This window comes from Lissotriton vulgaris, chromosome 3_1 (genome assembly GCF_964263255.1).
Source record: "Lissotriton vulgaris chromosome 3_1, aLisVul1.2, whole genome shotgun sequence".
In the NCBI taxonomy this organism is placed as follows: domain Eukaryota; kingdom Metazoa; phylum Chordata; class Amphibia; order Caudata; family Salamandridae; genus Lissotriton; species Lissotriton vulgaris.
In genome coordinates this window covers 689,766,442-689,838,530 of record NC_141689.1, presented here as the reverse complement: position 1 = coordinate 689,838,530, position 72,089 = coordinate 689,766,442, and positions in this window count along the sequence as shown.

Below are 72,089 nucleotides of genomic sequence, written 5' to 3'. Positions count from 1 at the left end.
CCCTGATCTGAATGGAAGGTGCCATAGGCAAAAATCCCAACAAAGACATGCAAGTCTCTTTTGACAGTTTGTGAATCAGCGCTGCGTTGTGGCCACACCCACACAAAGCGTGTGCATGAATGAACTGCTACTAAGATGTAATTATACGCAGTATCAGAAGAAAAAGGACTGTAGGATCTAAGTAAACACAACGAAGTGGCTTATTAGAAATGGACAACTGTGTCTGGGGCGGACGCGCAGCAGTTGAAGGTTTAATCTGCTGGCAAATGTCACATTGAAGGACATAATCACGCGTCTGTTTGTACAGTCTCAGCCACTAGAAACGTTGTTGTAACTGAGATACAGTAGCTGAAACCCCCTCATGCGCAGACGCAACACCTTCATGGCCAGCTGTAATCAGTGTGGAACTGCGGTCCGCATTGGGAATTGACCTTTCACCAACGTCCAGTATTTTCACATAAAGAACCTTATCAGGACTTAAGTGGTATGAATACTTCGAAGGGAACCCTTTAGGACATTTACTTCCCTTCTCAGTTGCGGCTACAACCGCCAAGATATCATCATCAATCTTACTTTTGGAATGTGTAGCAGCTGCAACTAAGTAAGTTGATACTGCAGATTTCGCGGCCTCATCGGCTAAAGAATTGGCAACAGCGTGTACTCCCACGCGCTGATGACCAAGAGTGTGAATTACATACAAGAGTGGCAACTACTCTTTAGGCTCAGCCACTCGGACCCAGATAATTTTATGTTTTATTGTGGTACCTTTAGAGTCACGGAAATTATCCTGAGCCCAAAAGAACAGGTTTCGTTGTAAGACTGGACTCAGTAGTAAGAATCACTCACAATAAGAGTCGTCACACCAGGATCAGCATACTCCAATGCGAGCATCAGAGCACGGAGCTTCGCCAATTGTGCAGTACCGTCCCCTAAAGTCTGCGTGTGCACGACTTTGGACTTGAATTCATCATTCACCATGGTACCTACCACAATGGTGCAAGCTGAGACGTATGCGTGCTTAAACCCATGCGCCACTTGTGCTGAACTATCAGTGTAAATGATACAATGGAAATCCTCCAAAGGTCGCATAGTCAATGCCGCAGGATGAACAAGTTCATACTGCAAAAACTCTTGTGAGTGTGAGGAGGCATCAAAAATAAACGTGACATCCGGAGACGTCAAAGGTGCTGCCCATTGTATCCACCGTGGGTACAAAGCTTTAGAATTTGGTACACTGGCCTTCGCCACTGCCTCTAGTGCAGGATAAGGGGTAACAACCAACATGCGTTTTCCCTGCGACTATGCACGTTCCTTAAGAATCGCCATTTGCACTGCTGTCAAAACTTTTTCCACAGTGGAAAACCGCATTTCAGCCGAAGTGTACAAGTGTGATTTGTAAGCAATAGGTACCGTGTCTCCTTCGTTAAAAGTAAGGACACCCAACCCACGGCCCAGGGATGATTCTTATCACCAGGTTGGTGTGGTTATCATGAGTCAGTAAGAATTTAGATTCTAGAAGATCAGCCTACAAAGATTGCAAAATGGCTGAATGTTCTGGCAGCCAGCACGATTTGGTGAAAGTAGGTTGCATCAAAGCATATAAAGGCTTGATACGCTGGGCATATTCGGGAATGTAAGTATGCCCGAAATGTAAAAATCCCAGCAAGGACTGTAATTTTTTAAGACTATTAGGAGCGCGCAATTGTGTGCATTTCTCCAAGAAGTGAGGAGCCAATCCTCGAACTTCATTGTTGAGCTCGTAGCCCAGGAACAACACTGTGTACTCTGCAATGTGAGACTTTGCAAAGTTAAATTTGTAACCGAAGTCCACAAAGTTACAAATTAAGCGGTCAACGCGACACAGATGTGCCCAAATTTTGTCGTCTGTGAGATAGATGTCATCCACATACGAACACGCATCTGGGTCGACTCTCTCCAAGAGAGAGACAATATGGTCATTGGGAACTTAGACCATCCAAATTATGGGCAAAAAAAATGTTGGATATGTTTTCGCACAAGACCATCCACCAGAGCAGAGCCGTGGGTTTTCTGTACTGCACAGGTACGGCAATGCAAGTTTAAATGCCGGTAATCCAATACCAAGCGGTATTATACCGTCTGGCTTGGTTACAGTAAAAAGTGGGTTATTCATAGGTGACACACAAGTTTCAACTACACCTTGATATTCCAATTGTTCAAGGATTTCCGCAACGGAAGCCTTAGCTTCACGTCAGAAGGGATATTGAGGTTGAGGCTGTGGCAGAGACCGTAAGGGAATCTCATGGTGTGGGGAAAATTTATCACAACAACAGTGCGTACGGTACAGAGCTGGCGCAAGAGCTCTAACCCGTTCTTCTGCAAAATTCAGCGCATGCTCCTTGGAGACTGCATGCGCGAAACTAGGGAGGATCACCTCCTCCCCTCTCGGAGCTGCAAGACAGAAAGGTGGGGGCCAGTCAGCCTCTGCTAACAAAATGTCATAGGTAGTTGTAAGATTTTCCCAAAATACCACTTTTATGGTACGTTGTATGTCACCTTCAATTAAAAGGACTATTTCATAAAGTCTATACGGGGGAGCTACTCTGGTATCAGCTGTCTCCACAACAACATATCGGTCAGCCGCTGTCACCTTCAGTAGTGGACGCAGGGCCTCTCGCACTAGGGTAATCTCCGCCTGCGCTGTCCAACAAAGTCAGCGCCCATGTCTGATTCCGAAGCTGCGTTCTCACTATCTGTAGCATATTTCGCTGTTAATGCAGCAACTTTCTTCTTCTGAAACTGGGGTCTTTTTGGTGTTGACTCGTCCTGCTTGCCTTTACCGTCTGATAGCCAGAAACCGGTCCTAGAATGCGTGATTCTGGTCCAGGAAAGACATGGGTTGGCAGTTCGGGCTGGACTGTTCCCATAAGTCACAGGGTCAAGACTGATTTGCATATGGCCATGTCTAAACTGGCGTGGCTTGGTGAGCAAAATAACGATGGATTAAACCCAGAACTGTGATTGGGGGTGAATGTTTTGCCATTGTGCTACATTCCGTCCATCATCTTGTGTGTTTTGCTGTTCACCCTACGTGGGAAGGGTATGCCCAGACGTGGGTCCCTTGCTCTCTAAGCCACTGGAGTCAAGGTATTCTGGCTGAAGACCGCTGATAGCCAGAAACTGGTCCTAGGATGCTTGATTCCGGTCCAGGAAAGACATGGGTTGACAGTTTGGGCTGGACTGTTCCATGAGGAACAGGGTCAAGACTGATTTGCATATGGCCATGTCTAAACTGGGGTGGCTTGGTGAGCAAAATAACAATGGATTAAACCCAGATCTGTGACTGGGGGTGAATGTTTTGCCATTGTGCAACATTCCATCCATCATTTTGTGTGTTTTGCTGTTCACCCTATGTGGGAAGGGTATGCCCACACGTGTGTCCCTTGCTCACTAAGCCACTGGAGTCAAGCTATCCTTGCTGGAGATGGCTGATATCCAGAAACCGATCCTAGGATGCTTGATTCCGGTCCTGGAAAGACATGGGTTGGCGGTTCTAAACTGGGGTGACTAGTGAGCAAAATAACGATGGATTAAACCCAGATCTGTGACTGGGGGTGAATGTCTTGCCATTGTGCAACATTCCGTCCTTCATCTTGTGTGTTTTTCTGTTTACCGTCTTTTGGGCGTGGCTGGTCGCGTCCCTGCTGGCCACTCCGACCTCTGCCGCCTCCTCCACCACCGGTCGATGAGGCCGATGAGTCCTGAAAAGAACAAGGAGAGCGTTGTTCTGAAATCTGAAATCGATCAGATGATTTTATCGTCGCGCGATCGCGCAAGTCATAAGCACGTTCTGTAGACTTAGGCACAGGAGATGCAGGACGTGAACACTGCTTCTGTTGTTGTTTACCCTGTTTTTGTTCTTCGGCCAATTTTGCTTTTTAGCCTTGGGCTGTTCGTCCTTTTCTGACTTTTGCCCTTGGGGTTGCTTTTTCTCCTTAGTAAAGAAAGGCTTGACACCCAAACTATTACGGCCCACGGTCTTATAAGCCGCCGTAATAATTCTCGGTAACTGTCGGGGTTTATCGGCATTGGGAACAGCCTGCAAAGCATTACACACCTGAAAGCTTACCGCATCTCCCTTGACATTCGCAAGTACGAGATCAGAAACTACGTCAAAAGATCCACATAGCCTCATTCCCAATTCAATCGCTACCTCAGGTCTGTGCTCATCTAGAACACGTTTAATGACCGAGGGAAGGACGGTCATTGACGGAGTGCCGAAGAACCTCGTATACACCGCTGCAAAAATCTTACCCCATGACTCACAGTCACCAGCCTCCGGTATCAAGGGGCAGATTTATGAGGCCCTTGCGCCACGTTTACGCCGCTGTTGTGTCACGCAAGGCGGCGTAAATGTGGCGCATCCCTACGAACGATTTACAATGTGACGCATCTAGGCAGATGCGTCACGTTGTAAAGCCCTGCGCCGCTTGTGGGCGTTCCGGCGTAGGGTGGGCGTTCCGGGGCAGGTGCGCCTCGCAAAAGTGGCTGAGTGAAATCTATGAGATTTCACTCAGTCACTTTTAAGCCAATGCTGCATCAAAAGCCTGCGCCTGCTTGAAGCAGGTGTAGGTCTTGATGCAGCATTGTTAAAATGGGGCACCCCCGAGCCTTGCTGGAGCTGCGTCGCGCTTGCGACGCAACTCCAGCAATGCGTCACATTTCTTGCACAGATGCGTCACACATCTGTGCCGTTTTTGCACCATGGTGCGCCGCATTTTAAATGCGGCGCACCATGGCTGGCGGAGCTGTGGCGCACTGTGGCGCATGTTAACTGGCGCATCCCTGGGGATGCGCCAGTTAACATAAATCTGCCCCCAAGTCTTTAGGCAAACTAATTGTTAGAATCCTGTGTTTTTCAACAAGAATCGTGTTAGGAAATACTGCTTCCAGCTTGACAAACTTCTCGGCAAGCCAGAAAGGCATATCATCCTTATCCTGGGGACGCTTGCCCATTACTGCATTAACCATCACAGGACTAAGTTTCATTCCACTCGGTCCGGCTGGAAGCGCCACATCACCTGGGGCACCGCCTGGGAGATTGCGGGTAATGTATTGTACTAACGACCTAATATTGCTAATCGCGACTGTATGTAGGTGTCTCAGATCTGCAAACGGAAACGCTCCTGCTTGAGGATGCAGTGTAAATCCAGCCAAAAAGGGCCAAGTAGCGCCTGGAATGGACCTAACCTTGTTGTTGTTAAAGAGTGGGGTAGGGCGCTATTAAACCAGACTCGGTGCTGCCAGGGATTAATTGGAACCTCCTGTGTCCTATAAGGAACATATTCAGCGGGCATGGTCGTGTGAGTATATGTGTGGAACAAACCAGTATTTGCGTTCACAGCAGGGAAGGTCACCCACGAGTAAAAAATCTCAAAAGGGTAAGCCACTTCCGCACTCACAACCATGATAACTGCCATGCCCTCCAGGGTGACGTTATAAGTCTTCAAATGATTGCGGACCGCAATGCGACTCTGTTGTGGTATGTCAACGTCACCCACAACGACACAGTATGAAAGTTGTACAATGTAGAACCTATGTAGCACAACTGGGTAGCTATTCAAAAGGAAACCGTTTGATAAGACCTATGTAACTATAGGTAGGTTTGTCCGGCACCACTGTTATCCGGAAACACTAGCGAAGGGGTTAAGGACTGAATGAAGTACTACTCAAGTGTCATGTAACAAGACCACCAGCGTTGGGCGCCATGGAGCAGGGATTCTGCTCCTACACAGAATTGTTCGTAGAACCTCATTGAATTAGGGTGTGCCAAAACTTACCTTAGTAGCCAAAATCCCCTACCAGACTAGCAATCAGTGTCTCATTAGTTCTTCCATACCCCCAATGATTAGACAAACCAGAACATGGAACTTAGAATACCTCAGGCAATGTGGAACACATGAACACTCTTTCATTATACACTCATACTAGTCCATAACAGGGAGTAAATGAGGACACGTTCAAGTTTGAAATATTTATTTCTAATGCCGTGTTCTCAAGTGCAGTATCTTAACTAATTCAAGCAGACATTTTGTAAGCAACAAGATTATCAGCATAGTTACTATTCCATAATATACAAAAGGAGAAACATGTTAAAATGCTAAATGGAAATAGACTAGAATACTCCTAGATGTCACACTCCTTTACAACTAGGTTATTTTATATCTACAGAAGGTCTCTTGGGTTTAGAAGGGCGGCCCCATACCTCTGGTCCTAGTAGAAAGGGATCATATAATTTTCTACACCAGCTCTCTGCATGCGAATGTTCTCCAAAAGTGTGTGAGCATGCCTGCACAATGCATTATTAAACGCGCCAAAATCAGAGGTGGCCACAGCTGCATATATGGTATGTCTAGAACGTGCGCTGATCAGACCGAACAACCTCGACTGTGTTGAAATAACCTTGAAGGCCTCTGCACTCACTGTTCAGACAAAGCTTACCAAGCAAAGCTGCTACCATAGGAAAACATATTATTCTTGTGTGAAGCAAAACAGTTTGCTAGACTCTAAACATTTTTAATAATGTGTGTCGTGTTCAAAGGCAGCATAAAGGAAAAATGGTGTTTAAACATCTAATAAGCTCATGCCAACTTAGCACAGCGTAATGCAAGGGTCAATCCCCATGATACTACCTACCTTCCAAGATCCAAACTTACCCCTTGAAGTGTTGGTCACTCCAGAAGATCCACCGTCCCCGAGCCTGCAGCCTTTGTTCCCATTTAAAGATCTCCATTTAATAACATTGAACACCCGACGGCTCAAAAGCACCCTGCACTCAGCCTCCGAGTGCCCCGACAGTGCAACCTTTGTCCTATCCTACTTCCTCCTTTGCCCTGAGCAAGTGGCCAGGAGTCCAGCTCCCACAGCTGCGTGGCCTGCTAGCCAGCAGCCTCCAACCGAAGGCCCCCTGCCTCTCATTGGATAACATTGGGCCTAACTACCTCTGCACCCGGCTGCCCCTGTGCCGCTGGAGTTTTGGAACTTTAATATATTCCTCTAAAAGCAACTACGAATTCTGATTTACTCACCTGTTACCAGGAGAGACCTCAGTGCTGCATCTTTGAGCCCAGTATTGATCCTGAAAAGTAATTCTAACCGTACTTACCAGTAACTTGAATTTCCTTCCATAGGATATCATTGCCTGCTTTTTGCTGAAAAAGTTTCTGTGTCGATTTTTGAAACTGATAAATATTCCTCTAAAATCAGCCGAAATACGAATTCTGATTTACTCACCTGTTATCAAGAGAGACCTCAGTGCTGCATCTTTGAGCCGAGTATTTATTTATTTATTTATTTATTTAGCAATTTGTATAGCGCCTGGTGACCCGAGGGCATCCCCGCGCTGTTAACAATGAGTCCTACTGAGGGGGAGAGAGGTGGAGGGTTTATTTAGGGAATAGAAGGGTTTTAAGTTTTTTCCTGAATGTCAGGTGGTTGGGCTCCAGTCTGAGGGAGCGTGGGAGAGAATTCCACCCAGTGGACGCTTTGACAGAAAAACGTCGGCCTCCAGTACGTGTTTTCTTGAATTTAGGGATGTTGGCCAGGTGCTCGTTCTCCGACCGTAGGGCCCTTGGTGCAATGTAGGGGGTGACCAGGCCCCTAAGGATCGCAGGTCCCGATCCATTGATTAGTTTATGGGCCGTGCACATGGCCTTAAACTCCACCCTTTGGCGGACTGGCAGCCAGTGCAGCGCCTTGATGGCGGGTTTAGCGGATACTCTAGGAGGAACGCTCATGATTAGGCGGGCTGCAGCGTTCTGGGTTCTTTGCAGTCTCGCTAATGTGGCTTCCGGCGCACCAAGGTACACCAGGTTGCTGTAGTCTAGCCGAGACAATATGAGGCCCTGTACAAGTAGTTTCCTGGACACGGGCGGTAGGAGGGGGAGAATTTTGCGAACAGTTCGCAGAAGCCCAAGACAGGTTCCGGCGGTTTTGGCCGCTTGGGTCTTCATTGAAAGGGCGGGTTCTAGCCAGACTCCGAGGGTCTTGATTTCGTGTTTCGGGGAGGGGATTTCCCCGAACACGTCTGGCCAGATTGCCGGGGGGATGGTCGCCCATTGTTTGCCCATGAGCATCACCTCGGTTTTGGAACCGTTGAGTTTTAATGACGATTCACACATCCACCCGTGAATTTCGGTGAGACAGTTTGGTAATTTGTCTGGGTGGTCGTCAAGTTGGGAGAGGGAGACGACCAATTGTGTGTCGTCAGCGTAGCTCACGATTTTTATCCCGTATGGTGTAACCACATCTTCCAAGGGGGCCATGTACACATTAAAAAGTGTGGGGCTCAGGGAGGAGCCCTGAGGAACCCCGCTGGTGAGTGGGAGTGTGGCCGAGTGGAATTCGCCGTCCCAAACCTGGAACGTGCGTCCAGTGAGAAAGGACTCTATCCATTTGAGTGCCATCCCTGTGATCCCTGCTGTAGCCAGTCGGTGAAGGAGGACCTGGTGATTAACCGTGTCAAAGGCGGCACTCAGATCCAGGAGGATCACTGCCACTGATCCCCCTGAGTCTAGAATGCGCCTTGCTTCCTCGATGACGGCCAGCAGGGCGGTGTCTGTGCCGTGTCCCGGACGGAACCCGGTTTGGGATTGCCGCAGGATGTTATTAGTCTCGAGAAATCTGGAGAGTTGACTATTCACCAGTTTCTCGGTGATCTTGCTAATCCCTGGGAGGAGTGATATGGGCCGGTAGTTTGCCATATCAGATGGGTCGAGCTGAGGTTTTTTTAGGAGAGCCTTCACCACTGCATTTTTCCAGCTGTGGGGGACTGATCCCTGAGCAAGTGAGCAATTGATAAGCTCCGTGATTGTAGGGGTGATAGCGGGGGCCACGTTTTTGAGGAATCTCAGAGGTGCAGGGTCTAAAGGAGATCCACTTTTTATTTTATTCAATGTCGTTTCCACCTCGTTGGGCGTTATCGGCTTGAATGTCTCGAGTTGGGGACGTATTCCCATCTCATCGGGGGGCTGAATCGTATTTCTGCGGGAAGGGGAGCTGGGGGGAGGGAGGGATGTGAGGATGCGGGCAATTTTGTTGTTGAAGTATGAGGCTAGGTCATTACTTCTATCAACCTGAGGGGTGGTGGGCGAGGAAGCGATGGGAACTTTCAGAAGCTCCTTCACAATGAGATAGGATTCCCTAGAGGAGTTGGATGCTTCCTTTATCCGGGTGTCATAGTGAGAGGCTTTGGAGAGCTTGATAGCGGTTTTATAGGTTTTGACTGAGGAATGGTATGCCTCTTTGCTGGCGTTGTGCCAGTCTTTTCTCCAAAGCCGTTCAGCTTTTTTACAGTTTTTGCGGAGCTGGCGAAGTTCTGGAGTGTACCATGGAGCAGAGCCGATGTTGTTGGTCTTGTCTTCGCGCATTCTGAGTGGGAGCACAGAGTCAAGGGAGGTCGTGATCCAATTTCTGAAGTTGTCATCGGCGTTGTCCGGGATATTGTCGAGGATCGGGGTAGTAGATATCAGGGTGTTGGCCCATTCTTCAATAGGTAGTTTGGACCAAGTCCTGCCTTTAGTGAAGGAGGGAGGTTTCTGAGGTTTCTTGAGGGGTCCTGGGAGTTGGAATAGGACCAAGAAGTGGTCCGTCCAGGGAAGGGGAATGGAGTCTATTACTTGCATCGCGGGGGTGCTGGTGAACACTGGGTCCAGCAGGTGGCCTTTGATGTGGGTGGCTCCTGAGTTAATGAGACGGAGGTCCGAGACCGCTAGTTCGGAGATCAGGTCGACTACTCCAGAATCTGAAGTGTCTTCAAAGTGGATGTTCAGGTCTCCCACTAAGATGAAGTTCGTGGCGGAGTGGGCCTGTGTTGCCACCATGTCTAGGAGGGCATTGGAAAAAGAGCCGGGGTGGCCGGGGGGACGGTAGACTAGAATCCCTGAAAGGGAGTTCGTAGGGTCAAGTTTAATTGAGAATTGAAGACTTTCTGAGTCTGGGATTTGTGCATTGCTGGCGTTGCAGGTGAAGGAGTCACGGTAAATGATGGCGATGCCTCCCCCTCTGCCCAGTGGTCGAGGGAGGGACTGGATGAGGAATCCCTGAGGTGTGGCTAACACTATGTCCGAGTCAGAATGTGGGGTGAGCCACGTTTCCGTTAGGAAGAGAATATCAATCTCGTAGTCTTCTATAAGGTGGTGGATTGGTGTCGCGTGTTTAGGGAGAGAGCGACAGTTCAGTGAGGCAAGTTTGAGGGTTGCATGCTTCAATACTCGTGTCGGGATTTGAAGCTGGGCTGGCTGGCAGATCGTGCAGCTGACAAAGGGTCCATCCATGTCATGGATATATCTGCATGAGGGGGCGGGGGAAGGCCTGAGGCTTAAAAGGTCACGGCGGGAGTATGTGGTTTTGGCGGAGGTTCTAGCAGCCAGGGGGTCTGGCCCTAGGCCCGGTCGTGCGCGGACGGGCGCAGACGGGCTTGCCTTAGGCGCGCCTTCGGCGCGCAAACGGCGCTCCCGCTGCGCTCGTCCGCTGCGCTGGGGGGGTCGGCACATTTGTGCTAGAAGTTAGTGGGCGTGGCCTCGCAGGGGGCGTGGCTTCGCCTTTGGCGTGCTCTCGGTAATGGTGATTCCCCGAGGCTGAAGAGCTGGAGTAGCGCGTGTCAGCAGCGCTTCCAGTGGGTAAGACAGAGCGTTTGTGCTTAAAAGCAGTGATACAAGTTAATAAGTGACAATATTTTTTAAAAATCGAGCGAGTTACAAACACCTCCGGCTTCCGCCTCAGAGGCTATCAGGTGAGTGGGGACGGTGCGCTAGAAGAGCGTTTATAGGCTTGGTCGGTGGGCGTGGCCTCGCAGGGGGCGTGGCTTCGCCTTTGGCGTGCTCTCGGTAATGGTGATTCCCCGAGGCTGAAGAGCTGGAGTAGCGCGTGTCAGCAGCGCTTCCAGTGGGTAAGACAGAGCGTTTGTGCTTAAAAGCAGTGATACAAGTTAATAAGTGACAATATTTTTTAAAAATCGAACGAGTTACAAACACCTCCGGCTTCCGCCTCAGAGGCTATCAGGTGAGTGGGGACGGTGCGCTAGAAGAGCGTTTATAGGCTTGGTCGGTGGGCGTGGCCTCGCAGGGGGCGTGGCTTCGCCTTTGGCGTGCTCTCGGTAATGGTGATTCCCCGAGGCTGAAGAGCTGGAGTAGCGCGTGTCAGCAGCGCTTCCAGTGGGTAAGACAGAGCGTTTGTGCTTAAAAGCAGTGATACAAGTTAATAAGTGACAATATTTTTTAAAAATCGAGCGAGTTACAAACACCTCCGGCTTCCGCCTCAGAGGCTATCAGGTGAGTGGGGACGGTGCGCTAGAAGAGCGTTTATAGGCTTGGTCGGTGGGCGTGGCCTCGCAGGGGGCGTGGCTTCGCCTTTGGCGTGCTCTCGGTAATGGTGATTCCCCGAGGCTGAAGAGCTGGAGTAGCGCGTGTCAGCAGCGCTTCCAGTGGGTAAGACAGAGCGTTTGTGCTTAAAAGCAGTGATACAAGTTAATAAGTGACAATATTTTTTAAAAATCGAGCGAGTTACAAACACCTCCGGCTTCCGCCTCAGAGGCTATCAGGTGAGTGGGGACGGTGCGCTAGAAGAGCGTTTATAGGCTTGGTCGGTGGGCGTGGCCTCGCAGGGGGCGTGGCTTCGCCTTTGGCGTGCTCTCGGTAATGGTGATTCCCCGAGGCTGAAGAGCTGGAGTAACGCGTGTCAGCAGCGCTTCCAGTGGGTAAGACAGAGCGTTTGTGCTTAAAAGCAGTGATACAAGTTAATAAGTGACAATATTTTTTAAAAATCGAGCGAGTTACAAACACCTCCGGCTTCCGCCTCAGAGGCTATCAGGTGAGTGGGGACGGTGCGCTAGAAGAGCGTTTATAGGCTTGGTCGGTGGGCGTGGCCTCGCAGGGGGCGTGGCTTCGCCTTTGGCGTGCTCTCGGTAATGGTGATTCCCCGAGGCTGAAGAGCTGGAGTAGCGCGTGTCAGCAGCGCTTCCAGTGGGTAAGACAGAGCGTTTGTGCTTAAAAGCAGTGATACAAGTTAATAAGTGACAATATTTTTTAAAAATCGAGCGAGTTACAAACACCTCCGGCTTCCGCCTCAGAGGCTATCAGGTGAGTGGGGACGGTGCGCTAGAAGAGCGTTTATAGGCTTGGTCGGTGGGCGTGGCCTCGCAGGGGGCGTGGCTTCGCCTTTGGCGTGCTCTCGGTAATGGTGATTCCCCGAGGCTGAAGAGCTGGAGTAGCGCGTGTCAGCAGCGCTTCCAGTGGGTAAGACAGAGCGTTTGTGCTTAAAAGCAGTGATACAAGTTAATAAGTGACAATATTTTTTTAAAAATCGAGCGAGTTACAAACACCTCCGGCTTCCGCCTCAGAGGCTATCAGGTGAGTGGGGACGGTGCGCTAGAAGAGCGTTTATAGGCTTGGTCGGTGGGCGTGGCCTCGCAGGGGGCGTGGCTTCGCCTTTGGCGTGCTCTCGGTAATGGTGATTCCCCGAGGCTGAAGAGCTGGAGTAGCGCGTGTCAGCAGCGCTTCCAGTGGGTAAGACAGAGCGTTTGTGCTTAAAAGCAGTGATACAAGTTAATAAGTGACAATATTTTTTAAAAATCGAGCGAGTTACAAACACCTCCGGCTTCCGCCTCAGAGGCTATCAGGTGAGTACTGATCCTGAAAAGTAATTCTAACCGTACTAACCAGTAACTTGAATTTCCTTCCATAGGATATTATTGCCTGCTATTTGCTGAAAAAGTTTGTGAGTGTCAATTTTTGAAACTTACAAATATTCTCTAAAAATTGTGCCAACGACAAAAACTTAATTACTTGCCTGTTTTAATAGAAGTCCCAGTGCTGAACCTAGGAGTTCAGCACTGGATTACAAAAGTAACGTGAACATACTTTACCTGCAAATTGAATATCCTTCCATAAAATAACATTGGTAATTCTGACTGAAAAAGTTTCTAAGTGTCAACTTTAAAAATACAATATTATTCCTTAAAAAGAACTACTGTAACCACAGCACTTTCACCCAACTGATTACAGCTCATGTCTCGGGACTGAATCTAGGATCGAGTCCTGTAGTTAGAAAAGTTTTAATTTGGGAGATTAAGTCCCCTTGCATCCAGAGTGTCCCTAGGGTCAAAGTAGCCCACTAGGTACCTCCAGTAAGTGCCACAGAGCTGCAATGCAGAGAGGTGTAAAAAGGGGCACGGCCTGGGCCACCTCTCTGAAACACAGCGCAGTGGCGCTTACTGGAAGCACCTGGTGGGCTAGTTAGCCCCAGGGGCCCTCAGGATGGAAGGGTAATTACTCCCACAACTTAAAACAAGCCACAGGGCATATTTCCACCTCGGGCCCCACCCCCTCCCTTCATCACTGTGTAAACGCACCCTGAGGCCGTTTTAATTTGGAACATTAAGTCCCCTTGAATTCTGAGGGTTCCTAGGGTCAAACTAGCCCACTACGTACCTCCAGTAAGCGCCACAGAGCTGTGTTGCAGAGAGGTGTAAAAAGGGGCACAGCCTGGGCCACCTCTCCGAAACACAGTGCAGTGGCGCTTACTGGAAGCACCTGGTGGGCTAGTTAGCCCCGAGGGGCCCTCAGGATTGAAGGGGGATTGTTTCCCCAACTTTAAATGCGCCACAAGGCGTATTCTCACATATCAACTCAGGACCCATCCCCTCCCTTCACCACTGTGTAAACGCACCCTGTGGCCACTTTATATAGGGAGATGAAGTCCCCTTCAACCCTGAGTGTCCCTTGGGTCTAACTAGCAAACTAGCCCACTAGGTACCTCCAGTAAGCACCACAGAGCTGTGTTGCAGTGAGGTGTAAAAAGGGGCAGGCCTGTGCCACCTCTCTGAAACACAGCGCAGTGGCGCTTACTGGAAGCACCTGGTGGGCTAGTTGGCCTCCTGGGGTTCTCAGGATTGAAGGCAAATTATTTCCCCAACTTAAAACGCACCACAGGGTGCCTTTTCACACGTCACTTCAGGCCCTATCCCCTCCCTTCACCACTGTGTAAACACGCCTTGTGGCCGTTTTAAGTTGGGAGATTAAGTCCCCTTGAATCCTGAGGGTCCCTACGGTCAAACTAGCCTACTAGGTACCTCCAGTAAGCACCGTTGCAGAGAGGTGTAAAAAGGGTCACCGCCTTCTCCATCTCTGCAATGCAGTGCAGTGTCACTTACTGGAAGCACCTGGTAGGCTAGTTGACCCCCAGGGGCCCTCAGGATTGAAGAGGAATTAATTCCCTAACTTAAAACACACCACAGGCATGTTTGCACACATGACCTCAGGCCCCGTCCCCTCCCTTCACCACTATGTAAATGCGCCCTGTGTCCATTCTAAGTTGGAAAATTAAGTCCCCTTGAATCCTAATGGTCCCTTGGGTCAAACTAGCCCACTAGGTACCTCCAGTAAGTGCCACAGACCTGGGTTGCAGAGAGGTGTAAAAAGGGGCGTGGTCTCTGAACACCTGTCTGCGACGCAGCTCTGTGCCTCATACTGGAGGTACCTGGTGGGCTAGTTGGCCCTCAGGGAGCCTCAGTGTTAAAAGAGAATAATTTCCCAACTTACAACTTGCCCGGGGCGCGTTTGCAGAGTGCTGAAAGGATAGGCCGTGGCCTCCGGCACAATGCTGGACTTTCTTTTTTTTATTTATTAAGAAGGGGCTGTGTGGCCCCCATTCTTTTCCTAATATTCTTGGCCCTGAGGACCCCATCCCCAGGGCCTGCCCACCAATTTTGTTTTAAAAAATTCAAAAATTGGGAAGGGGTCACGTGGCCCCCTCCCGAGGCCTTAATCAGCCCCATCACCCGAGGCATGGGCTTTTTTTTCCTTATTTTAAATATTTTAGAGGGGGGCTGCGTAGCCCCATCCTTAGGCCATTTATGGCCCCGGGACCCCACCCCCAGGGTCGACCTTGCCATTTTAAAGAAAATAAAGTATTTTCCCCTCTTTTGGGGAATGTGGGAGGTCCCTAATCCCCCCACGGTTCCACCGGCTTCCCGCGTCCCTCGGGAGCCGGTATTGCTTTACCACATGGGGAGCTGCTAAGATGCAGCTCCCCATGTGGAATAGCAATTTGGGTTGAATTTTAAAAGAGAGAGCAGGTTTTCCTGCTCTCTCTTTCAAAATTCAAACCAAGTTTGCTATGGCCGGGAGGGAGCCGTGAGACACTGCTGGAGCCGGCCCTGGGGGGGCTGGGGGCAGTCCCCAGGGCTATCAAGGGGTCTAGGAGGGGAACCGCTCAGCCCCCTCCCTCCATTTCTGGGTGGTGGTCCCCGGGGCTGGTGGTCCATCACGGACCCCCCAATTTGAATATTTAGAGCCCCAGGGAGGTGGCGGTCCATGGAGCGTGTGGAGGGCTTGGGCCCCCCACACAGGTTTTTAAATTATTTTTTTTAAAACAGAAGCCCCGGGTGTGGCGGTCCCCGGGGCTGTGATGCAGATAGTGATAGAATTGCAATTATACACAAAAGATTAGAGTGAAAGAAGAATTGAATTTCAGTGTCCCAGGAATCAATTGCTGCAGCTTTCTGCTGGATAATGGGGTTGGAGCAGGGGGAAGAGGCAACAGTTGCAACTACTGCTGGTGCTCAAAAACATCACCAGCCAGTAAGAGACTAGATCACCTTCTGCCACAGGCAGCACCACCACAGCCCGGCATCCTACAGCAGCAGAAGCTGACTGCAACCTCCCTTCTCCCACAGCCCCTAACATTGCCCTCTAGAAGGTCACAGAGAACCAGGTGTTGGCCATAGCTGCACACCAGGAGGAAACAAACCTTTCTGTTAAGAAAATAATTTTAATAGAAATACCGGGTCAGTTTTTTTAGTCTATTTATGGTTGAGGGACTGATTGTTGGAGGGGCAGGGTGTTGTGATGGTTTTGGTTTGGGGGTTCTTTTTGTGGGCCTCTTTAAAATGATTTCTATTTTTTACAGTTTTACATTTTTAAGTACATAATTGTGCCTTCTTTAATAGTTTTATTTATTAAGAAATGATATCATGGTTAAGCAAGGGAAGTTATACCTAATGATAAATGTTGCTTCATTATCCATCTCAATTCTCTGCATGAGTTCCTTTTAAACTACACTTGATGCTTGCCTTCACCCTCTTGCGCCATGCCTCTGTTCTGAAACCTGCACCCCTGGCTAAAATATGCACCATCTACATTTGTACACCAGTGTACAAATGTAGATGTTTTGGCTTTCGTGCCACCAAGCAAAGTATATGATCTACATCGGATTCTCTTTGGGCTATAGAAACATTATTGTACAGACTGCCTAGCTTTATGCTACAATTGACAATCTCCAGTTCCAAGATGTTCCATGGCTGCGTAAGGGGACCATTTGGATGTGATTGCATTTTGTGTTCTCCTCATGGAAAAGTTTAAAGCATTGAAGCTAATCAACTGCTGATACCAGAGACACATGGCTAAATGATTAAATAAACATTAGGAAAGTAAGGGGCATATTTAAAATGAAGTAACCCCGCCGTAGGGTCAATTTTTTGATGCTATGGTGACTTTATTTTAATCCCCATATTTACAAGTTGTTGCAAAGCCCAATTAGCTGCATTTTTAACCTTTAAAGTAACATTTTCACAATGCCACTTTGCTTTGCGTGAAAAGAAGATGGTAGGTGTTCCAGCAAAAAAACTTCAGCAAAACACAAAACACGATATTTACAAGGATTTCCTTGTACGTTGCTAAGAAAGAAAAACTTCCACTAAGTCACATTAGTTGTAGTTTATTAAAACTAGGAATTACCTAGACTTAAAAATTACGCTAACACACTTGTATATCAGGGGCCTCATTTATGAAGTTTTGGTGCAGTGCAGTGGCACAAGGAATCTTGCTGCTCTGCCCTTCGTCCAAATAAAGGGGCGGCAATGCTCTGTATCTATAAGATACAGTGTATTCCTGCCCTTTTCCCCAATGCTGGGGCACTGTGGGCTGCCATGTGCCAACGCAGGCATCCTTGCACTATGGTGCAAGGGCGCCTGCGTTGCGAGGCTGATTGCTTTTGTGCAGGAAGGGATACCTTCCTGCACAAACCCAATCACAAGAGTCGATTTCCTCTTTCTATGTGAACACATAGAAAAAGGAAAAAATGAGTAGAAATTAAAACATTTCTCCTTGTTTTGCCAGCATAATGCCACCCCTGGGATGGAGTTATATTCTGATGGGTTCCCATGTTTACGATTTCTCGTAATTGTGGGAATGCTTCAGAATCCATGGGTGTTGAACACCCACAGCAATGCCCATGGAACTCTGATCTCACGCAGGGTTCTGAGTGAAAAAGGCACACATTTACAAGAAAGTGAAAAGCCACGTAAAGTGGCTTTTCTTGGCCTTGTAAATATGCTGTGGCACATTGCACCACCTGAATGTCAGCAACAGGAAGCTGGAGACAGGGAATTGCAGAAAGCCAGAGACTCTCTGGGGACATCGGGAGCCACGGAAGAAGGAGACTCGCTCAACCAGAAACCGTTGGGGGAGCAGAGATGCCCAGCAGGAAGATCAACTCTGAAGACAGGAGCAGCTCAGGTAAATTAGCTTTGATGAGGGCAAGTGCATATAGATAGTTTGAGCATCTTTTAGAGCCTAGCGGTCAAGCTGCTGCACATGGAGGTGTGCTGATAATGTGTCACCATCAATTAGGCAATGTGTGAGTGTCTGTGGTTGTGTGGACATGTGCCATGGTTGCAAATGCAATCTGCTTGATGTCTTTCGCATAACTAATGTTCCTCATGTATACAATCATTGTTGGACATATGCAGAGTGCACAAACATGTAATTGATGGAACAATCATTGCCACCAGGAATTAGCACACATGATACATTAGGACAGTTAAACTACCAACATGCAGGACAGTTCCATAATACTAGCACTATTTTCACTCCAGGTCGGACAAGACTGAGTGCGCACAGTGTGCAAGGACAGGGGGAAGCAGGGTCATGACAACCACCACCATGGCATTGCTATAGCAGGGAGCGGATCTGACACAAGAGGATCACCCTCATTTATGCCTCAAAAGACAAGGTCATAGCCCAAAACTTGCTTAATAAGGGGTCCTTTTCCACCTCCTGAACCACATAGCACCCGGCCTGCAGCCCACATCCCAGTGCTGCACCAACATCCTTCCAAAGACCAAGCTACTCGCTGTGCTCCACATGCTGGTGTCAGGAAAATTTCAACCTACCACCACCAGAGTGGTAGGAGTGTAAAGGCATCCTTTTCCATGTTCATCCCCACTGTCCTGGATGCCAACATAAGCCTGGCAGCTAACAACGGCATGTCCAAGGGCATATAGTAAGTTTCATAGTGGAAATCTGCACTGCTGTTGCCAGTGCAGACACACAATGAATGGATACCAAATTCTGTCAAAGCTATGGCATACACTGGCCCTAAGGTGTCTTGCATTGCAGTGTACACATGATACTTGTTAAAGTAACGATAATGGGTTCTGATTAAAAACAGGAAGAAATGGCACTCAGCGTGTGTGATTTAGAGTTGAAGATCACAGTTATGGGAGTAAACGGTGCAAGTAGGTCAGGGGGAATAAACCCAGACAAAAAACAACCTCTGCAAATGGTGTGGGTCAGGACCAACTCTGTACAAATAAGTCCAAGTCCTCTGCACACGTATAAGGATAATGGGTTTTGAAGTCAAAACCGGATAAATGTAACAGTCTTTAAGGTAAAAGAAACAGAGTTCGATATCAAGGGTCATGTAAAGAATAGATTTATCTTTCAATTATGGTCCGTACAAAAGAAAACCAGCCGACACGTGTGTTGTCACACTGTGGTAAAGATGTGACTCTTCAGGTCTGGGAAGGACATAAAATGAAAATAATAAACTTAACAGAACGGACACAATTACTGACATAATTATTACCGTCATTGAATAAGGTGATAACTCAAGAGCCACCTATCTAGATGTGGAGCTCCTATGCTGAAAAGGTTCATGGAAAGGGGCGACCACTCGGTCCCCCCGAACGTATGGCAGAGTACCCCGATCCCCCCGGGAAGCCATTTTGGGCGGGAGGCGCGTCTCGGCTGGTATGCCCGAAGCGGCGTAGCCGGGGCGCGCTTTTTCCCGCCCTAGAGTGGGCTGGCCTAGACACTGACGCGGCTGGCCACGCCCTCGGGGCAGGCAGGGGCGGGTTTACGCCCGCCCTGAAGACGGATAAAAAGGGACGCAAGACCAGAAGGCATCCTCTTGTTCCTGTGCTCTGAAGCTGCACCTCCCCGCTGCACGTGAGCTCGAGACGGAAGAAAGGCGGGAAGAGGATGACGACTGAACAGATGGTTCGGGTCCTCATGAAGGAGATGACTGAGCTGAAGAAGCGGGTGGCGGAGAGAGACGGGGAAGGGGGGCCGGAGCGTCCGTCGGCTGGAGCAGCTCCAGGAGGAAGAGCCAAGAGGCCAAGGAGGGGACCAGCTGGGAGAGACGTCCCGGTTCCCTGTACCCCGCTCGAAGCGCCAACCCCAGTACCGGCGGAGGGGAATCCGATTCCTGTGGTGGTCACCCCGGTGTCCAATGAGGATATGCCGCCCGAGCTGGCAGCACAACTTGCAGCGTGGTTGGGCGACAGTAGTGAGGGCGCCACGGCTGCCGAGGCCCAGGCGCTGATGAAGCAATTGCGCGAGAAACGGGATGCAGCCAAGGTGTCCGCGCCGGCTGCAGTAGTTGACAAGCCACAAGGGACGATTGCGACCGCAGATGCAGCGTCCGGTGCAGGTAAGCGGCCATTGCCGATTGCGAGGGATGAGTCAGCACCCTCTCGTAGAGAAAGGTTGGGTCAACATGTGCCTTTGGCAATTAAGGAGAAGATTTGGGCGGGGGAATATGTGAACATCTTCTCGTTGCTTGTTGATCATTATGAGGTGGAGCATGTTAAGGGTCAGAAAGATCTTATGCATCCGAGTGTTTGGCGCGCAAAAATGGCCGCCTTTAAAGTGAATGAGAATATTGGCAATTGGGGCAATGCATGGGGAATTTTTACGTCGATCTTGGGGGAACGTAGGCCCGAGTTGCTTTCCGAGTTGCCGACCTATCAGTCACGAATCATGGGGTACTCGACATCACACCAGGGTAACCATTGGTTCTGCTACGATAATCTTTTTAGAAAGGCTAAAGAGCATAATAAAAGCTTAACCTGGGATTGTTATGATTCTTTGACATGGGATAAAATGAAGGAGACAGGTATGTTGAAAATGCCATTGGTAGGAAGTAATGTTGGCGAATCCTCCCGCCAATATGTGGGGACGCCCTTTCGTTCAGGTACGAGTACCGACGATTACTCGAGACCTGCCGGCAATACAGGAAAAAGGGGGTTCTGCTTCAATTTCAACAGAGGTAAATGTACCAGGCCCCAGGGATCGTGTAAATTTAAACATGAATGTAGTGGATGCGGGTCGTCCCATCCTGAGTCCACGTGCAGAGCCAAAACGGGTGATAACGGGGGGAGACGAGGCGCCAAACAGGTCTAACGTAGTCCGAGGGGCGCCTTTACCTACCCCGATTGATACCTTGGCGATGATTCCCTGGCTCAGCGAATACCCGGATCGTACTTCTGCTGGGGTGCTGCGGAACGGATTTTCGTATGGTTTCCGCATCCCGGTAGGGGACTTTCAGGGTGTGGAAAAGTGTAAAAATCAACTTTCCGTCCTGCAGCATACGAACGTGGTTCAGGATAAGATCCGGAAAGAGGTTACTCGAGGTCGGGTCGCCGGCCCGTTTAGTGTACCCCCGGTACAGAATTTTGTTTGTTCTCCTTTAGGGGTGGTCCCCAAGAAGGACCCAGGTGAGTTCCGACTGATTCATAATTTGTCAGCTCCACGTGGTCTTTCTGTAAACGATGCAATAGATCCAGAAGTGTGTTCTGTGCGGTACGCATCCTTCGATGAGGCCGTAGCCATTTTGAATCACCTGGGGCCCGGGGCGCTGATGGCGAAGTCAGATATCGAGTCAGCGTTCCGGTTGCTCCCGGTACACCCAGACGACCAGCGTCTCCTGGGTTTCACGTTTCAGGGTTATTATTACATGGATAGGTGTATGCCGATGGGGTGCTCTATATCTTGTGCCTATTTCGAGAAATTCAGTAGTTTTCTACAATGGGTCTTCACAAAGAAAACGGGTTTCCAACATGTAATGCATTACCTTGATGATTTTCTGTTCCTTGGGGCAGCCGGGGATCTCGAATGTGGCCGGGCCTTGGCCGAGTTTTGTGTATTAATGAAGCAGTTTGCTGTGCCATTGGCACCAGGTAAGACGGTGGGTCCTGCGACTTGCCTCGAGTTTCTGGGGATCGAGTTAGACTCCAGAGAGGGTTGTTTTCGTTTGCCAACTGACAAAGTGTGGAAGTTCAGGGCAGCCCTGCAAGTGTGTCTAAATGGATCTAAAGTTACGCTGCATCAATTACAGCAGTTGGTGGGACAGTTGAATTTTGCCCTGAGAGTTATACCGATGGCCCGCCCCTTTTCCCGTTCAATTGCCCAAGCTATGGTCGGCCTAAAGGAGGGCCATCATCGCACGAGACTATCGGCTGAGGTCCGCCAGGACGTGCGTATTTGGTTAGCATTTCTGGCGGACTTTAATGGTCGAGTCATCTGGAACAAACCAGCCGTGTCCTCTGAAGAGCTGGGGCTATGGACAGATTCAGCAGGTAGCATAGGTTTTGGTGCCATCTTCGGCACAAAATGGTCGGCACAAAGGTGGCCGACATGGTGGCATGACAATGGTCTGACAGGTAATATTGCTTTCCTGGAACTTTTCCCCATTTTGGTGGCCCTGAGAACCTGGCCAGAAGGGTTCAAAGATCACTCTGTGATATTTTGGTCTGACAATATGACCGTGGTCGAGTGCATCAATAGTCAGGCAGCACGATGTAAACTGATTTTAAGACTGCTCAAAGAAATTGTCTTACTGTGTATGCGACTGAATGTGCTATTCAGAGCAAAACATGTCCCAGGGGTAATGAATCAGGCGGCTGATGCACTGTCTCGTTTTCATATGCAGGCTTTCTCGGGTTTCCTTCCCTCAGCGGACCCAGAGCCGGCACCCTTTCCCGAAGCTCTCTGGTCTCTCGGTGCCCCGAACTTCGTCACCTCGTGGGAGAGAGTCTAGCACCAAGGACGAGGAAGGCATATGAAGGGGCGTTTCGGTCCTATTTAGCCTTTTTGGGGACTGAAAGAGAGAGGCTTTGGGGCCACGAAGAATGGGTAGTGAATTTTCTGATGTCCTTACGTAGGGCTGGGAAATCGGTGGCTACGGCCCAGAGGCATCGTGCTGCTATTTCCTTTGTTGCCAGGGCTCATAGTATCCAGGACCCGACAGCGTCTTTCGTTGTACAGAAAGCGCTGCGTGGGTGGCAACGCCTTGAGGGTCGCAGAGTAGATGAGAGGCGCCCGATAGGTTTGGATAGGTTGGCCCAGTTGTTGGCTACACTCCCTGCCACATGTTCATCTCAGTTTGAGGCGGTGTTGTTCCGAGCCGCTTTTACGCTGGCATTTCACGGGGCGATGCGGGTAAGCGAACTGGTGGCAAGGAACAAACAGGATGTGGCAGGGGGTTTGTGCCAGGAACACGTTCAGATCAGAGGAGAGGCAATGACTGTCTCCTTTGTCAGGTCCAAGACCGATCAAGACGGGATGGGTGACTGCATAATCATACGCAGGATTCCCGGGTCCTCCATGTGTCCGGTAAAGTGTTTAGAAGATTACCTAGCACGAAGGGTGGCATTATGGGGGGGGACCTTGTTGAGACACGCGGACGCCACCCCACTGACGAAATTTCAGTTTCAGCGGGTGCTTGCGATGTCAATTGCCGCTGCGGGCTTGAACCCGGGCGAGTTTGGGACCCATTCCTTTCGGATAGGGGCTGCTACGGAAGCTACAGCCAGGGGTCTTAATGTTGACCAAGTGAAACGAGTGGGGCGTTGGTCCTCCAATTGTTATAAGAGGTATGTGCGGTTGCACATGTTGTGAAGCTGTAATGATGTACTCACGCCTCTTGTTTTTGTTTGGTTTTCAGTTGCGCAAGCCTACGAGGCGGGGCGGACCATGCAGTCGACCCAACACCGGGCCAGCGGTCAGACATCACCGGCTGTGAAAAAGGAGGTGTGGGTCGTGGGCCACTCATACGTGAGGCGTGCCGCGGACGTATTCAAAGCAGGTGACATGATTCACGTAGCTGGGGAATACGGGTACAGGGTGTCCTTCCACGGAAGAGGCGGTCTCTGTATTGACCAGTTTCAAGCATTTCTCGAGGGTTTGTTAGGGCGGACGAGGTCACCGCCGTCTATAGTCATAGTACATTTAGGGGGCAATGATTTGGTCACCACCGGTAGACGACTTCTCCTGGAGGCAATGCTTTCCACTGTAAGTTGGTTGGCGAGGAGAGTTCCGGGGTGCACAATTGCGTGGTCCCATATGATCCCACGAAAGATGTGGCGGGGGGCTATTTCTATTCCTGCTTTGAATCAGTCTGTTAGAAAGCTTAATAACAAAGTGAGTAGGTTGTTCCGTTCCAGGACATTGCATTCTATTCCGCATGGCTGTATTAATGATGACAGTATGTATTTGGGGGATGGTGTGCATTTGTCTCGGGTGGGGAATGAGTTACTCATAGGAGACTTCTTAGCATGGTTAAAAACGTTAAAACATGACCTTTAGGTAGGAGCTTTGTGGGGGGTCCGGATAGCCGGTCAACTATCCGGCCTGTGGCGGTAAGGTCATGATCGGTGAGCAGTAATTGGAAGATCCCTATGAGTGGGCGTCACCCAACACGGATGGGAGCGCTCGGGAGAGGTGGCCTTTGGCCCCTCAACGGGGAGGCGGTCCCTTCTAAGGATGGGTCGCTGAAAGAAAAGGAAAGGCGGTCAAGGCCCCTTCCTGTGTAGGAGGGGTTACAGCCCCCTCCTGGGGAATTTCCCGGGGCCAGTGACGTCTGCGACGGCAGATGTGGTAAGTTGTGTGGGGTTTGGGGGGAGGTCTACGCTACCTTCTAGATAACTCACACGAGTCCTCGAACGACCTTTAAGTGGCGTCGAGTTTATTGGGGCCCCCGTCAAGTCAAGGGAAATTGGTAGTTGCACTTGAGGTACGCCTCAGTGCTGTCGCCCCTCCCAAGTGGGGGGGGGGTATTTCTGGTTAGGGATCTTGACACCGGTTACGACCTTGCCGTTGGCCCTTAAACGTTAGGATGTACAATTTCAAAATTTCAAGAAAATGTTTTGTAGGTTGTTAGTTCGGCTAGGAGAACCTCTGTATTAGAGAATCTGTTAAGGTTAGCCAAACATCGCAATGTGGTAATGAAATTGTACATTAATATGAAACTGTTTAATGTTTTAATTTTTGTTTTAATAAATACGGCCGGGGAGGGTCACTCCCTCCCTCTTCCAAAAACTTCAAGAACTGTTTCCGGTTTCCCTTCTTTGGGGATTGTGTTGAGAGGGGGTGGCGGGTATCTCACCCATATGGAAAGGGGCGACCACTCGGTCCCCCCGAACGTATGGCAGAGTACCCCGATCCCCCCGGGAAGCCATTTTGGGCGGGAGGCGCGTCTCGGCTGGTATGCCCGAAGCGGCGTAGCCGGGGCGCGCTTTTTCCCGCCCTAGAGTGGGCTGGCCTAGACACTGACGCGGCTGGCCACGCCCTCGGGGCAGGCAGGGGCGGGTTTACGCCCGCCCTGAAGACGGATAAAAAGGGACGCAAGACCAGAAGGCATCCTCTTGTTCCTGTGCTCTGAAGCTGCACCTCCCCGCTGCACGTGAGCTCGAGACGGAACGAAGAGCCAATTTTGACCCACCCACCAGCCCCTGAAGACAGCCAGTTGTTTGTAATAAAATGGATCGATAATTCTATTTCGTTTACAGGTTGTGGTATTATCGTGTTGATATTGAGTGTGTAATAAAGTGGTCGATTTATGTATGTTTTGTGATTAAAGAAATTCGGATTTAGTGTCCATTTATAAGCATGCTTTTTCGGTCATAGTGGCCAATGTATTGTTGGTTTAGTTAGCATTGTCGTATTTATTTTGGTCGGGCGGTAAGGTCATGATCGGTGAGCAGTAATTGGAAGATCCCTATGAGTGGGCGTCACCCAACACGGATGGGAGCGCTCGGGAGAGGTGGCCTTTGGCCCCTCAACGGGGAGGCGGTCCCTTCTAAGGATGGGTCGCCGAAAGAAAAGGAAAGGCGGTCAAGGCCCCTTCCTGTGTAGGAGGGGTTACAGCCCCCTCCTGGGGAATTTCCCGGGGCCAGTGACGTCTGCGACGGCAGATGTGGTAAGTTGTGTGGGGTTTGGGGGGAGGTCTACGCTACCTTCTAGATAACTCACACGAGTCCTCGAACGACCTTTAAGTGGCGTCGAGTTTATTGGGGCCCCCGTCAAGTCAAGGGAAATTGGTAGTTGCACTTGAGGTATGCCTCAGTGCTGTCGCCCCTCCCAAGTGGGGGGGGGTATTTCTGGTTAGGGATCTTGACACCGGTTACGACCTTGCCGTTGGCCCTTAAACGTTAGGATGTACAATTTCAAAATTTCAAGAAAATGTTTTGTAGGTTGTTAGTTCGGCTAGGAGAACCTCTGTATTAGTGAATCTGTTAAGGTTAGCCAAACATCGCAATGTGGTAATGAAATTGTACATTAATATGAAACTGTTTAATGTTTTAATTTTTGTTTTAATAAATACGGCCGGGGAGGGTCACTCCCTCCCTCTTCCAAAAACTTCAAGAACTGTTTCCGGTTTCCCTCCTTTGGGGATTGTGTTGAGAGGGGGTGGCGGGTATCTCAGCCATATGGTATAGTGACATCAAAACTAGAACAACCAAATGACATCAGGTGAGGTGTGGTTCGAAAACTTGAAAGCAAAAAATATTGATGATCAAACTTTCAATACAGTTATATATGTTAATACATTTGTAAAGTTCCGGAACATAATCTAAGAAAAAAAAAAGAGATACAAAAATCCAAGATTCGCGACAAAAGAGCAGTGTGTGTGAGTTATCTGGTTGTCCGGATTTAAGGAGAGAAAGCAATACATGGCCGGCAAATTTTATGACAATGGTACTAAAATATGCTAAAAGCGTCTGTAAAAGGATCGAGTTTTACGTGTGTATAAACAACGGAACAATAATTACAGCATGTATGTTATCGACACATTAGGAGCAAGAGAACACCTTGAACAATGTAGTTAGTGTCTAAGCGAAAATTACCTAATGATTGAGGCATAATCAGTATCATACCATTATGACTTGGATACATTCACAGCGAGTTAGAGTGTACAAAAGTTTTGGAAAGCGATATAAACAAAGTATAAAAATTAATAATCAGACCAGAAACAAAGTATGCATGAAAAGAGAAAGAAGGAGGATTGTAGGAAGTGATAGAGTGTAAGGGCGACATTTGCTAGGTTAAACATAGGCATCTATAAAATGACCCGGTAAACGCAATAGTGAGAACAACATGGCTCAAGTGGTAACTGGACATAATATCGACTACATAATATCGAATGGACAAAATATCGACGGAAAAATATCGACATTAACTAAATATCGACTATAGGAATATCGTTGGACAAAATATCGACTGTAAAAATTACCCAAAAATATTGAATACAAAAATATCGACTCAAAAATATCGACCAGACAAAATATCGAAATATAGTGAAAGTAAAAAATATCGAGAAAATGTTAGAAAATATTGATTTTATAAAATAATATATATATAATATATAAATAAATAGTACTTAATGTTTAGGAGCGGGTTGTGGGTTTATAGGGGAATAGGGTGGGAAGTAATTTAATAATAATTAATTATTTAATATATGTTTGGTAATTGTTTTAATTAGATTTTAATTGGTAATTAATTAATATTAATTAGTTAATTGTTTAATTGATTATTTAGCATATAATTTAATTGATTAATTGATTAATTAATTATTAATAATTATTATTTTTATAAATTGATTTGTATATGATTTTAATTGATACATTGATTATTAATTATTAATAATTAGTGATTTATTTTATTAAGAATTAGCATATTATTTACATTTATAAATTGCTAACACATTAATTATAATTAGTTAACGATGTAATTAATATATTGCATATCATTTAAAAAAATTAATTGGTAATTATTTTATAATAATGACTTAATTACATTAATTGGATACATTTAAATGTAATGTGTTAATTTAGGTTGATGTTAATTAATTAATTAATTGGAATTAAACAATATTAATTAATCAAAATTAATATTATAGCTAATGTGATAATATATTTTATTATTGTTTTTGTAAAAAAAAAAATTTTTTATTATATATTAATGTTTAATGTTGTGTTCATTATTATTTATAGTGTTCTGGCTCAGTTTCATAGTTTTTGTTATAGGATAATTTTTTAGGGTTCAGGGTCATTTTTCTGTTCGTGAGTAAAGGTGTATTTAGTGGGATTTGGGAAATTTTTACGTTTGTGGGTAAATGGGTTTTTTTGAGGTTCAGGGTCAGTTTTCAGTTCTTGTGTAAAGGGCTATTTGTAGGGTTCAGGGTCAGTTTTCAGTTTGTGGGTAAAGGGGTATTTGTAGGGTTCAGGGTCAGTTTTCAGTTTGTGGGTAAAGGAGTTTTTTTGAGGTTCTGGGTCAGTTTTCAGTTTGTGGGTGAAGGGGTATTTGTAGGGTTCAGGGTCAGTTTTCAGTTTGTGGGTAAAGGGGTATTTGTAGGGTTCAGGGTCAGTTTTCAGTTTGTGGGGAAAGGAGTATTTGTAGGGTTCAGGGTCAGTTTTCAGTTTGTGGGTGAAGGGGTATTTGTAGGGTTCAGGGTCAGTTTTCAGTTTGTGGGTAAAGGGGTATTTGTAGGGTTCAGGGTCAGTTTTCAGTTTGTGGGTAAAGGGGTATTTGTAGGGTTCAGGGTCAGTTTTCAGTTTGTGGGGAAAGGAGTATTTGTAGGGTTCAGGGTCAGTTTTCAGTTTGTGGGTGAAGGGGTATTTGTAGGGTTCAGGGTCAGTTTTCAGTTTGTGGGTAAAGGGGTATTTGTAGGGTTCAGGGTCAGTTTTCAGTTTGTGGGGAAAGGAGTATTTGTAGGGTTCAGGGTCAGTTTTCAGTTTGTGGGTGAAGGGGTATTTGTAGGGTTCAGGGTCAGTTTTCAGTTTGTGGGTAAAGGGGTATTTGTAGGGTTCAGGGTCAGTTTTCAGTTTGTGGGTAAAGGGGTATTTGTAGGGTTCATGGTTAGTTTTCAGTTTGTGGGTAAAGGGGTATTTGTAGGGTTCAGGGTCAGTTTTCAGTTTGTGGGTAAGGGGTATTTGTAGGGTTCTGGGTCAGTTTTCAGTTTGTTGATAAAGGGGTATTTGTAGGGTTCTGGGTCAGTTTTGGCCTTTAGGGTGAAGGGGTCTTTTTAGTGTTTTGGGACAGTTTTAGGTATTTTAGAGTGCTGATGTATAGTGTAACTTAACACTGATAACTTAAATCTATTACACGAAAATAGCTATTATTATAACTTTACATTAGTACGCTTTATTTTGATCAAAACAATATATGTATTAGCATGTTTCCAGACAGTAGCTAGAGTGGAGTTAGAATTCTAATTATTAATTGGTTGGTGTCCAGCACCATCAGTAATATTACCTACACTGGAGTTGGATTAATAAAAAAACATTGGTCAGTCTCCACCACATTTTATGGTATTACCTTGAGTGTAGTAGGAATAGTAAATAATTTTTTGCTAGTGTCCTGCAGCTTCCATGATATTAGATTGACTGGAGTAGTAATAATACATATAAAATTGGTAAGTGTGCAGCACATTTGTATACATTTGTTCATTACTGTATTTTAATATTAAAAATTAATGCAACATGGATGTTTTCAAATAACTTTATTAAACATTTTTTAAATTTTTTATTGTGTACTACAATACAATCACAAACAAATATAACATCACATTTTTTTGACTTTTATTATTCACAGAATAACATCTTTACATTTATATACATGTTGTCAATGTAAAAAAAAATTTTGATTACTAGATTCTTTCTGTAAATTTTACATATTCCCATCAGTCACTTACAATTTAAAGTATTTATATATAAATACATAAAACAATGATTTGTTATACATTTCTTACATTAATATTTAATAATGTTAATATTAAATATTAATATATCAAAATATATATAATACATTTTTCTTTTTAACAAGTAACATGACTATTATTACATTTGTTAGGATAAATTGAAATACAAAAAAAAATGTTCTTGGTGTATATTTCACAAAATGTTGTTTTTACATAAAACATATAAATCGATTTGGTTGTAAAGTTTATAATTGTATAGGGAAACAATATGTTTAATTATAATATCTGGTATTGACCAAATATTAGTAAAGCAATTATATACTTTTGTTATAGTTAGAAATAATTATAAAACTTTTTGTAATAATTAATAAAAATAATAATTATTTTATTAATTATTATTATTATTAATAAACATAAACATTCATTTATTATTAACAAAAATATATACATTCACAGATAAAATAGATACTTTTTTTCAGGCCATTCTTTATATACTAAATGGTTCTAATTGTTATATTAATAACAATAAATAAGTTATATTATTTATCATTATTAATTATTACCATAAACATTTATAATGTTTTATTAAAATTATACACAAAATTATTCATATAAATATACACAATAACAAAATATTTACATCTTTTATTCAAAGTCTTACATAATTATTTAATATTATTAATATATAATAAATATTATATATTAATTTATATTAAATATATTTATTTTTGTTAATAAAGGAAAATTGTCATGAGTATAGTGTATTATTTTGTTACATTATACATGTGTATGTATTATATATTTTCCATATGACATTGTTTATTCTATTATCCTTTTACACAAATGGGTTAAGGGGACTACTTTTTTACTGCGTAAGGTTATTGCGCTCCATTCAGGACTGGAGAAGCTCGCGGTTGGGAGTTGCTTCGCGTGGAGAGAGGTAAGGTTATTTTTAACTACAAATTATAAGTAAGTGGTCATGTTTGAGGGTATAATCGAACTCTGTAGTGTTTTTTGGTGTATGTATTAATAGTTTAAGTAGCGTTTGGGTGAAAAGTCTCCGTTATAGATGTGTCGTGCTTTTTTTCCTTCAAGTCTAATTTTAAGTGTTCGGAAATGTCTTCTTACATGGTTAATGTTCATTGTTAGTATATTTACAAATGTGAAGGGGGTATTTGTGGGTGGCTTTCGTTATGTATGTTATTTTACAGGTTTCGGTTCCTCGCATGAAAACTACATGGAAGGAAGCGTGTTTTTTAACGGAGAAACAAATGTTTAAGTTATTATGCTTATATTTTGACATTTATCTCCTATTTTTCGTGTTTGCCAGGAGCGGTTTTTACACTTTTTAAACCTTTTTCGGTTTTTTTTGAGGGTTTCGATTCGGATTGATACATTGATATGCGTGACCGTTTTTTAAAAATAGTGTGTATATAACTTTAAATCATAAAGTGTCCACACTACTGTTTTCGGGATTTCCTGGAGCGTTTTTTTACGTTTTACATTTTATTTTCGGGTTTTTGAGGGTTTCCCATATTGGAATAGTAAGATATTGGATTGGATTGTATGGATTGATTTTTCCTTGATTGCGTCTCTCAAGTCCAAAAATTGTAAGTATTTATTTTACAATTTTGATTGGGTGGGAAATGTCGATTTTTAATGTTATGTGTATGTTATAAAAAATTATAAACATTGCATATTTGTTACGAATTTTTTTACATAAATTTAAAAAGTTTGTCAAACAAATATGTTTTATTTATAATTTATTATATATGTTTATGACATGTAATTTTTATTATTATTGTAAGAAGACATTTGTATATTTACTTTACATTTTTATAGTAGACTTTTTGCTATTATTGCCAGGTATTCTAATCCTCTAGTTGTAGGGTATAATGTGACTTGACTTTGAAGTAGTCGGAACATTTGTTGGGTTTGTTTAGTGAGTTTTGGACCTATTTGTGACACTGATTGTTCCATTCTTAGTTCCTGATAGCTTTGTTCTTTTTTCAAAGCTTCTAGAAGGTTATGGAATGTGGGTTTGCCTCTGTTTGTAGTTGCTTGGAAAGCATTATGCCACCCTTCAACACTGTTGTTGGTTTTAGCCTCTTGGTTTAAAGTACTGAGATAGACATTCCACCAAGGGATTTGGAATTTGGGCTGGCGTCGATGTCCTGATCTGTGCAACCTTCCCACCCAAGTGTCTTCAAAATAGTCTAGCAATGGTGTTAGTTTATCCTCATTCCTCTTATAATATGCGCTGTCAATTAATAAATTGTAATGTTCAGCAACATCTGTAACAGGGACGTAGGCCAGGGCTATTAACTTTTTAACTTGATAGGCAAAGGTGCTATCTGTAGAGTATAGTATACTTAAAGTAGATTTTTGGAGATGCCTCCATATACTCTGATTAAAATGATAATAGCAACCCTGGATTGCTGTGTGGGGAAATGTTCTCAAAATGCTATTAATCATAGCTAATTCGAAATCAATAATTATTTTTTCGGGAAAATAATTATTGATTTCCGTTTTGAGAACATTTAAAATTTCGGTGTAAGTTGTTTGCTGTTTGTTGGGTAGCAAACAGTAAATGAAAGGTATGTTAGAATGATGGTATAAACCGTGGATGGAATACAGTTGGTAAAAAGGTTTTGGGCAGGGTTTAAATGTTCCATCCATCATCCATTGGGGACACTGTTGGATTTTTCGTAAATTACTTGCAGTTGCAAACATAATTATTCTGTTTGTACTGCTTTCATTATCAAAAAGAATAAATTTATCTTTATTGTGTGTGATGGCCATTTCGGGTGAAATAATAATTTCCTCAAAACAAGTTGGGTTGGGTTGGGTTGTGCTAGTGAGTCGTTTAGTACGTGCAATTGTGCGTTTCAGGGAGTCAATAGAGGGTAGTTGTCCTGAAGCATGGGCAGGGATTTTTACCAGTTCTTCTTTAAGGATTTGTGTGGTGGGTTTGTCACTTTGTGTGCTAGCACTTTTAATACTTTCTAAAGCATCTCTAATTTCAATTTCTGTGACATTTGGGGGATGATTATGTTCTCTAGTAAATAGCACATTACTTTCCTCAGTAGTGGCCCTCCCATAACATTTGTTGGAGTAATATTTGGTACACTTCCAAAAAACCTTTCTACCACTTTGTCTCTCCTGATTATACACATAACCCATGTAGCATAATAGCAATTTATTTTTCTGAGACATGACAAATTCTGCACCTTCAGTCATTTTGATTTACTTGTTCTAGGAAAGAGTAGAAAGAAACAAAATCAGAACACATTTTTTTACTTTTGTGGTGCTAACTTCATTATTGATGCATTTATACTTACAGTTAATCAAAGTAGTAGTCACAGAAGCAGAAATGTCTTTTCAATGATGTTCTTGTATGTATGTCTTTATTTGCTGTTGGTATGAAAATATAGAAAAGCAACGTTAATGTTTACATATAACAAACGTATTTCCTACTCAAAAGCAGTTGTCATTTTTGCTTACTAGTGCATTTGATGTAAACATTACATATACTTACTTGTTTAAATAGTAGAATAGTAGTAATTGCTGGAGTACATCAATTTAGTACAGGTATGATCTGTAGAGTAGATAGAAGAAATAAAAGCAAAATATTATAATTTTAATACTGAACCGTTTGGAAATGTAACAGATTTAAACGTATACTAACTTCTAAATATGTCGTTTTCTTTGTTGTAGGTAGAATAGCTGTATGATGTATTCAGAATATCTGTAGAGGAAATATAAAATAGATAACATGTTGTTAAGAACATAGTCTGTGTTTTTTTCGGCAGTTTTAGAGAAATGACAAGTATACTTACATTTTTTACAAGGCTATTCTTGTATATTGGTATATTTTGTGTAGGATGTTTTCATATGATATGTAGAATAGATGTATGATGTTTTCTGAATATCTGTAGAGGCAATTCAAAATATATAACATGGTGTTAAGAATATAGTTAGCGTTTTTTGTGCCCACTTTTTGGCAAATTACAATTATACTTACATTTTTCAGAAGGGTATTCTTGTGTTTTGGTATAGTTGATGTTGGATCTTTCAAATGATCTATAGGGAAGATGTAAAAAGCAAGATATGTTGTTTAAAAATGTGCATTAATGAAATTGGCAGTTTTATAACAAACACATCTATACTTACATGTGTAATTAGTGTAGTTTTATCGTTTTTGCTGTAGAAATAGCACAATTTCAGTATATCTGTAAATATAATGATTTTAAAAATTAAATACTCTTGTAAATTAGTGTTTAAAAACAGCAGTTGGTGTGTAACAGAGAATTATTATATACTTACTATCTGATTTTGCACGTGAAGAAATATGACCATGTAATAGGAATTGTGTTGGAGTAGTTTCTATCAGAAAAGTAGGAAGAGATGAAAATAAAATAAGTGTAAGACTTAGGAGATGTAAGGAAAATAGTGCACTTCTAATTTAGTTTTCTACAAAAATGCTGTGTTACTTACTTGATTAATTAGCTAGTGAGCTGGATCTTTAAAGATGTTTATTCTGCAACAAAATCTTCAGAGTGTTGGCATCTACTTTCCAGAGAGGTAGCAGCAACAAATGGTAGAATGCATGTATCCCTTTTATAGTATATGTGTTATGTGTGCTTTGATTTGATTGGTTGTAGGATGTAAGGAAGCATAGTATAGGCTAGTTTGAATTTTTTTTAGTTAATTGGAGTGTTTGTTGATGTGAGAATGGTGGTATGTGGTTATTCCCGCATTAAAGCAGGTTCGTGTTTAAGTGAAATATATTTATATATGAAAATAAGTAATGAAAATGTTAGTTAAATGCAAAGAATAGTAGAAAATGATAAAATGCATGTAATAGAATGTATAGCAAATGTGGATTAATAGTAATTTTATGTAAGTAACAGGTATTATATGTGAAATGTATTTTTTAGTGAGAAATGACTTTTATTGATGATAAAGATGGTATTTTAGAAAGAAAAGTGTACAAACATGAACTCGATATTTTTTTTTAACGATATTTTGGTAGTCTATATTTTTGTAGTCGATATTTTTGTAGTGTTAGGGCTAATTTCATGTCCAACGATATATTTGTAGTCGATATTTATTTAAGCGATATGTATGTATTCGATATAGTTAGTACTCGATATTTTTTAGTCGATATTTTTGTAGTTTGTGTAATAAGTATAGTAAGTCGATATTTTTGTCGTCGATAATTTGTCAACGATATTTTGGTAAGTCGATAATGTGCCCGTCGATAATATTTCAGTGATCCGGCTCAAGTACCTAAATATATGTGGAAAGGGTCAGGGTATCTGTAGGAGTTAAAAAGGGAATGTGTGAGGATGAATCTACGGGATATGCCATCTGAAGCACAAAAGAAAAAGACTGCAAAGGAAGTTGTAGTAAATAACAGAAACTCACCGCAAAGCCAGTGATAATTCCAACCCGGCTGTGGTGTGGGTTAAGGGTCAAGGGGTCCTTGAAAACAAATCCCCTACTCACTCTGAGGTGAGCACAGAAGACATCCCGGACGGGTTTGTCCAGAGGTGTCGGCAGTCTGAAAGTAAACGTAGAATAGGAAAGTTTAAAACCCATTTCCTGTAAAATGGTGTCTCGTGGAAGGCACAGGGAAAATGAAAAACTCCGTCTTACCTGTGCTGGTAGCGAAGTAAACGGCGTTTTTTCAATCTGAGTGGTGGAGAGCAGAAATGTCCCATGGCCGTTGATTAAAATAGGCAAATCGACGTCAAGTTGGAGCCTTACGTTGGGGGCGGGTGGATTGAGCGGAAACGGCTCAGACTCCAAAGAGTTAAGTGACTAGAATGTGAATGTAGAAATGGATTGAGAAACGGAAGTGAGTAAGAGGCTGTACTTGGGCTGCCTGATCAAAGGAGAGTTGGGTACATCTCCTAGAACAGGTTGGAATCGCATGGAAAGTAAAAGGTTAATCTGAAAAAAATGGAAGGAAGTGTAACGTGCCTAGTTGCATACCCGAACCTGAAAATTAGGGGTGGAGAGAACAAAGGATACATACTGGTGAGAGAGGTTTAAAGGTAGAAGCATAAGACCAGTGGGAAGGAGAATATAAATACCAAAAGGTAGAGACATAGTCAAGTTCTCGATACAGCACGCTCAGATTCTGCAGTATAGTAAAATTAGGGCACACATCATATAACCAAAATACAGTGTATGGCTTAAATTGGCACACATCACAAAACACAATACCGTGTGTGGCTTAATCGCAGTAAAGAGTTGCAGGGTTGAGGTTATCATCTGGAAGTGTAAACGAAATGCAAGTTATTTTCATTGTCTGTGTTCTTGAGGATGAAATATGACATTTAAACCTTACAGTAATGATATCACAACTCATAGTGTGTGGATTGACTACTAATCTGGTTTTCTGGGTTAAGGTGCAGTCTGGAAAAAAGACTTGAGAAACATTAGGAACTCAGAAAGTATTGTAGCTCGTGGTCAATGCTGAGCCCATGTTTTACTGATTGTTACGGCACGTTAGCTAGGAATGATGAATTTACAATGAGACAGAAGGAAACACAAGTGCAGAAGGTAAATGGCAATATTAAAATACTCTAATGGAATTTGGCCAGCATTAAAAACAAATTGTTTTGCCCAAATTGGGGCTCTTTTGTAGAGAACTGTGATGTCTGCCTATTCCAGGAGACGTGGGCTCGGGAAGATTGTCAGAGGAGAGGCTTTGCCACTTTTAATATACTGGCCACCATAAGGAGTAGGGGGAGACCATCAGGGGGTTTAAGTATCTGGGTGGGTACGCACCTGGGTGCTAAAGCTGAGCAGATTGTAAAAAATTTCGAGGATGTACAATGCGTCCTCTTAACAGTGCCAGCAAATATACAAATCGCCCTACTTAAAATCTATTCTAGGCCAGTGCAGATTGGGCAGGAGTCTGGAGTCGTCGAACATCTGAGACAGTTTATTTTGACTCTTGACCCAGCATCTGTTCTGATAATAGGGGGCGATTTCAACTACCAGATTGAGCCCCTAACTAATTCAAGCATAGATGGTCCAGACGATGAAAACCAGTATTGGCATATACCTGAACCCCGATTTCATCAGTTAGAGCATGGACGCCGTTGGTCTTACAAATAAAGTTGTTTACGTTGTCATCTTCATTGAGGGCATGTAACAGGAGGACAAAATCTGATACACCAGGCCTGCCCACCTTTAATAGAGAAGGGAAAAACTCAATTCTGGACTACATTACGGTTGAAGCCAGAATTTGGGATAGGGTCCTGGACTTCCAGATCTACCCAAGGCAAGATAGTGATTATAACACTTTAGTTATGACTCTTAAACCAGGGAGTTTAGGTTTGCCTTACCCGGTATCAGTGCCCAATTTAATCCAGCATTCACTGCCTCTAACTAATAATAGGCGGCGAGTGAAATGGTCCCATATCCAGGGTTCTCCAACCAAATTTGCTAGCATCCATTATCAGGTTTTGCCATACTTTAGAGAAATGGGAGAGGCCGGAGCAACTGACACGCAAACAGGGATGGGGGATAGGCCTTTAAGGATACATAAACAGCTGACTTCGAAACTGCGTGAAGTATTTTATCTGGCAGGAAGTCGAAGGGTAAATCAGGTCTCTACTCATCCCTGGTATAATGCCAACTGCCGTAAGGCCAAAACAGATTTGTAATGTGCCTTAAAGGCTAAGGAGGAGTCAAAAATGAATCTATGTAGGAGCAAGTATAAGAGGGTTATCCAAACAGAAAAGAAAAATTGGGAAGCCGATAAATGGGGTGACCTGAGGAATGCCCTCATGGGAAAAGATCTGAAAACATTTTGGGCAATGGTCAGCTCTGGTGGGAGGGAGGGCAGACCAGTGGTAGAACTAAATATAGCCCCACTATCTTGGGAAGCTCATTTTAGAGCCTTGTATGCAAATTCGGATACTGATGGTACTTCTACTTTACTAACAAGCCTCCTCCATGAGTATCGATTGGAGGGGGTTTGGGAGATTATTGTTTGCGGGGTAGAATCCGCCATTAACAAACTATTACCAAATAATGCGCCCAGTCTAGCTAAGCTTCCTGGGGACCTATTCCGGTCAGAACCTAAAATCTGGCCACCATATTTGTGTACCTTGTTTAATGCCATTTGAAAGGGCAGGGACTCGCCAGATACCTAGCGTGGTGCTGAGATAGTTCTGATTCATAAACAGGGGTGCCCTCTTTTACTGTCCAATTACAGGCCTATTAGCCTGATTGATACTACTAAAAACCTGATGGGGCGGGTTATTTTAGACAGAGTCCAGGGTTGGAAGGGAAAGGAGATCTTGAGTCCTTTTCAGGCTGGCATCAGGATGAGCACATCTACTATCGACCAGATATTCAGACTTCAGGTCTTATATTAGAAAACGGTGAGTGTGGAGGGTGGCAGCCTTTACCTCATTTTTGTTGACCTGAGGTCTGCTTTTGATCTGGTCCCTAGGGAAAAACTGTGGAGGGTATTGTACGATCTTGGTATTCCACCTTACCTTCTGGATGTGCTAGTGAGGCTTCATAAGGAGACTTATGCACAAGTTAGGTGCGGGAAGCATGGAGAATTGTCAGCTCGCTTCCCTGTGAAACAGGGGGTGTGTCAGGGGTGTGTCCTGGCCCCCACCTTATTCTGTCTATACATTAATGGACTTATAGACCACCTACTTGGAGCCAAGGCCAGTGATGCACCGAGGTTAGTCTCGGGGAGGGTGCCCGCGTTGATGCTCGCGGACGACACGTTGTTGTTGTCGTCCAAGACATCAATGGGTATCCAATGTACCCTTGGACGGCTTTGCTGATTTCTGCAAAATGAGAGGATTGGAAATCAATCTAGATAAAACCAAGTTTATGATCTTCAACCCTCCTAGGTCGACTCGCCCAAATCCATTTTTGGACGGCACTCCCCTTGAGAGAGTGAAGACTTTTGACTACTTGGGCATTACCCTCTCGGAACATCTGGAATGGGGTACCCAATTAGCAAAGGCATCCCTAAAAGAACCCAAGTGGCGGGGGGATACTGAAAATGCCAAATTTAAACCGGCTGCCCTTTTTTCGAAATATACAAGGTACAGGCCAGGGCAGCTACCCTCTATGGGGCTGAACTTTGGGGGCAACATTGGCCTGCCAACCTCATGAAGGTAGAGCATACATTTATGAGAAATTTGGTGAGACTTCCACCTAGCACCCCATTAGTGCCCCTTCGTAGGGACCTAGGGTTATTTCCCATTGTGGAAGAAGTGGCATTAAGGCCACTCTTGTACTGGAGAAGGCTATGGAGAGTCCCTGAACTAGCTCCCTACAAAAATGAATTTAGAGAGGTTTGGGTAAATATGAGTAGCAAAAAAATACAGTGGCTTAATCACATTAAGGCAATTTGCAGTAGGATAGGAAGGCCTGGGCTATGGGAAACTCCAGATGCAGTATGCCTTTCAATAACTAGGGCAGATCTGGTTCGATCCTATAGGCACCACAATTTATCATCTCTCCATGCAAGTTCTACATTCGGTCGTCTGACTATTGAGTTTCTTCAAGTAAAAGAGGGATACAAAAAAGAGGAGTTTCCAGACCTGGGGCCTTATTTATGAAGGCCTAGCGCCACCGGTGCGTCACTTTTTCCCATTTTAAAAGTGACGCACCGGTGGCGCAAGGCCTTCATAAATAAGGCCCCTGATCTACCCATCACTGGCTAGGAAATTATATATGCAGTTCAGAATGGGGACTCGCCCCCTTAGGTCATTTACTAGCAAATGGGACAGCCAAAAAAATACTGAGTGCCCAGCATGTAAACATAAGCTAGAAACTGAAATTCACATTTTTTTATCTGTCCTGCATATTATGCATCAAGAAAACGTTGGGTGATTCCGATTTGTAAAAATGTAGGTTTTAGACATTGCCTTCAAGCTTATAGAGTTTTAAAGTATGACACCCATTGTTTTTGCCATCTTGCGCTTTTTAAATGGGATGTGGCACAAACGTAGGAGTTTTTTAAATGACTATTGTCGATAACTCTAATGGAATGGGATGGCTAAATGTATAGTTTTAACTTGTCATTAATGTTAAATGTATGATTGTCTCTGTATTGCTTTTTGTATTTATTAACTCTATTGTTGACGTATGTATGTATTTTGTGCTTTTATGGTCCGTTAAGACCAAAATAAAGTTATCAACTGACTGACTGACTAACTTTACTGATTGTAAACACATTATCCAAGTCGCTTCCAGTCTTCTGAGTCTTAATTCGTGATTGCCACCTCTCACACTCGGCTCTGTGACATCCATTCCAAAGAAAGTGAGACTCTTGTTTGGTCCCTGTGTGGCACATGTGTTTATATGCGATGACATAGGGTATCTGGCATCCCTATTTCGCTTTGCCCTTACATGTTCTAAGATGTGTTCCTTAAGGGCTCTTATGGTGCTACCCACATAGTATTTCTTACACGTGCATACCAATACCTAAACAACATATTTGGTGTTGCAGTTTATGTTCCTTGTGATTAGATATTTGCGTCCATTCCAGTCTTTGAATTCTTTGGTTCCATTGAGAGCCCATTTGCATGCTCCGCAGCATCCGCACTTGTGAAATCCTAGGGTGTGAGCAGTTAGCCAGGAGGGAGCAGCGACTGGAACTGCTGGGCTGAGTCTGTTCCTCAAAGTTCTTCCTCTCCTGAAGGTGATTTGTGGTCTTGTGGTTATGCACTCTTTCAGGGTCTTGCCTGTTTGAAGGGTTTTCCAATGTTTGTTGAAGCTCTGTCTCATTATGACGCTGGTCTCATTGTAATCTGTGATGAGTCTTACTGTTTGTGTGGAAGGAGTATTCTTGGTTTTGGCTTGTAAAGTGTTTTACCTTTTCAGTAGACCAATCCTCTTTGCTGCTTTATTTATGGTTTGTGGTCTGTAACCACGTTTGGCAAATCTGTGTTTCATGTCAGATAAGCATCTTTGCTACAGTTCCTCCTTGCTCTAGTGAATTCCATATATGGGATTGTCTGTATTTGATGGAGGGGATGGGAGCTTTCATCATGGAGTATCGAATTGCACGAGGTCTCTTTACGGTACAATTTGCTATGCAGGATAATGTCTTTGATGTATAGTTCGATGTCGAAGAAAGAGATACAGGAGGGACTGGAATGACAAGTGAATGGCATGTCCATAATATTTGAGTTAAGGTACAGGCCGAAAGAATCAAGTTTGTCCCGAGATCTGGACCAGAGGAGGTGAAAATCATCGATGTATCTCCCCCAGTATATGATGTATTCAGTCCATTGAGCTCTCTTTAGAGCCCCATATCCATTCAGTTTCAAGTGCACCCATATACAGAGTGGCGAAAGAAGGTGAAAACTTAGAGCCCATGGCTACTCCCCTTATTTGTCTGTAGCAGTGTTGATTGTAAATGAAGAAATTGTTGTTCAGTATAATTTCTATCATTGAAATGACCATGTTGGTTTGTGGCCACTGTGTTGCAGGTCTATTGTGTAGGAAGTGTGTGACAGTTTTGAGTCCTAAATCAGGTTTGATTGAGGTATATAGTGATACCACATCCAGAGTGGCCATGATCATATTGGGTTGCCACTGCACGTCCGCTAGTATTCCTAGTATGTGTTTCGTATCTTGGATATGAGAAGGTAGGTTTTTAACCATTGGATTCAAAAATAGATCTACAAATTGGGATAGTCTTTCTGTGGGACCCCCTATCCCAGAGATGATAGGTCTCCCAGGGGGAAAGGGTGCTTGCTTGTGCACTTTACGCAGTGTATATAAACAGGGGTAAGTGAGTTTTACTACTTTCATGTATAGAGTTTCCTCTTCATCCAGCAGGTCTTGCAGTTTTGAAGGTTCGTGTTGATCAGGAGAGTTAGAGGGCCCACTGGGTTACTGTTAAGGGGTTCGTAACACAGGGCATCCTGTAATTGGTTCATAATCTCATGGTGGTAGTCTGAGCGGTTCATGATAATCACATTGCCCCCTTGTCGGCCTCTTTTTTGATGATATTATCTTTTTTGCTAAGGGTATTCAGTGCTTGTCTCTCTCCCCTAGTCAGATTGTCTTTAGTATGGCTACAGCTGGTTTCGGTTTTTATTTCATATTTCTCTAAATCCTTTAGCACAATGTTGTAAAAGGTGTCAATCGCATTCCCACTTGAGAGAGTCGGTGTCCATTTAGACATACTCTTCAGTCCTCAGGATTGTGGAGCTGGGGTCGATATCTAGATCTTGTAACAAAAGATCAATACTGCGTTGGGGATCATCTGTGTCGGTTATGGATAGAAGAAGATGTGTTTATTTAATGTCATTGATGGTCTGGATGCTAGAAACGTTGGTTTCATATACACTGATAGTGCCACTGTTAGTAATAGGTATGCTAGCAAAGTGTTTTCTCAATTTAAGGCCCGTAATGAACTTGAATAGATCGATTTTGGATCTGCACAAATCCCCTGTCTCATGTGGATTAAAACTAAGTCCTTTGCTTAAAAGCGATATGTCGTTGGTCAGTGTTGTGGATGAAAGATTGATTACTTGCACTTCTTCTGTATCCACTATCATTTCTTCCCGTCTCTTGATCTCAGTTTCTTCTTGTATTGCTCTTTTTCCAGCTCTTTTCCCTCTGTTTGTTTTTTGTCTCCTGTACCCTGTCCTTGTTGCGTCGGGTTTTCACGTCTGATTGTTTGTACCTCTCGCAAAACATTTTAAGTTGTTGATTTTGGGTTGGACTGGCCTTGGTTTTCTGGTTTACTATCATTTGTCTGTACTGTATTTAAAGATGAGGTGCTGGAGGAGACAGAGGCTGTCTTTACTCTATCAGTATTGTTTGTCTTTGAAGGATTTTCTATTAGTCGGTCATATTTCCTGGCAAATGTAAACACTCTGCCTTTATTATAATCCGCCTCGTTTCTTTTTAGCTGTCTTGTTTTTCTTTCTTTGATGACGTTCTGGTGTTTGGCAAGTACCTCTTTTAGAAAAGTGTAGATCTTTTCGGTTGCTTCCTTTAGGTTGATCTCTTCTATTTCTTTTTCTAGGTGAGAGAATTCTAATTGTAGCTTCGTTACTTTTGTTTCAGCGTTCTCTATTAGTATGTGGATTAGGGTGTTGGAATTGGAAGTTAGTGTTTCTTCCCATTTGCCAAGAAGGTCATCATCTAGGTCATCAAACATGGGGAATATTTTGGAGCGTAGTACCCTTGGTACTCTTTTGAGCCTAAGATACTGCTTTAAGGTTGCACTATCCCACCAACGTGAGTTCTCTGTTTTATTAATCTTTCAAGTTTAATGAACTTCTTTTTTAGTCCTTCCTTACGTTGTGTATTGCTACTACTAGCTGTACTGGCCAATGGAGTTCCTTTCGCTAAGTTCACAAAAAGCTCAGAAGCGACCTTATCCCTATCCATATCAAGGACAAAGATGTCAGAAATGTCTATATCAAGAAGTGAGTATTTTGTCGTGAGAGTTACTATACTGCAGAATCTGGGCATGCTGTATCAAGAACTTGACTTTGTCTCTACCTTTTAGTATTTATATTCTCCTTCCCACTGGTCTTAATCTTCTACCTTTAAACCTCTCTCGCCCGGATACACCATTTTACAGGAAATGGTTTTTAACCTTTTCCTGTTCTACGTTTACTTTCAGACTGCCGACACCTCTGGATAAACCAGCCCGGGATGTCTTCTGTGCTTACCTCAGAATGAGTAGGGGATTTGTTTTCAACGACCCCTTGACCCTTAACCCATACCGCAGCCGGGTTGGAAATTTCACCGGCTTTGCGGTGAGTTTCTGTTTATTTACTACAACTTCCTTTGCACTCTTTTTCTTTTGTGCTTCAGATGGCATATCCTGTAGATTCATCCTGACACGGTCCCTTTTTATCTCCTAGAGATACCCCGACCCTTTCCACATACATACAGGTACTTGAGTCATGTTTTTCTCACTATTACATTTACCGGGTCATTTTATAGATGCATGTGTTTAACCTAGGAAATGGAGCCACTACTGCTCATTTGATCTTCGCCCTTACACTCTATCACTTCCTACAATCCTCCTTCTTTCTCTTTTAATGCACACTTTTTTCTGGTCTGATTATGAATTTTTAAACTTTGTTTATCTCGCTTTCCAAAACGTTTTGTACACTCTAACTTGTTGTGAACGTATCCAAGTCATAATGGTATGAAACTGATTATGCCTCAATCATTGAGTAATTTTCGCTTAGACACTAACTAGATTGTTCAAGGTGTTCTCTTGCTCCTAATGTGGCGATAACATACACTCTGTAGTTATTGTTCCGTTGTTTATACATACTTCAAACCCGATCCTTTTACAGACGCTTTCAGCATATTTTAGTACCGTTGCCATAAGATTTGCCGGCCATGTGTTGCTTTCTCTCCTTAAACCTGGACAACCAGATAACTCACACACACTGCTCTTTTGTCGCGAATGTTGGATTTTTGTATCTCTTTGTTTTTTCTTAGATCATGTTCCGGAACTTTACAAATGTATTAACATATATAACTGTATCGAAAGTTTGATCATCAATATTTTTCGCTTTTAAGTTTTCGAACCACACCTCACCTCATGTCATTTGGTTTTTCTAGTTTTGATGTCACTATACCATGAACATTTTCACCATAGGGTCTCCACAACTAGATAGGTGGCTCTTGAGTTATCACCTTATTCAATGATGAAAATAATTATGTCAGTAATTGTGTCCGTTCTGTTTATTATTTTCATTTGATGTCCTTCCCAGCCCTGAAGAGTCACATCTTTACCACAGTGTGACGAAACAAGTGTCAGCTGGTTTTCTTTTGTACTGACAATAATTGAAAGATAAATCTAATCTTTACACAACCCTGGATATCAAACTCTGTTTCTTTTTCCTTAAATACTGTTACATTTATTTGGTTTTGACTTCAAAACCCATTATCCTTATACAATGGCAGAGGACTTACACTTACACATGATACTTGTTCAATTGTTCTGTGCAACCTCACAACACATCTACTAAGTTCTACATAGTGTCCCTGCAGTGGACACTGTGCACCATAGTGTCCCTGCAGTGGACACTGTGCACCATTATGTGCCCTAAAACATCTCACAGGGTCATAGACATCCACTTTCATGTCCATGCCTCAAATAATATTGAACCTACCAATTCCTAATCAGAAATGTTAGGGATATTCTATGATGAAAGACCAGAGGCTGGTGTTGTGCAAAACGTGGTAGCAGGGCGCTTTGCATGCAGCACACATGGATTGAGTTGAAATGCATGAGAACTGAATACATGTCTCATAGCCTCCTAGCATTGCCTGTCTAACGTCGCAATTTCAGAGCTGTCAAATCTAGCACAGCCCCAGGTATTTGAATCTGGAGCCGCAACAAAAGCAATGGATGTTGTGGTGGAACGTGCAACCCAACACTAATTGCCCAACACTTTGCTGTAGCAGACTCCTGTGGTAAGGCAAAGCTGAACAAGGTGGCATAAGTCAAGGTTAACTGTCTTTATGCAACCATGTAAATATGGGAATGTTTTTAACATCACAAGAACATTTACAAAAGTGATGTTCCATTGGCGTTTGTGCCTTGTATGCATGCCCCCAAATTTTTGACAGAAGTATTACATCCTTAGTTGACACATATGTGTGTGTCTCAACCTTATGAAAGTGGTTGACACCTTATTGGAATGGGGTAAGTACTTGCCACATATGTAGTCACACAAACAACATATGGAAAACAGTGTAACTGTACCATTGCAAGCATTGCCAATCAACCATTGTGAAGTATTGGTCAGCATGCATCTGTGAAGGTTTGCATGTTGAAAGCCCAAACAAATTTTGAACTAAAGACAAATCTGACCAATGAAAGCCACATACACAACATTTGTCACATGCCATAGCCATCAAATGTTGCTAGGGATGCAACAGCGACAAAAATAAAATGGTACAAATACCACTTAGCGTTATTTTATTAACCACATTACACGTTGGCATGAAGATTTCTTTTCCGAAATAAAGAAACTCGCAAAGTACATGAGTTGTCAATGAAAATTCAACTCTTAACCATTTTTTGCACAAAAATTCAAACAAACTACACTGGACTGCCACCTCTGGTCTGCAATGCTGCATGTCGATTGCTCACCGGTTTCTGGTTAGTTTTGTGCTTGGCATCATTCCAGCACTTCTTGCAGTCTGTCACTGTCTTTTTAACGTCTGCAATTGAGTTTACCTTGCTGACAATGGACTGCCATTCGGCGTTTTGGTCCCCAATGACACCTTGGAGGTGACGAAGCACTGGTGTTGATGCTCCGTCACCTCCGCAATCAGGATCTCAGCTTTTGAAGGGCAGGGGGGGTGGGGGGGGGGGGGGGGTTTGCTGTCCTGTGACGAACTTGGTCCTGTCTGCTCTACTCCGCATTCAGGTAATTTTTGTTTCCTTAGCGGTGTATTTGTAAGCTCTTTTTGCCGCTAGATGCTGAAAAGTGACATTGTGCTGACTATCGTGAACCTTTATACCGCTATTTGGCCAGCAGTCACTTTTTTCACACAAATATGATTTTTATTATTGCCTTGACACTAGGGTCGTGTCAGTTTTTCATGGCTGCCAGCTTATCCTAATGCCACATAGCGACATTTTCAAATACTTTGCAAACATAGCGTTAGGATTTGGCGTTCGGTGGCTGTATAACATCTTCAACTAAACAGTGTGAAAACAGCTTAGCGGCAATTCGTGTAAATATACCCCTAAGTTTAGCTAAGTACCCCATGCAAATAATCTCTGTTATTCCAAATATATCACCTGTTTTAGTTACAGAAGAGTGTGCCTCATTGTTTCCATTATGGGTAGGTGGTCAGAAGAGGAATGGGTCTACCTGGTTGTTGTGGACCAAAAGAGCAGAATCTTCTGAAAAAAGTGAGACCTGACACATACCGCCTGCATTGCTTTTCAGAACAAGAAATATTTCACCACTGTTTTTACGGCTAAAATATTGAAATGTGTATTAAAGCCTTGACTGAAAAGTTTAATAATAAAATATTGGTGCTTGTGTATTGCTTTTTTTAAACATACATCATGTAGAGGGTATGAAGTGGGCATTAATCTCTTCATTGATAACATCTTTTTTTAGCTGGTGGATATTGGAGATGCAAAGGTGAATGTATAGAGTGAGTCTAAAGTTTCCTGGATTATTTGAGAATGGAAGAGAAAATTATGCATGGTCTTAAATTAAATTGCATGTGTTCCCTCATGTGTGGATAGCTCTACGAACCCTCTGTCTCTGAACCTCTAAAAACGGATGCATGTCAGAAAGTTCTGGACAGAAATATCTAATGGCATAAATATTGTGTCATAAAAATAGATTTACAAAAATATCTTGTTATTGGTAAACTCCAATGGGGCAATATTTTTTAGAGACACTTTTTATGTCAGATGAAATTCTGATAACACCTTTTTTCGTACCACAATGGTAAAACCCTAGAAGAAGTCCATGTCCTCAGCCTTCCTACGTTTTCCAATTGTCCCGTAAGGCCTGCTGATCTGATCCATGAGGGTGAGGCAGCCCACATGTTCGCATATGTCAATATGTGACTTTTTTGTACTCAATTGGTTGTATTCTATGTTTTAGGCCTCGCCTACAGCTTTTAGCTGTTTGTCGAAGAAGACCTAGGGCCTTATTTATGAAGTCCTTGCAACATTTTTGCGCTGCCGTTGCGTCACTGCTCATGATGCTGCGACTGTGTAAATAATGCTTCACTTTGAGCCATATTTACAAGATGATTCTTCTAAGCAGATGCATCACTTTGTAAATGCCTGTGCTACATTATACCTGCTTCAGGTATAATGCATGCAGGGTGGGTGTTCTCACGTAAAAAAAGGATAGTGGAAGTGTTGCAGTGAAATCTATGAGCTTTCACTGTGACACTGCTAAGATGCCACAGCATCAAATTCTTCCACCTGGCTTATGGCAGGCCTAAAGGTGACACAGTGCCTTAGCCACTGGCCTACCCCTGCATTGCTGGAGTTGCGTCATGCTTGTGACACAACTTCAGCAATTGGTGAATTTTGTGGCAACAGATAAATCAGTGTTCTTGGCGTATCTGCCATAAGTTGCAACATGGAGCGCAGTACATTAAATATGGCGCATTCATTGTGTCACTGGGAGGGCGCAGTGAAAACTGTTGCATCACTGATTTATTGCAGCGATGCAACAGTTTTCATAAATGAGGCCCATAATATGTACATTAACAAAACATGGAAAAGGCACTGGATCAGACCGGTGCTTATCATTTGTTATTTTTTTCGTCAATTACCGTTGTCTGCTTCCTTTTTAATGGCTTTCCTTCCTCTTTTTGTATTCGTCCTTTCCCTGGTGGATAGCTTCTTTATCAACCTTTAGATTACTTTAATCATTCCAAAGCTGACATTGAATAAACCAATTTTTTCTTGTATTTTAGCACCCCACATGAATACATTGCATATGTTTTCTTGCTCTCTCCCTCATATGTAGCTTCCCAGATAAACCTACATCCCAATACTCTGTGTGTTACTCTTCCTTTCTCCATCTTGTCCACTGCATCCCTCATCCCTCCTCATTCTGGACTGTAATTCTAGGTCTCGCCTAGGCATCACTTGCGCTGTCTCTTTGAGACATGCTGTATTCAGGAAATGGGCATTAATCTCCGCATATGTTCCACCCATGTATTTTATTGCCTCCTGTTAGTGTCTTTTAGAAATCTTGGTATTTTAGTGGTTTGTCCTTGTCCCTTTTTAGTACCTCCCTCTCTACTTTTGTTACCTCGCATATGGACACCCCCTTTCACATGTGCTGTTACTCAATTGGCTTCAAATACACTTGGTGAGCACTATTTTGTTAATGCTGTTGCAGGCTCAACTCCATGGCCTGCAAATACATGGTATGTGTATGTTTTTTTAAACAGCATGGTGTGCTGCCCGCTTAATATTTAATAATGGTGACCGCGCAACTTTATTTAGTTTCATGCTGCTCGCACAACTACTTAAAAAAAAATTACATGTTTATTTCAGAATGATGGCACGCCACAATTCATCTTCATTAATTTGTAAGCAGTGCAGTGTGGCGCACGCTCAAAGTTTCCTAATATTGGCTGTGTGACTTTCTTCACGAGGCTCGAACAACTATATTTTGAAAAAATGTACTTTTGTTACAAGCAGCAATTTACTTCAACATAAATGGCGCCCGTGTGCCTTTGTTTTTAGTAACGTGGCTCGCCCATATCTTTTACTTACATTACACTTTATCATTAATAAAGGTGGCCACGTGCCTTGCATTTATTTTGCGTGGCTCGCCAACTACAGTTTGAAAAAAATAACATTTGTTAAAAGCGGCAATTTACATCAGCATCAAAGGCGGACGTGTGCCTTTGTTTTCCATTGCAAGGCTCGCCCACATCTTTTACTTACGTTATGCTTCATCATTAATAATGGCGGCTGGTCGCCTTATTTTTTTTTTGCGTGGCTCACGCAACTACATTTTTGACAACAATAAAAGTGTTTCTCTGAAGCACGGCACACCAAGCATTATATTTATTTATAGCAGGAGCAAATGCAGTAAGATAGTAAAGGGTGCAGTACCACAGGGCTATTACTAGGTGTCCCTATGGTGTTGTAAAGGGGCCTTGATTACCATATAAGGTACTGCTCCGTTAATAAAATTATACAGTTTGCAGCTCAGAATTGCATTAAGAGTGTAGTACATTATGCGGCTAATAGAGATCCCTTTACAACTCCACAGGGACACCTTGTAACAACCTGTGGTACTACACCGTTTCCTTGCATCATGGACTTTCTTTTGTTGCTTCATTTTTTCATTTGCAGTGCCACTAGCTCAAACAGTTACTAATGCAGGACCTATTGCATTGCAAATGCTTTTTTAATTTTACAACTCTGACAGAACTTTTGTTACTCCCCTGTCTCCTGTACCTGTTGTTCCTTCTGCTCAGTAGCAATAACTTGCACACCCCGTTTCTCCATTGATCTCGTGTTTACATTTCTTTCTTTCTGGAGGGTATTGCAGATGCAATTTGTACATCTTTTATTTTATTTTTTTTGTTGCTGTGTCATAACCTATGTTCGTACTCATGAGTCGTGGTGTAGTGGCCATTATTTTAATTTTTTAATTTTTGATGATACATCTGTGGAAATAATTTTTCTAATTTTTGCTAATACTGTTTAGCAGCAGCAACAAGCATTGGCAAAGTTACCTTTTGGCTTTGCCAATACTTGTTTATTTGAGCTACAGCTTCATCATGGTCCTACAGTTTGCTGTACATGCTAATGACCTTGGTTCATTGAAGCCCCTCCAATAAACCAGTCAGAAAATGTTGCTCCTACACTTCTTGGACACATAATTGATTAAGAGACTATTAAGACATGTAAAAGGGGGGTCAAATATGGTTGCAAATACAGGTTTGATTTCCCCAGTGCTTAATTTGTAAAAGAATGAGCGCCCAGAGCTCTGCCAAAAGTCCACACCTGGCGCTATTAAATGTCAGTGTGTGAAAAACCAAGGCTCGGTGGTCTGGAATCCACCTAATTCCTCTGTAATTGACCAGAACTCCCGGTCCCTTTATGTCTCCCTTCAGGTTCCTCCTTTCTCCTTTTGTGATGTTTTTCCGGATTTATCTTCCTCCTTCTTTCCCTTTTGCGCCTTTCCCCCTTTGAGCTCTCGCAGTCAAGAGGAGAAGTGTAGAAAAATAATTGCCGGTCCCCAAAACTGAGTGGCGTTGGCCCCCACTGGCAACCACGGGCTCAAATCAAGCACTGCACTGTACTTCTTAGTTCGTGGGCGAATACATAAATATGTTTCATATTAAATTAACCTACCTAGCTTTCTACTAGAAGTTCAGAATCCCTCATCCACCGATAAATGTATGCATCTATTTGGAGAGGGAATATACTAACATTCTTTAAGAGCCCCTAGAACCAGGAAAGTGTGTTACTTTTCCCGAATAATAGCCATGAAATAATTATAACTGTTAATTCATCTTGTGCCCCGTTCTTCGTTTCATGAGTCTCTTTGTCTTCTAGCATCATGGCCGCACCACTGTACTTACGTAGATCGGAACTGAATGCCTGCCGGCTCCTTCTCCGCGCATGTACTGAATGCAAGTTTAAAATTAGCTCATTTTAAAAACCATTCCTATTGTGAACAAGACGGCAATCCGGGAAACTAATGAGAGCGGGGCTACATACTGTGCAGCGTTAAATTACCGGTGGCATTAATTCTATTGCAAGTTCATTTTCATTTCCATTTCCAAGATCCTAAGAATGTAAAAAGCTAAGAGAGACATTCTAGAGCAATTTTAAAGCACCCTCGCTATTTAAAGGTCCTGATTTTCTGAGTTGATAGGAAGCACAATTGCGGTGTAAAAGCAAGGCCCTTTGAAGGGATTTGCAGTGCCATCTCATGGCTCAATCTACCGTCAGGGACTTTGTAAGCTGCTTGGTGCTGTGATACTAAATCAGTTAATACACTCTTTCATACTGAATTGAGTGATGGAGACCCTGACCTCTCGGCTGCTGTGATAAACAGGGTTATCAGGGCGCACCCAGCAGCAATGAAGATCAGGCTTTGAGGGTAATGCTTGGATTCTAGGGGCCAGGTTCAGACATTGATCTGCGCCTAAGCATATGGTAAGACTTTTTGGATTCACTTTTTACATGGACTCCTCCACCATTTAAAAGAAGACATTTGGTGATGACTTCCATGCGTGTATTTTCCCTCCACCTGACTGTGGAACATATCAGCATTCTGATTATTTGTAGAGAGCTGCCACTTGTCCCATGAAGCATATATCTTTTTTCCATTCTAAGGATAAACCTGTGCAGTGCTGGAACCAAGGTTACCTTTCCTCTCACAAAACTTGATATTTATCAATGCTGTACATCACTGGTGCATATGAGTAGTCTATCTAAACGAGTCAGCAATTGAATGGGATGGTCACACGCAGAGTCCACCACTTAAACAGACAGTGTTGCTGCCAAGCTGTGCCCATGTCGGTTGATAACACCCTTGGCACATGCTGCTCTTCCCTCCCCTCTAGGGCTAGAGAGCAGGGGCAGACAGAAAGGAGTATCTATGCAGGCTGCCGGGGTGTAATTCAGGTCCCCGCAGCCCACCCTTCGAGGGGCACCCAGCCATTCACAGGGCCTCTATTCACCCCAAGACCAATGAATATCTGTGAGATATGGGAGACTCAGGATAGATTGTGCGGTGGAGCCCAATCATTTTGCGTTTCTCCACTTGCCAACAGCTTTATCAGATTGCACGGCTGTAAGTGTGCTATGTTCTTGTGTACTTAACTGAAAGGGCCTCATTTCTGGGGTTTTGGTGTAGGGCAGCACAACAAGTCACCTTGCTGTGCTGTCCTATGTCAAAGTGAAAGGGGGAATGCAAATTATTTATCCAATACGGTGCATTCCTGTCTTTTTCCTCTGTGCTTAGCCATTTCGGCAGCCTAGCCCCAACACAGGCACCATAATGCAAGGGTGCCTGTGTTGTAGCCAGGTTTGTTTTTGTACAGGAAGGGGCACCTTCCTGCATGAAAACAATACAAAGAGGCATTTTCCTCCTTCTATGTGTGCTTTGTTAAGCCTGCCCTGGGGAGGTGTAAGATTTTGACGCTTTCCCAGGGGGCTGCAAGTCCTTGTAAATCTGGGAGTGCATCAAAACCCATGACCTTTGAGTAGGAACACCTACTGCAATGCCCATAAAAAGCCTCCCTTGTGTGGAGCAAGGCAACACTGTGATTTGTGCTGCGTTGCCTTACTCAAGATTTATGAGGCCACTTAAAGCCACGCAATGTGTCTTTTTGTGTCTTCATAAATCTGACTTAGAGCCTTGCGTCTTATGCATGCACCACTTTGAGTTATGTAAACGTGATGCAAAGCTCTCATAGATATGCCCCCAGGTGTTTCGTTTGTGTGTAAAGAGAGTGCATGGTATTCCTTAGGGATGGATCGACAAATGGTACATTGTGTTGGAGTGGCATTTTAGAGGAACTAAGGTTTTCAGGAGCAATACCAAAACACACGCACATTTGTAAATTTCACATTAACCTGTTAGGGCATCTTAGCTCTAAATAATAGGTACTTAAGTTTACCTAAATCAAACATACTCATTTTAATGAAGGATGAATGGTAGAATGGATGCCGGTATTTGATGTGTGGCTATAAGGTAAAACACGTTTCATGATTGGAAGCATTAGTCTAGTGCGCCACTAAACCTTGGCAAGTATATTTTTCTGTTTCAGCCAGGGTGGGTGTTATGGGGGAGGTAGATAGAGGTGACAGAACACAGAACAATTTTGAGTTTCTGGTGAGTGTGGCGTCTAAAAGGTAGTTAGGAAAGATGACTGTCAGTACCAAGATTTCTGGTCTATGGAGGTGGTTGGTGAGATGTGAAGAAGCAGGTTTTGGTGATTTGGGTGAAGGAGCATCGATTTTTTGTTTTGTTTTTTTGCTTAGAGGAGTGGGGCATTGGGGACGTAAGGTATGAAGGAAAGCAATGCTAGTTGTTATTGTCCAGGTAAGGAGAATCATGATGATGGTAGAAGTACAATGAAAGGCAGTTGATTCCAGGTAAATCCAACAAATAAACATGCACATTGATTCACCTTCTGGCTAGTTGTACCGCTTATATGTGGAGACAATTCATGGGGAAATGGGGACATGGGAATGATAAGATCCAATTTAACATTGCTGTTTATAAATTCTCAGCTATCATGGCCCAGATTTTCTAGGGCTGTGTGCTGTTGTGAGTGTGACACAAAGCAACACAAAGTGGTACCCACATTTTACTAGCCAGTGCAAAAATTGATTTGTGCTGGAAAGGTGCACTGAGCCCATAAACCATTCTGGGCTGTTTTGCGTGCATTGAGGTAACGGAACTTGGGACGAACCAGTGCAAACACTGATAGGTTCGGACGCAAAACATGACCCATTAAGATGGGCATAACGAGCTTATCAAATCTAGGTCTACTGGAAACAGGTGCAAACAAGGGGAAATGTGTTGATTTCTTCCAGAAACTAAGACGTTGCATATGTGATACAGTGCACAACACACATCCAACATGACAGAACGTTACATGTTTGCCTACATATGTGCATTTGAACCCAGAGGTAATGCTTGAAGGACACATTCTTTGCTAGGGAGCACCCACTCGCCTTTGTACTATAGTTTCAGGTTGTGATTTGTGCAAAACAACCAGTTTGTGCATCAATGCAAGGGATTACACTAGCAGTAGGTCAATGCTTGTGAAAACTGCACTGCAGTGTGTATTTCCTTTTACACAACTCAGTGTACTAAATGTTGATGCTGCATTGGTGAAATATTAGTATATCTGGGACTTGACATTTTCTAACTAAGAAATTATGTGTTCTAAAGAGAACATGTACTGTGCTCTGATTTTGTGTAACACGCATTGAAACACTGAATGGATCCATTTTTTTAACTGGCAATGGTCTGTCCCGAAATTTGGCAATTATCTAAATCAATCTCAATTAGATTTGAAACCTGATTATTCACTGCTACTCAATCATAGCAGTGGAAAACACGATTGGGAAGCCTCGTCAGTGCTGTCATAATGGGATATGTTGATTCTTCCCACAGGAAATTTACTAGCATTAATAGGTTGATAGCACAGAAAATCTGCAATAACAAAAATACCCCATGTTTCTCTACATTTATGTTAACCAATGTCTTAACCCAGGCGTATTTGCACACCTCCTGATTGTGATAACATTGGGATATTGAAAATTAGACAAGTGTATCAATAGAAAACTCATAATGTGGGGGGCGTGGCTACGGCGCCAAGCAGGATAGCCACCTGAATTAGGAGCTTCGCTTGCCGGACGCCGCCGCAATTATTTAAGTGAATTTCCCCGCACCTCCGCCACACAGACCTTCACAAAACTAATGGCGGAACACCTCTGGAAAATGGTGAGCAGTTTTTTGTTTTGAAGCGAGTTGTGCTTCTCATCGATTTTTGCTGAACTTTAGTGCGCCTTAGAGCGGACGCCATTTTGTTGATGATGTCTTCTACTTTCTCCTCATAGCATCTGCTAAATATGCATTTTGCTAATAGCTGCTGATTCCTACTTCTATTTTTGTGCCCGCAGAAATACTTCATGACTTTCCTATGGTGATTTTCTTCACAACTGCGTACCACCTCTTGCAACTAAGCTACTCCTCTCCTTAACTAGCACCGTTGGATTATTTCTTTGGGGAGTTTGCTTCTTTATATTCGCCATTTGTCCGCTTGATGCTGCATTATTCTTGTTGGGGTCTCTAAGATATTTTTCTTATATCTACGCTCTCCAATTTTGGAAGTAACATTACTACCACTGCTGCCTTCTCTCTTTTATCACATCCTACATTGTTTTGCGAGATTGTCATTTGTTTATAGGCAGACTATGCAAACCTCAATTTATTTTTGTCCCTAAAGCTTCCTCCATTACGACACCTACACCTCCTGTTTCTTCTACACCTAGTACTACGTCACCTACTAGAGTCATGGCTTGAGTCAATTCAGCTCGTAACCAGTCATCACAATCAACTACGCATAAGTCTTCTCCACCTATGTCAACACCTAAATGACTAAAGCAGGACCCTCCATCTCCAGATAAGACTTCTCCTATCATCTCCTTTGAGTTGCTGCTAGATGAAATAAGCGACTTACACCCGTTTGTGGAGGAAACAAACAATAAAATGCAATTTTTGAAAGAAAAATGGTCTTCAATGGAGGGTATGGTCTCTACAATGGAGCAACAAATCTCGACTGTTCAAGCTGACTCTCAAAGACTTTCCTCTCTGGAGAAAGAGGTTTGCAAACTCCAACAACATACCGAAGATTTGGAAAATCGCAACAGGGGGAACAATCTGCAAATTTATGGACTGCCTGAAGCTTTGGCAGATGAAGGCCCTGTTGCCATTTTCACTTCCTTTTTACCAAAACTACTGGATATGCCTACCTCAACCTCTCTCAGTATTCAGAGGGCCCACACGCTTGGTCCTCGTCCTTCGCTGTCTTTAACTTCGACTCGACCTTGAGGAGTCATAATTCTCTTCTTGAAATTCACTGACTTACTCTTAGTCCTTTCTGCAGCCAAAGCAAAATGACAACTTTCTTGGCTTGGTCAGAGGGTTTTTCTATCTCAAGATGCCTCCAATATTACAGACGCCAGTCGCAAAGAGTTCCTTAGTCTTCGACCACCTCTTCGCTCATTGGGAGCCTGCTATGGTCTCTTTCATCCCCGCATTTTCAAGGTGAAATTCCCAAATCGTACTTTATCTTTTGAAGATCCTGCAAAACTTTGGAAGTTTATACATTCTCATTCTTCAACCCACATGGATACTGCTGGTCCTCCTACTGGATGACATGTTATACTCATCCATGTGTTCTGCCTATATTCTTCATACTGTTAATGTATGACTTGAATATGTTTTTCTCTACTCCTGTTTCTTTTATCCTTTCTATATATTTTGTAGTTATTAAATAAGAAGCGTTTATCTATGTGTGCTCTCAACCACAATATATTTGCTATCAGCATTTTCCATGGTTAATTGTTATATATACCTTTTTTTCTGTTGTAGATCAATTTGTTATCCCCATGATTCATTTTTGTCTTTGTGTTCCTATTCTGTCATTCTGTCAAATGTGTATCTTCTAAATCTTCTTGTTCTTTCCTTTTCTAAACTCTTTTAACCCCCTTTTGTATATTTTACAGGTTCCGTCTATCCCTTTCGTTCTCAAATTTGCTTGATCAGTCTTCACACTTCTATTTGTTCTGGTGTGGCCGTACTTCCTGGTTCGGGTGTTTCATCTTCCGTACGTCCCCACTGCCCCAGTCTTCTCTTATCCTTATCCCCCTCAGGTATGTTTTTTCAGTCATCATCTTTGGATTTGTACTGTCTCTCCTTATATTCTTCCTCCTACTCTCGCTCCCTCTTCCTTTCTTATCTCTTTTTTCACTATTTTCATTGGTCTCCTCTTTCATTTTCCTATCACTGCATATTTTGTTTGTTTAAATTTTAATGTTTTTGCATTCAGAGTTATTTCCTGGAATGTAAAAGGCTTTACAACCCTATTAAAAGACAGAGAATCATTTTCCACATTGCCTCTTATAATCCTAATCTGGTTCTTTTACAAGAGACCCATTTTACAGAAATCGAGGCACTAAAATTAAAAAGACGCTGGGTGGGTACAGTTTTATTCTCTCCATCTGCTAATAAAAAGAATGGTGTTGTAATTTTATGTCATAAGAAATTGAAATGTAAAATTTTATCACAAGAAATTGTCATTTTCATAGACTTGATGTTGCTTTCAAATCCTCCTGTAAACCAAAGGCCAATAGAGATCTCTTCTGGTTACCCCTTACTGCCTATTTAGATCAGATTGTTTTAAAAAATAATTTACCTCTAACCTCTGAAAATGTTAAACCCCCTTGAACCATATTATCTCTGTTCTTCATTTCTTACCCTTGTTAACTTGATATATGTACTTAATTAATCAATAACTCATTCCTATCTATATATAATATGCAATCTAGTATGCCATTTTCTTTTTTATGTCATAATGTTAGAAATTTCCCCTCCCCCTTTTCTTTTCTCCTCCTTCCCTTCCTCTCCTTCCATACCTTATATAAAATCCCCAAAATTGCTTTTATTCTTCTCTTCAAATGTACCAGCCAATAATGTTGTTGTTTTTCTGCTGTTACACCTTCTATATGTATTGCTGGTACGTTATATTTTTTTAATTGATTGATAAATAAAGCTTTAATGCCAGAAACCGGTCCTAGGAAGCTTGTTTCGGTACAGGGAAGGCATGGCTTGGCAGTTCGGACTGGACTTTTCCCATGAGGCACAGGGTCAGACTGATTTGCATATGGCCATGTCTGAACTGGGGTGCAGAGTGGGCTAAAGAACGGTGATGGATTAAACCCAGATCTGTTGACTGGGTGTGAGTGTTTAATTGGTTCAGATGCTCCATCCATCACCACCCCCTTTTGTACCACTTTGTTCGCCATAAGTTGGCAGGGTATGCTCAGACGTGAGTCCTTGCTCACTTTGCCACTGGATTCAAGCAAGCCTGGCCGAAGACGACTATAATGCCAGAAACTGGTCCTAGGAAGCTTGTTTCCGGTCCAGGGAAGGCATGGCTTGGCAGTTCGGGCTGGACTTTTCCCATGAGGCACAGGGTCAGACTGATTTGCATATGGCCATGTCTGAACTGGGGTGGCAGAGTGGGCTAAAGAGCGGTGATGGATTAAACCCAGATCTGTTGAATGGGTGTGAGTTTTTGATTGGTTCAGATGCTCCATCCATCACCACCCCCTTTTGTACCACTTTGTTCGCCATAAGTTGGCAGGGTGTGCTCAGACGTGAGTCCCTTGCTCACTTTGCTACTGGATTCAAGCAAGCCGGGCCGAAGACGGCTGTAATGCCAGAAACCGGTCCTAGGAAGCTTGTTTCCGGTCCAGGGAAGGCATGGCTTGGCAGTTCGGGCTGGACTGTTCCCATGAGACACAGGGTCAGACTGATTTGCATATGGCCATGTCTGAAATGGGGTGGCAGAGTGGGCTAAAGAACGGTGATGGATTAAACCCAGATCTGTGGACTGGGTGTGAGTGTTTGATTGGTTCAAATGCTCCATCCATCACCGCCCCCTTTTGTCCCAAAAGCTTTTCAGACAAAAAAAACCCATTAATGTATCAATTGAGAAACAATAAACATAACCCCCCTATCTGTGACGTAATAACAAGACTTGGAAGCACTGCCAGTGTCTTACAGCATCGTTTATGTAGCTTCTGATAAAACAAAGTCTAGTTCTTTTTCCAATATAAACAAAACTAACATGAAAGTTATGAGATAATGGAGCAAAATCAGTTAAGATACTTCAAAACACATTTCGAAACAGTCTTTGACCCTCATCACTGAAGTAAAAATGGAAACTCTTGTGCATCATCAATGTCACAGAATAGGGAGGAAGAGCTATGCTGCAGGATTTAACAGATGTTTATGCAGCCGAGGTGTCAGATCTTTGTACGTGACAGGGAAATATGGCTGATTATGCGTGTTTACTCTGAAACTATTTTGAATTCAGTGCATTCGTCTTTGCAGTTAAATGTATTCCAAAGCTGATCCTCTAATTGCAAACGATTACTGTCTTGCACAACAACAACAAAAATAAGTATACTACAGTATAATGTTTAAAATGTTATGTGATCATATTGCTCTGATGTATTTGGAACAGTTATGCTACAACAATATATTATAGCTATTGTACTGAACTAGAAAAGGACTTCTAGAATTCACTGAAATGTCAGCACAAATAAGATTAGTGTTTTATAGGCACTTTCCCACAATTTTCCCCTTTCATTGTGCGCTCCTTTTCAGCAAAAGCAAGTGGCAGGCAATCACGTAAATCTTTATTACTTCTTGTAAAGGGGATACACAACTACGTAAGCAGCTTCAATGAACTCGGTGCTGTCCAGATAACACATGATTGTTGATTAGGTATGAAAAAAAAAACACAATAAACCAGGGTTTTGAATTTGTATGTAAACCCTGTGGGACCCATGTCTCTCTTTATTGTGTTGCATGGTGTTGCAGTTATATAGTGTGTATCACACTTCTTTCTGGGAGTGCTTATTTGGAAGAACTGTGTATTTGTCACATTGGCTATGCCCGTTGTCTTTGCATTTGTGCGCCAGAGTCGTGCTATTATCATCTTTAGTGTCTAATGGAGCAAAAAGAGTGAGAGGTAGTAAACTAAGGGCTGATAAACTACTTGTGCATAGGTGAAGCAAATGCATGTATTTTGGCCTATATAGGAAGAACTTTGGTATCACATGTGTTTCAGGCTGTGTGTATGGTATTGATCAAAATGTGAATATGGGATTAGGCAAGGAGCGGAACGTAGGGGAGTGACATAGAAATGCATGTGATTGTTCCTATCGGCCTTAGGGTCATTGGTTCCAGTTTCATGGCACTTAATTGGAAGTTCTATGTTGTCATCTTCTGTTAGTAACAGGAGGTGCTATGGTGTTTCTAGCTGCAGAGTCATCTTGGAAAGATGTCTTCTTGAACTCCAGGTGATCTCCAAAGTTGCTTTCTTTGCCTGAAAACAGTTCCAGTGTGTTGCTGCTTATAAGGAGAAGAAGGTTCCACTGACACATTTCATATTATATGGAGGGATGATCAGCTGTGGTGCCAGTCCAGAGTGCAGGTATATCTTCTGTGCATGTCTTTGCAGCTTTACAGACATGACCTTTTTTGTGGATGGATTGGTGGGTAATGCAGATAGTTTTGACATCTGAGAATCTGGTAAAAGTTTTGTTGGTGAGACTTAATGACATGGATGGACGTATGAAAGTTTCCTTATCAAACCATTCTAGATTCACTGCAGGAATCACAACGGAAACAGGGATAGTCACAGACAGAGTCATTATGTAGTCAAGACCTCACGAGACAATGACCATTGACCAAGCACAAAGAAGGTCATCCTCTTTGACATCATACAAGCTCGGTGTCCAGTGGAAGCCAACACTGACCTATCATAATGCACATTTGAACCTCATGCTGCCACACATGTTACACACATGATTCATATATGTCTCAGATATAATCAATGCAATGGCTCAGTTATGGGTGCCTGAGTTGACATTTTACAAAATGGAGCTATAGGCTATGTCTCCATAGGGGTAGATTTAACGAAGCCTGTACCATGACTAGAAAATCAGGTGCCATCAAATTCTGTCTCCACACAGCCAGGATAGAGGGGACAGCAGACATCCTCCCAGGGGAGGAACATATGGACCGACCTGTGACATCATCCCATCATAAATGTCGACACAAAGAACATGCGGACTTGCAGGTTTGTCAAACGCACGGGAATATAAAGCAAAAACATCCAAGACTAGGGCGGCGCTGCTTTGTATGGCTATGGAGAGGCATTAGACTCCATCATCCTGCAAATATGCAAGTCAACAGGTTGCAATTATTTTAATGATGCATATACACTATGAGTAATGGTTATGAATAAATGGTGTTAAAAGATTAATCCCATCTATTTCTTTCATATGTTACAAAATCAAATGTATCTAAATAGATAGAATGATTATAAAATAAAATTCTTGTTTGTGAGATGGTTTTGACAAATTAAGAGAGAAGTATATTTCACATCTTAATGCATTTCTTTTTCTCACACATCTTCGGGACAAAATAATTTACATAAGAAGCATGAATAAACCAAATGCATGGCTCTCATTACGAGTTAAGGCCTAATTTTGAAACCTGTGCCAATGTTTGCAAAAGGATTGAAATTACAAGTTGTGGAATGATTGTCACACCCTAAGAATTTTCACCTTGATAAATTGCGGCAGGTCAAACTTGCAGGAATTTCTTGGTGAAAATGCCTGGAAAAAAGGCAAAACATAGGGAATTTAGGGCATATTATCAAGGGCCATTTCGCCGCTTTTTTGGCTTCAAAAGCCAAAAAAAGGGGTGAAGATGACATCGCCCTATCTACAAGGGGATGCTAACATGCATTAGCGCATGTTAGCACGCGCTTTCCTGACGCCTCGCTTTGCATCTCTAATGAGATACAAAGTGGGAGTCCCTGGGCAGTACTCCTTGTAAATTATCGCAGATGTGCACATTGCGATATTTACAAAGGGCCCATGTATTTTTTATAAACGTTAGTTTTTTGCAAAAACAGCAATTTTTTGCAAAAACTAACGTCTGCAAAAATGCTGAGTTTGGTATATTTACCCTTGGGGGTGGATTATGCTGATAAGACCACAGGGTCGTATCAGCAAGGATATCGCCATTTTCAATGGAATATCGCTGAAAAACAGCGATGTTCCATGGAAAACACCGCTATCCCGGGTATAATTATTGCCATTGCACTCTGCGTTGTCGATACAGCGCTAGCCTGGCTGATGAGGGATGAATATGCCATAGCCGGACCCAGGATGCTTGTTTCTGGTCCAGGGATGACCTAGCTTTGCAGTTTGGGCTGGACTGTTCCCATGGGGCACAGGGTCAGGACTGATTTGCATATGGCTGCGTTCAAACTGGAATTGCATGGTGAGCAAAAAAACAATGGGCCTCATTTATGAGGCCTTGCGTCAGTTTTGCGCTGCGGATGCGTCACTTTTTGTGACGCATCGGCGGCGTAAAACATGCGCCTTGTTGCGCCATATTTAAAAAGTGACGCATCTAGGTAGATGCGTCACTTTTTAAACCCCTGCGCCACATTATGCCTGCGTCAGGTATAATGTATGCAAAGGGGGCGTTCCCCCGCAAAAAGCCTCGTAATAGTGACGCAGTGAAATCTATGAGATTTCACTGCGTCACTTTTAGGATGCGGTTGCGTCAAAATCTTGCGCCTGCCTCACAGCAGGCGTAAGACTGACACAAGCCCTTTCACATGGGGCTTTCCCCATGTGAAAGGATGCATTGCTGGAGTTGCGTCACTTTTGTGACACACTCCAGCAATGCGTCACTTTTGCGCTTACAGATGCGTCAGAAATACTGACGTATCTGTAAGTCCTTGCGACATGATGTGTCATACATTAAATATGACGCATCATTGGTGTCGCAAGGAGTGCGCAGTGAAAAGTGACGCATCGCTGTTTTCACGCAGCGATGCGTCACTTTTCATAAATGAGGCCCAATGGATTTAGGACCAGATCTCGTACTGGGGTGAATGTATGACATTGTTCTGCATTCTGTCCATCACCTGTTGTTTTTTGCATGTGTCACCTCGAGTGGGCGGGTATGCTCAGACTGGAGTCCCGTGCTCTCCATGCCACTGGAATCAAGCTATCCAGGCTGATGAGGGCTTAAAACCCAAAACCGGTCCTTGGATGCTTGTTTCCAGTCCAGGGAGGACCTAGCTTGGCAGTTTGGGCTGGACTGTTCCCATGGGGCACAGGGACAAGACTCAGTTATTATCTTCTCTGAGAGCAGCTAATTTAATACAAATTATTACCGGCCCCACACACAGAGCAGGTCATACGCTTGATCTGATTTTTTCCAATATTCGGGACACAACAGCAGAGACGCCACAGCCTCTGCTCTGGTCGGATCACTTCTTGATCTCCTTTGCTATCACATTGCCACCCTGATTTCAGGCTACTGGCAGACGCTCCTTTTTGCATAGGCAATGGAAAAATCTTTGACCTGACACCCTTGTTCCTGCCCTGGCAATGAACCCTCCAGCGCCGACCACAGACCCAAATACAGATGCGGCTGCGATGAATCGGTGAATAGGCAATAGGGTGGAGACCATTGCTCCAGCTAAACTTGCCCTGTCCCGCAGGGACTCTCCTTCTGCCCCATGGTTCTCAACAGAGTTGAGGGCAGAAAAAAAACGCCTTTAAGAGGCTGGAGAGTGTGTGGCGGGTGAATTACTGCGATTCTGCTAAGGTCTGCTATAAAACAGCCCTCCACAACCTTCATAAATCAATAAATAAAGCAAAAAAACTCCATATTGCCACTTCTATCCAACAAGCAGAGCAATCTTGTGAAGAAGTTTTTAAAATAGTGCAGTCCTTTTTTAAGCCTAGAATTATTGAAACAGAAGTTACTCCGTCTGAGAGCATCTGTGAAGACATTTCGAATTTCTCCGATAATAAAATTAAGAAAGTGTATGGTACTTTCTCCCACTCTAATCCTACTGAAATGGCAGACACTGCTGAAATTAGTGTACCCACCCCGATCCTAAGCCAATTCCACTCTATTTCAGACAAGGAGGCACTAAAGGAAATAAAAAGGTGTAAATCGGGGGTCCTGGACGATCCCTATCCACCGAAGCTATGGAACATGATGGCTGACTCAATTGTGACCACTCTTCTGCATATATGGAACACACCCATTGCATCTGGGGTGTTTCCGGATTGCTGGAAACACACCACACTCCTCCCCTTGAAAAAAAAATGAATGGGGATCCGGAGGACCTTGGCAATCTCAGACCGATCTCCCTGTTGGCTTCCCCAGGTAAAATGATGGAAAAATTGATACAGCACCAATTGAATTGCTTCATCGAGGAAAACAAGATCTTGCATGAGACTCAATCAGGGTTCAGGTCCGGCTTCAGCACTGAGACCGCCCTGATCGAGGTGGCTGAATCGGTTAGGTGGTCTTTAGATTCAGGTGCATCAGCCATGCTGGTGCTCCTGGATCCATCTCCTGCATTTGACACAGTTGATCACGGCTGGCTTCTGCAGCGTTTAGAGAACATTGGCCTTCAGGATAAAGCGCTTGGGTGGCTTCACTCCTATTTAACCAATCGGTCACAGAAAGTCGCGCTGGGCTCTTTTTCCTCTAAGCCAAAACGGCTCTGGTGCGGGGTCCCGTGGGATCGGCACTCAGTCCGCTGCTTTTTAATATTTACTTAGCACCACTCTTCACCTTGATCGCCAAATGGGGGGTCACGGCCATTTCATATGCAGACGACACACAGCTCGTCTTTCCTTACTTAGAAGTGTCCGAGGCAGCTTTTTTCAAATTGAAGGGGCGCCTCCGTGATGTCGCCAGTTTGATGAATACCAACAAATTAAAACTGAACGCTGGGAAGACAGAGGTGATCATTTTTGGAAAAGGCGTTCGCCCTTCCCCGGATCTGTGGTGGCCATCTGAGATGGGTCCCGCACCTCTCCCCAGTACAAAGGCAAAAAATCTGGGGGTGAGGAGGGACGATAGCATGTCCTTTTCCTCCCATATCCAGCAAGTAATAGCAGGGTGTTTAAGCAAATTGAGGAATCTGAGCAAGTTCCTCTTGCTTCTACGGGAAGATTGTCGAAAACGGTAGTCCATGCGACTGTCACCTCAAGGCTGGATTATGCAAATGGCCTTTATTTGGGCCTACCAAAATATCTGATTCAACGACTGCAGACCGTGCAGAATGCGGCTGCGAGGCTGATAAAACATATCCCCTTTAAACAGCATGTCTCTCCGCATCTGCGCGATCTGCACTGGCTCCCAGTGGCAAGCAGAATCAAATTCAAGGCCTTAACCCTGGCCTTCAGAGCTCTTCGTGGTACCTGCCCCAACTATCTCAAACTGAGACTCCCCCGGTATGAACAGGCGAGACTCTTGCGCTCAAACTCTTTAGTCCATTTACATGCCCCGCGAGTTAGAAAGGCGCGTCTTGGGGGAAGGACCTTCTCGGCCAGCACAGCGAAGCTGTGGAATGCCCTTCTGCCTGCTATTCAGTTGGCAACATCAGAAACTGGGTTTAGGAAGCAATTAAAAACTTGGCTCTTTACACAAATGTTGTGATCCACTGGCGTTATTCTTTTTTTAACCAGCTGCTCACATAGCGCCGGGACACCTCCGGGTGAGGTACCTGTTCGTGCATTATAAGTTTCATTATTATTATTATTATTGTTATTATTATTATTATATGGCTGGGTTCAAACTGGAATGGCATGGTGAGCACAAAAACTATGGATTTTGGCCCAGATCTCTGTACTGGGGTGAATGTATGACATTGTTCTGCATTCTGTCCATCACCTGTTGTTTTTTGCATTTGTCACCCCGTGTGGGACGTGTATGCTCAGACGTGAGTCCCGTCTCTCCATGCCACTGGAATCAAGCTATCCAGGCTGGTGAGGGCTGAAAGCCCAAAACCGGTCCTTGGATGCTTGTTTCCAGTTCAGGGAGGACCTATCTTGGCAGTTAGGGCTGGACTGTTCCCATGGGGCACAGGGTCAAGACTGATTTGCATATGGCAGGGTTCGAACTGGAATGGCATGGTGAGCAAAAAAACGATGGATTTAGGCCCAGATCTCTGTACTGGGGTGAATGTATGACATTGTTCTGCATTTTGTCCATCACCTGTTGTTATTTGCTCATTATGAGTTAAGGCTTAATTTTGAACTCTGTGCGACTGTTTGTTTTTTGTGGAATGATTGTCACCACCTAACAATTTTCACCTTGATAAATTGCGGCAGGTCAAACTTGCTTGAATTTCTTGGTGAAAATGCCTGTAAAAAAGGCAAAACATAGGGAATTTAGGGGCATATTTTCAAGGGCCATTTCGCCGCTTTTTTGGCTTTAAAAGCCAAAAAAGTGGTGAAAATGACATCGCCCTATCTACAAGCGGATGCTAACATGCATTAGCGCATGTTAGCACCCGTTTTCCTGATGTCTCGCTTTGCATCTCTAATGAGATACAAAGTGGGAGTCCCTGGGCAGTACTCCTTGTAAATTATCACTGATGTGCACATTGCGATATGTACAAGGGGCCCATGTATTTCTATAAACATTAGTTTTTTGCAAAAACAGCGTTTTCTGCCAAAAACTAACGTCTGCAAAAATGGTGAGTTAGGTATATTTACCATTGGGGGTGGATTATGCTGATATGACCACAGGGTCGTATCAGCAAGGATATCTCTGTTTTCTATGGAACATCGCTGAAAAACCAGCGATGTTCCATGGAAAACACCGCTATCGCTGGTATAATTATCGCCATTGCACTCTGCGTTGTTGATACAGCGCTAGCATGGCGATAATTAACAGTGATAGCCGGCGATAAAATGTTTCACTCTGAGTGCGTCCAGCGATAATTATCGCTGCCGCTTGATGACATGCCACATAGTGAGCGGTAATTTGCGAAAAAGGTTTAAAATGCTCAAATTAGCATTTAAAACACTCTCATGTTACAGATACACATGTCCTTAGGACATGTGTGTGTGAAACATCCATTTAAAAATACATTTCAGGAGTGCAGCGGGGGGTCCTTTGGACCCCCCCCCCCCTGCACTCATGGAATGCATTATCATTTTGCGAATTCCAATTTGCGAATTTGCAATTCTCATTGATTCCTATGGGCCTTTTGGCCCATAGGAATCAATGGGAAGGTTTTCCTTAATTGCGAATCGCAAAATGTGAATCACAATTAAGGAAAATTAAGAATTCGCAAAAATATTTGCGAATTAATCATGCATTGCCGTTTGCGATTTCTAAATTGCGATTCCTTAATTTTCGCAATTTAGGAATCGCACACGGGTGCAATGATGCATGTGCCCCTTGATGCTGCTCATCTATAATTGTGTCTGTTATTTAAATTTTTAGGTTGGAAATAAATGTAGTTTTTATTTGATGTTAATTATTAATATATGTTTTGCTATTGTTTCCCCTATCTCAATGATCAAAAAAGCTCAGAAAATACTTTTTTGAATATGCATAATAATATCTTGAGCCTGGCACCTAAAAGCTAATCAATAAAACATTCTCAGTACGGGTTCAGGATCTTGCCACCCTTGGGTAGGGCTACCCCTTCTTTTTGATTTCCTATAATTCTATTTCACAACTTAGCCCTTCCCCTATAATATGTGGAATTGATCCGCTAGTGCTACACATTGCTGTCTGTCGCCTCCATTATTCCCAAAGAAGCTGAGGATATTTGGATCTGCTTTTCTAGGGAGCAAATTATCTCAACGACTTTTGGATCACGCTCCAGGAGATCAAATACTGAGCTCAACTGTTAAAAGGGCGTGATGGCATCAATAAATCTAGGAACTGCAAACATAGCTTAGGGTGTGACAGTGGAAGAGGTCATGCCCTTGCCTTTCTTTCATGCAAGTGCACAACTCAGCCCCCTGATACGTAACATCAGCTGTGCTCCTGCCCTCTCAGAGGCAGTGCAGGGTGGCACAGAGGAGCAAAGTGGTTGCTCCTTCTTTCTGGTCCACAAGTTTTAAATTTGACTCAAAGCACGCCACAGTTTAACAACATCATAATAGTTTGGTTTCGCCTATGAGATAGCTTTTGTCTGTCTTTAGACAACAAATTATTATGGACCACAGTTCTTCAAGTGAGATTGGAAAGGGGAGACCACTTGGTCCCCCCGAACGTATGGATGGGTGCCCCGATCCCCCCGGGAAACCATGTTGGGTGGGGAGCGTGGTTCGGCTGGTATGCCCGAAGCGGCATAGCCGGAGCACGCCCTTTCCCGCCCAGAAGGGGTTGTCCTAGACACCCGCCCGGACGTCCGCGCACAGATGGGCGTACCCGAGGAGGGCCCCCGCCCTCCCACAGATGGATAAATAGAGCGGGAATCCAATGAAGCGTCCTCTTGTTCCAGTGCTTGGAAGGCTGCACCACTCATTGCTCGTGAGCCCTCGACGGAACAAGTAGCAATTTTGAGAACTTGTAATCTTTGTTGTTTCTCTTTCAATGTCAGGCGTTTGGAGGATCTAGGACCTTGTCGATCAAGTCGGACGGGATAACCGAAGGCATATCTGGCAAGAAAGCGGGAAAGAGCTCCGAGATGGAGAAGTTGCTACGCACCTTGGTGAACCGAATGGCGGTAATGGACCGAAAACTGGGTAAAGTGGATTCGCTCGGTCGGGGCTTGGCAGAGGTTAAGAAGCATATAGCAGCCCAGAGCAACCTCGCGGGGCGGCCTAAGAAAGTGATAGGACCGGCCTTGCCGGACGTCGCCCCAGAGGGTAAGGGGAAGCGTAGTAAGAGGAGGGCGGGTTCCAGGGAGGGCCCGTCCCGGAGGTGCCCCCAGCAGGCCCAGTCGCACCGGTGGACAGCCCGGTACCAGGTCCGGACGTGGGTTGACCAATCCCCGTTGTGATAACGCCAGTTTAGGATGATCAAATGCCCCCAGAACTGGCCCTTCAGTTAGCGGCAGTGTTATCCTGGCTAAAGAAGAAATCAGGGGGGGCTGTGGCTGCGGGGGATCCGGCCGAAGAGGCCAGAATAATAATTGAGCAGTTACGGCAGTCAAGGGAAGCCGGGACGGCGAATGTTCCTTATATTCCCCCACAGGTGGCACCGGGAGTCACGACGGATGGCCGAGAAAAGACAGCGGACACGGCAGTTGAACCCGGTAAGAACCCATTGCCAATGGTGGGGGAGAGTTCAGTACCTTTGAGGCGGGAAAGGTTGTCTCAGCACATCCCGGCGGCCACAAAGGAAATGATATGGGGGGACAAATATATTAATATGTTTTCACTGTTGACTGACCATCGTGAGATAGAGTACGCAAAGACCCAGAAAGATTTATGGCACCTCAGCGTATGGCGGGCCAAGATGGCGGAATTTAGGGTTGACGAGACCATAGCGAACTGGGTGAAGTCCTTTTCTATATTTACAGCAGTAATGGGGGAACGTAAACCCGAAGCGTTGCCCGATTTATCTTGTTACCAGAACAGGATCATGGATTTTTATACAATGTACGGGGGAATGAATGGAAGGGTTATGATGTTCACTTTCGAAAATCTAAAGAGTTTGATGTGACTTTAACGTGGGATTGTCTCGACACGGTGTCATGGCACAAACAGCTCTTGCCTGGATCAGCGGGCACGTCCTCGCCAGGCGGGAGCGGGTCAGGGACAGTTCAACCAAGACCGGCGCAGCCCTTTCGAGCAAGCGCCGGTGGGGAATCACAGCCCAAGACCGGCGGGAATGGGGGCAAGCGTGGGGTCTGTTGGGGTTTCAACAGAGGTAACTGTAACAGGCCCCAGGGAACATGCAGGTTCCGGCATGCTTGTGCGGGCTGTGGGAACTCCTCACACCCAGAAAGTAGCTGTAGGTCCAAGAGCGGTTCATGAGGTAAGGGGGGATCCAAGCAGGATTGATGTGATACTTGGGGAGCAATCATCTTCACCCATCGACATCCTGGCTTTGACTCCCTGGCTGAACAAATACCCTGATCATGTATCCGCCGGGATTTTGAGGAATGATTTCCTATATGGCTTCAACATCCCGGTGGGAAATTTTCGGGGGAGCTCCTTTTGTAAGAATCAGCTATCTGTTCAACACAACCCGGCAGTGGCCGCCAAGAAAATTACCAAGGAGGTCAGCTTGGGACGGGTAGCAGGACCTTTTCCATGCCCGCCAGTGGCGGATTTTGTGTGTTCGCCTCTAGGAGTGGTTCCGAAGAAAGACCCAGGGGAGTATAGACTCATTCACAATCTGTCGGCCCCGAGGGGGGCCTCGGTGAATGAAGCCATTGACCCGGAAGTCTGTTCAGTTCGATACGCATCGTTCGACGATGCCGTCGACCTACTGAATCGCCTGGGCCCCGGTGCTCTGATGGCGAAATCAGACATCGAATCAGCATTCAGATTGCTCCCGGTACACCCGCGGGACCAGCGCTTGCTAGGATTTACGTTCCAAGGGAAGTATTACATGGATAAATGCATGCCCATGGGCTGCTCAATTTCTTGTGCTTATTTTGAAATGTTCAGCTGTTTTTGGAGTGGCCGTTCACCGAGGCCACAGGGCATAGTCAGGTAATGCACTATTTAGACGACTTCCTGTTCTTAGGGCCGGCAGGCACTACAGAATGTTCACAGGCACTGCAGGATTTCTGTACTCTCATGCAGGAGTTTGGGGTCCCATTGGCACCAGGTAAGACAGTGGGGCCATCTACTTCACTGGAGTTTCTGGGAATTGAGCTCGATTCCGTGGAGGGATGCTTTCGTCTGCCAATGGAGAAGGTGGCCAAGTTCAGGGCTTCCTTAATACAATGCCTGGGAAAAGAGAAGGTGACCCTGCACCAGTTACAACAAACGGTGGGCCAGCTTAACTTTGCCTTAAGAGTAATACCGATGGCTCGCCCCTTCTCACGTTCCATTGCACAAGCTATGGCCGGCCTCAAGGAGGGACACCACCACACAAGACTGTCGGCAGAGGTTCGCCAGGATATGCGCATTTGGTTGGCATTCCTGGCGGACTTCAACGGTCGGGTGGCGTGGTACAAACCCCCAGCATCGTCTGATGAACTGGGTTTGTGGACCGACTCAGCTGGGAGCGTGGGATTTGGCGCGATCTTTGGTAACCGATGGTCGGCGCAAGTATGGCCGACGTGGAGGCACTCCAGTGGCCTAACAGGTAACATTGGGTACTTGGAGCTATTTCCCATTTGGGTGGCTCTGTTGGCATGGCCAGAAGACTTTAGTTACCGCTCAGTAGTGTTTTGGTCTGACAATATGACGGTGGTCGAGTGCATTAATCAGCAAGCAGCACGCTGCAAGTGGATCTTGAGATTGTATTGCGATGCATGAGATTGAATGTACAGTTCAGGGCAAAACATGTGCCGGGTGTACTGAATAATGCAGCTGATGCACTCTCTCGTTCACACATGCAGGCTTTCAGGGGCTATCTACCTACAGCGGATCTAGTGGCGGCACCGTTCCCCGAAGCACTATGGCTGATCGGTGCCCCGGATTACAGGACCTCGTGGCAGCCAGCTTAGCGCCCAGGACGAGGAAAGCCTATGAGGGAGCGTTTCGTTCATAATGCGCCTTCTTAGGGCCGGTAGGGAGACATAGCTGGGGGCAGGAGGAATCCTTCCTGGGTTTCTTAGTGGCGCTTCATAAAGAAGGCCGATCAGCCGCAGCTGCCAACAGACATAGGGCGGCCATATCATTCATGGCACAGCTCCACGGCATACAGGACCCGACGGGTTCCTTCATAGTCAGGAAGGATCTCCGCGGTTAGCAACGCCTCGAGGGGCTCAGACAAGATACAAGGCACCCGATTGGATTAGAGAGATTGTCTTGGCTACTAGCAAAACTTGATGAGACATGCTCCTCCCCTTCCGAGGTAGTTCTGTTCCGAGCGGCTTTCGCATTGGCATTCCATGGGGCCATGCGGGTAAGTGAACTTGTGGAGAGGAACAAGAAAGATGTGGGGGGAGGCCTATGCAGGGATCACGTTCAAATATGTGGTGATTCTATGCTAATCTCGATAGCCAGGTCCAATACAGACCAGGAAGCTTTGGGGAGTAGTTTTGTAGTGCAGCGTGCTCGAGGGAGCCCCAGTTGTCCGATAAGGTATTTAGAGGACTACCTGGCACAGAGGCCGGCGACATGGGGAGGGAGCCTGCTTAGACACAAGGATGGCACCCCGTTGATGAAATTTCAGTTTCAGAGGGTGCTGGCATTTACAATTGCTGCGGCGGGCTTGAACCCGTGCGATTTTGGGACCCACTCATTCAGAATAGGGGCCGCTACTGAGGCTACGGCTCGGGGTCTGGGTGCCGAAGAAGTGAAACAGTTAGGCCGTTGGTCCTCGAACTGTTTCAAGAGGTATGTGCGACTGCACATGTTGTAAAAGACTGATGAAATGCACTCACGCTTGTAGTCTTTTGTTTGAATTACAGTTTCGCAAGCCTGTGACGCGGGGCGGAATTGGGGGTCGACCCAACACCAGAGGACCAGCGGTCAAGGATCACCGTCTGTAGAGCAAGTGGTATGGGTCGTGGGCCACTCATACGTGAGGCGTGCTGGGGACGTATTCATGGCAGGTGACACGATTCACGCATCTGGGGAATATGGGTTCAGAGTGACTTTCCATGGGAAGGGAGGCCTCTGTTTTGACCAATTTCAATTGTTTGTGGAGGGAGGGAGGTCACCGCCATCTGTAATCATAGTGCACTTGGGGGGCAATGACTTGGTAAGACTGGGAAGACGAGTGTTAGTGGAACACATATTGTCGGCAGTCAGCTGGTTGGCTAGGAGGCTCCCGGGGTGCACAATTGCCTGGTCCCACATGATTCCCAGGAGAGTTTGGCGGGGGGTTTCTCTGTAACAGCATTGAACCACTCGGTAAAGAGGGTCAACAATAAAATTGGGAAATTGTTTCGCTCCGCGCATTAGCAAAGCATTCCCCATGGGTGTATTCGGGGGGATCACTATTACTTGAATGATGGGGTTCACCTGTCCAGGGCGGGGAATGATTTACTCATAGGAGACTTCATAGCATGGCTGGCGGGATTGAGGAGGCATGACCTTTAGGAGGTGTGGGGGGGCCGGTTAGTCGGTCAACTAGCCGGCCTGTGGCGGTAAGGTCATGATCGGTGAGCAGTGATTTCAAGGTCCCTAGGGGGGGCGCCACCCAGTACAGATGGGAGTGCCCGGGGGGAGGCGGCCATTGGCCCCTCCCACAGGGAGGCGGCACCCACTACGGATTGGTCGCCTAGGGGGAGATGGCCATAGG